The sequence below is a fragment of the Nipponia nippon genome, unplaced genomic scaffold, assembly GCF_047370975.1.
Source record: "Nipponia nippon isolate SJK-2023a ecotype South Korea unplaced genomic scaffold, ASM4737097v1 scaffold_1, whole genome shotgun sequence".
Classification (NCBI taxonomy): domain Eukaryota; kingdom Metazoa; phylum Chordata; class Aves; order Pelecaniformes; family Threskiornithidae; genus Nipponia; species Nipponia nippon.
Genome location: NW_028262290.1, coordinates 48,717,990 through 48,790,078, shown reverse-complemented (window position 1 = coordinate 48,790,078; position 72,089 = coordinate 48,717,990).

Here is a 72,089-nt window from a genome sequence, read left to right as displayed (position 1 = left end):
AGGAGTTCAGACAAAGTAATGAAGATAAATCCTAGGATTACAGGAAATTTAAGAGAAAGAAATCAAATACATGAAACATATCCTTGCCCATTATTAGGTCACACAAAATTACAGAACATTAATCACTGATACTATCTGTTCATTTCTATAAGAAGTTTGTAGTGATAATAATAGTTCATTTTGGTTTCATTCTAAACAGGATGAATATTAGTCCAGAATGTGTTCTCATAGATTAAGCTTGAATTAAGGGTTATTCATCTTCAACTTCAGTCATTCATATTTGTCTAATAATGGCCTAATTAAATTAAGAAATTCCTCAAATCAGTAGTGTCAGATAGTTACAGCTACTTGAAAGCTGTTTGGTGACTCATGTGAGATAAATTGCTCATGTTACTCTACCTGCTATAATGTAAATGTGATCAGCATAAAATTCACATGACATTTGCCCTAATTCTTACTTCTGTTGGCTGAATCCTGAGGATATGTTCATAGCATGTAATACAGCACAAGGCAAATAGCCCTGAGTAAGGTTCAGGGTAATTGTTTGTTCACAACACATGATTCAAAGTTGTGGATAAACACTAGGGCAAATTCCAGAAAATATAAGTTATTATGCTGAGTCCTAGCTACCAAGCCTTCTCTCTGAAAGGCTATTTAACTGAAGTATGCTGTACTCACTTATGTATCTTCCATTTTCAGACTTAGTTTAACCACACCTGGATCATGAAATCTCCCTTCTGCAGCAAAGACCCTGAGGCTGCAGTTTAGAGGTTTAGGTTCTTTGCCGAGCAATAATGTATTCCCTGAGAGGTGAATGATGGAGAAATTTAAATCACCCTTGTTTTCTGCAGCTAGTACATATAATATTGGAGAGGGCTTTGGTTTCCAAAGTTGTCCATTAGGAATCTGTGATGGTGAAGAAATTCATGCAAAATTAAATTACACACTTAAAAATAGAATTTTATACTTTGAACAAAAAGCATTTTCAAAAGAAAGAAACCACTATATGTGCAAAGGGAATGCAGGTTATGATTACTGCCTCATGAGATGTATGGTAGTACACATACTTCACTCTGGCATATACTTTGTTTACCCAAAATATTTTTTAGCTTGAGGGGTTTCAGAATTTTAATGTAAAATTTCTTGATGTACTTTTTATTATTTAAAAGGAAGATGCTGTCGAGAACATCACAAGCATTGTAAATTATTGTTTATGTGTCAGGATGTAGGTGCCACTGTCAAACCTATTTATAAACATCAATGTTCCTTTTTAGAACTAGAAAAAATTATTTGGGTAATCAGAATATATTACTGAACATGTATGTTGTTGTATCAAACATGCATTACATTAGATACTACAATGAAGTACCTGGATGGATAGCTAGTTGTATAGAACATAAACTAAATGTGGGGCTTAGGGTAATGGACTACTTTGAATTTCAGTCCTTTTAGGAGCTTGATGGGATGACAAAGTATTTGGATTTGTATTTAAAGAAATCTTGTACCTAGAAGGAGAGAATTATATATGAAATACCTTTAATTCCTGGGTATCATCTATCTTTATGGATGTGAGTGGCAGAAGAGAAAGGACTGTTTCTTCAGAGTGATATGGTATCATTGTTTATTTCTCTAATTGAACTTTCAGTATATTCTTATATGTATGGCTTTATCATTAAAGACAAAGACCAATGTGAAATATATACTTCAGCAACAGAACAATGAATAAAGTGGAAAAAATTGTGATAGAATAATTGCTTGCCTAGCATTTTCTAATGCTGGTTTAAAGCTAGGTATTCCAAAATTCATCAGAATTACAGTCTCACATAAGACCTCCACAAAACCATTAACAGCAAACTCCACTGTGCTATCATACAGCAGTTTGGTAATATAGCAGTATCAGCCGGAAGGTATGTTTTTCCAACAGAGCTGACATATCTATCCTGGGAAAACTTTCCCTTTTATATAGAGGCATGGACTGTGCCTAAATATAACTGTGTTTAGCCATAGTAATTTCAGCTTTTTAAACTGATAGATGGAGGAATTAAAGGCTGCATAAATATATGTCAATCACAAAAAGGACAAGGTCAAATCTTATGCTAGTCTTGAATATGCAAGCAAAAATCTTGCTAATGATAGAAGCGTTTACTGTCTACTGGATCTTCTACTAGAGAATGGGGGATAACAAGGATACTGAGTATTAGATTAGTCCCATCCTTATTTAGGCTGACTGAATAAAACAAAAAGGTAAGTACCATGAGCATTAGGACAAACTAGAAAAACGAAGCACAAAATATGTTATCTATATTATGCATAAAATGTGCATGACTTCCTGTCTGTGAATTAGTGAGTTTTGTCATTAATTCACATACAGTAAGATATTGTCCAAAATTTTAAAATTTTTGTCACTCAGCATAGTAAAGTAGGTCTTGCATTGGCAATTCATTATTTAAAGGGAATTACTGCTATTCTGAAAATACATACAGTAGCAATCAGAATTAAATGGGAAGGTAACAAGCTAAGGTCACTTTTGAGAACTGTATTTAACATTCATGGACCCCTTTCCTGCTTTGAAGTATTAAAATAAATGTTTATCAAAGAAGACACAGCCTTTACCTCTGGTTATTTAAACTGAATAAAGACCAGATGTTACAATTCCAGGTTTGGGTGCAAATGACATTTCTCTTTAAGAAGCAATACATTTTGTCATAGCAATTTGTGTAAAGATAGGAAGTCATGAAGTAGACTGCCAAGTTCTCTCTGGTTCATTTGTTATGATTTTTGCTTCTGACACAATGACATGGGTTCAAGTCTCAAAGTGGCACTCTGTAGCGCTCTACTGATAGAACAGCTATCTGTACTTTAGGTGACATTTTAAAATAAGCTCTCTGGCAGTTATCCAAATCTATGCTAAAAATCATAAGAGGCATTTTCGGATAAGAGCTGGAGATAATAGCACTCTCGTGGGCAGCATCTCTTCTCTCTATAAAACTCACTCTGATACACAAGATTGTCTGTGAGCTATTGCTGAGCACATCTGTAATGGCTGCTTCATTTTCTGCAATGTGATTTTGTAACAAATAACTCGTTATCCTTCAGAGGTGTTCAATATCTGGGTTTTGAGAAGCATTTTAAAACCAAATTCTATTCAGAAGCCACTAATCTATGCCACACAAGCTTTTGCCACTTATAAATTAACTCCTTCATCCTAGCAACTGTTTCACTCTTTATACGCCAAGGCAACATACCCAGATTCACTGAAGAATAGCCTGTATAGTGACAAGTTAGTAGGCAGTAGAAAAGTTCAATACACAGACATATGCAGGTGGCATAAGTAGGTTACCATGAGGGTAAGTGTTCTCCCAGCAGTCTGTCAAGCACCAGGTTTTCCCTACATGTCTAGTTAGCCCTGGCAAGAAGGAAAGTTTGTTCAGCCAAAGTAACAAGAAAGAATAAGACCGGTGGCATGGACTGTTTGATATTGATCTTTTTGTAAAATGTTCTTTCAGTCTTCAGTCATTGTCATTTTCCCTTTCAAGTCAGATTTTTTTTTTTCTTGGGTGTGTACAGTTCTCAGCTTATTTTGCTATGACATATTTGAATATTACTGTCACAATTGGTGACATTTTTGTGGTGAAAGCTACAGAGTATATGCTTTTTCTCCATCTAACAAAAACCTTGTGGTGAAAGCTACAGAGTATATGCTTTTTCTCCATCTAACAAAAACCTTTTTTGCATATAGAGTAGGAACAATATGAAATGTTCCTATAACTTTTATCATATTTTGGGCAGTAATGGGGGTTTAGGAACTTTGTGAAATCTTTAGGACTTTAATTAGGAAGCATACTTGACATACCTGAATGTGTATAATAAATCTACACAAGATACTTGATACTGTAGAAACCATAGGAAGTGTTACCTGTATCTATCCCTGATAACTGACACTTCTCTCACATTATTATTACACTGATAAACTCTTCATTAGGCTTTCTACTGGTCTACTGCAAAAGGAAGAAAAATAAAATCCCTGTATTATGACTCTCAAATATCTTATATGTAAGGATGTCCTTGTTCCTCTTGTGATAAGAAAATAAATTACTTTGACTGATTATTATTGACCTATTCACTTTCAAATTTATGTTGTTTCCTTTGTTAACACTTTCTGATTCTATAGATAATTCTCTGATAAAAGATTTTTGAGCAGTTGTGTTTTGATAGCTGATGGAATGGTATTTTTCATCTTGCATCAAGGGCTTTGTGTACTTAAATTTTCAGTGGCTGGGATAATAATGTGTTAAGTACTGTCCAGGCAGAAATCGTAATTCAAGCCAAGAAATATGATTAAAATCAGTTACTGCTTTGTGTCTAATTCAACCAAACCTGTGTTAGAGGTTGTGGTGCTGCAGAGTTAATAGGTATTCCTATGAATTGCCTAATGCACACACAATAAGTAGTCTGAAGTCTGAGGAAAAAAGGGTAATTTATCTTTATCAGACTACAGTTACAGCTGTGTTTGAGAGAGTCTATGAGGCTGCAGGGCTCTAAATGGATTTGCTGTTGTATTGACTGAATTCTTCAAGAAAACTTTTTTTTTTTAAAAAAAAAGTTAAAAAAAAAGAAGAAAAGAAAGAAAAAAAAGAAAATCCCTGGGGGGTCGGGAGCGTAAAGAGGTAACGTGACCGACATCAAACAAAACAAACCCCTTAACTTTGAAATCTGAGTTTACATCAAGAATAGATTTCTGTATATGTTCAAAATCTACTATTAAATGTCAGATTTGCAAAGAAATTATCCCTTTTGGATTCAGCTTAGCACAAAGTTTTTTTTTAAATATTGCTGTTTAGGCACCATTTGAAAGTGAAGTTATCAGTCTTTTAAGTCTCATCCTATATGATCTTCCATTCGGAGCCCAGAGAATTGATAGATATGGGAAATAATTGAAAATTTGTCCACTTCATATGCTTTCAATTTGTCATATTGAAAATAAGATGCCTTAGTCAAGGTATGTGTTCATACTGTACAATATTTGATAAAGGATAGTGGGAAGGTGCTCATTGATTCAGCGTCTTATGATTGCTAATGTTCACCAATGCAAATAAAAAGATGCAGTCCAATTTTTTACCTTCACATCCCTTCCTGCCATAAACATGTGTAGTTTTAATGGAGTTAGGCTGGGAGTGAGACAACCAAACAAGATGGTCTTGAAGAGGATTTTTGTATTGGGTTTATATGGCAAGGTTTTGGTAGCCGGGGTGGCTTCTGTGAGAAGCTGCTAGAAGCTTCCCCTATGTCCAACAGAGCCAATGCCAGCCAGCTCCAAGACAGACCCGCCGCCAGCCAAGGCCAAGCCCATCAGCGATGGTGGTAGTGGGGATAACATATTTAAGGAGGAGAAAAAAAGAACCTGCACAACTGCAGCGGGAGAGAGGAGTGAGAATATGTGAGAGTAACAACTCTGCAAACACCAAGGTCAGTGAAGAAGGAAGGGGAAGAGGTGCTCCAGGCGCTGGAGCAGAGGTTGCCCTGCAGCCCATGGTGAAGACCATGGTGACGCAGGCTGTCCCCCTGCAGCCCATGGAGGGCCATGTTGGAGCAGATACCCACCTGCAGCCTGTGGACCATACGCTGTGATGGGTGGATGACCAAAGGAGGCTGTGGTCTCATGGGAAGCCCGCGTTGGAGCAGGCTCCTGGCAGGACCAGTGGACCTGTGGCGAGAGGAATCCATGCTGGAGCAGGTTTTCTGCCAGGACTTGAGACCCCGTGGGGGACCCACGCTGGAGTAGTCTATTCTTGAAGGACTGAACCCCATGGAAGGGGCCTACACTGGAGCAGTTTGTGAAGAACTGCAGCCCATGGGAAGGACTCACATTGGAGAAGTTCATGGAGGACTGTCTCCCATGGGAAGGACCCCATGCTGGAGCAGGGGAAGAGTGTGAGGAGTCCTTCCCCTGAGGAGGAAGGAGCAGCAGAGACAACGTGTGATGAACTGACCTCAACCCTCATTTCCCCATTCCCCTGCACTGCTGCAGGGAGAGGAGGTAGAGAAACCAGGACTAAAGTTAAGCCCAGGAAGAAGGGAGGTGTGGGGGGAACCTGTTTTAAGATTTAGTTTTTAATTTCTCATTACCTTACTCTGAATTGATTGTTAATAAATTAAACTAATTTCCTCAAGCTGAGTCTGTTTTGCCTGTGGCGGTAATTGGTGAATGATCTCTCCCTGTACTTATCTCGACCCATGAACCTTTTGTTATATTTTCTCTCACTTGTTCAGCTGAGGAGGGGAGTGATAAAGTGGCTTTGGTAGGCACCAGACATCCAGCCAGGGTCAACCCACTGCACTTTTGGATGAGAATGGGGGGGAACAGTTGTATGTCAATGACAACCGATTGGGCATAACATAGACGTAGCTGCTTGATAAGTAGTTTCCTGTGATATACAGGAGGTCAGCCTGTAAGACATTTTCTGACTTATTAAGAAGCAGTTATGAATAAGAGTAAAAGAATATCTAGCCAAAGTATAAAAAGGTGTTAATGAAAAAATACACCAACAGAAAATGAATTAGGAAAAAAATGAAAGTAGCACGGAATAGCTATATAGTATTTAAAAGGTGAAGACAATAAGTTTGAATTATTCACTGAAAGAGATGAAAAGTCACTGAGACTGATGGGTTTTGGTGAATATATTTTGTAAAAAGTAAAAATAAAAAGATCTGCTTAAGAAAGGTTCATTACAGAAGATAGTCACCCAGCAAACAGTACTGTGACCTCTATTATTTATCTGTACCTTGTTGAAATGTTTCTTCTGTATCTCATTGATATATCTTTCCTTCATTATCTCTTTAACTTAGAGGACATGTTAAAGAAATTATGAATCCATTACAGTTTTTGTGTGCATTTCAGTAATACATTCAAGTGATCTATAACTTAGGCGATAAATCATTTTGTTACACATCAGGTTTTATTTGTCTAATGCATGTTTATATAATACATACAGAGCTGGTTCAGGGCTACCTTTGCAGTCTAGTGAAGCTCAATGGATATTGATGTAACAAATATTTAGGCTTCATCACCAATTCTAAGGATTCGTATCAGCAGAATGTTATGCAAAACCCCTCTATCTGTATGGTGAACATTTCTGTTTCACTTTCTTATGCTTAGTTACATACATGCCCTATGTGGTCTATTTTTTATCATACAGAAGAGCTATTTGTAGACAAGTGAGGTAGTTCCAGAGCAGGAGTGCCACTTTCTGAAGAGCTTTTTTTTTTTTCCCCTGAGGATATGATATTCATAATTGAATTAATAAATGAACAAATATTCAAGGCATAGCATGATGCTAACAAACCCCCTTTGCTGAGACCACACATAAATCCACTGAATGAATAGACTTGCACAGGTCTATCATTTACAATTTCATTACAAATCACTTAAAAGTGAAGTTTAGCAGTACTACCTACATTTTTATTATACTGTGTTTCAGACAAACAAATACATTCAATATATAATGTTATTCCAAAGAGTTTTCCAGAATCAAATGAGTTGCATTAGATGCCCTAACAGCCAGGAAGAGATGTTGCCAAAGCAACTTTCTTGACTCTGCCAGCAAAGGTTTGTTGAGATGTCAGAATTAAAGCCACGTTGCCCTAGCAGTGTTGGAAAAAACAAACTCTTGGGACTCAAGAACTCTTCACAGAATCAACATATGTGTCTTGAGGATTATATGAAATATGAACACCAGATTTAAAATGTAGGAAAGCAAAAATATGTTTGATGAAGGGAAATGGCTTTCAACTGTTCCTCTACAGCCTGACTGCAGCTATTATTTGATTGTATCATGTGTAATGAGATCAGATGATTAATCTACAGACACAAAACTTAGGTGACAAAATTACTAGTCGTAGATAACTAGCCTCACTAAAATATATTGGTCAATAACAGTGGAAATAATCTGTGATTCTAACTTGAATGATACACATAATAGGCAGTGGTACGAGTGACATAAAAAGTTTCTGACAAAACTGAACTAACACACTTAACAGTTCTAGGCAACATGCAGTATAATTTTGGTGACTCAGGCCTGTGGTAGAATTTAGGACACGTTGACATCTCTTCCTATTCTACTTAGCTCTGTGATGCTTTAAAAGCTTACTAGACATACAAACAGCCTAACAAAGCTGAGTACAGATTGATAGTGGTAGCTGAGATCATGTGTGGCAGATGATAGTCTCTGAAGGCTTAGATTTTTTTTAAAAAGCCCAAATATCAGACTGTGTATGTCTGATATCCACTTGCAGTGTAACAAAGGCAAGGCTCCCCACTAGACCCCAGTTACTTTCTGTCACTCTGGTCAGATAACTTCGGTTTGCTGCCATTGTGCTCCAGGGAAGTGACATGCTGCAGCCCCCAGCAGCATGCTGCTCAGTCTGGCCTCTGCTCTGTTAAGCTTCAGGTGTAAGATTACCCTTTATTTCATTTTTCCTTTTCTCAAGCTTTTCTCTGGGTTTTAGAAAAAGAAAAGGATGAGTAGGTTGTTGCTTAATCTATTTTGTCAGTGTGACTTTTGGATTTAGATTTCCAAAGATAATTAGGGGATTAAGCTGCACAACTGTCATTAATGTCAATCTCTTTTTAGTTAGTTTGAGAATTAAAACATGCATCTTTGGATTTTACAATTTAATGATGGTATAAATTTTATATACAAATTGTGGGATTCTGTAACAAGGAACATTTGGGACCAACTTTTTCTCAGCTAGTTCTACAAGAAACTTTTGCTGGACAATGGTGGAACAAGTCAAGGTGAAGAAAGGAAGTAGAATGTGTCCTCGAATAATAAATTAATTAATCCAACTTTCTGAATTTTAGTGATATATGCATACAAATCTGATTAAATTCATACTTCAGTGAGAAATAAACAACTGAAAACCCCATATGAGAACAACCTGAGTTTACAAAAGCTTTGAAAAAATGATGACCAGAAAGAAAAATATTTGTAATAACATATTCAAAAAATCTTAATCCAATTTTAAAGATTTTAGTCCAAATGAAACAAAAAAATGGCTGTACCCTCCATAATAAATCAATATTTGTTTCACTTCTTTTTTCTTATTTTGTCACATTGATCATGTTTAAAAATGTCAGACTTGAATCTATATCTCCAGCTTCCATAAGAAAGGTGCATCAAACAAACATTGCATGATTTGACAGCACAGTAGTCTTTTGTTCCTAAAGAACAAAAGAATAATTAACTACACTCATGCCTGGGATGTCTGACTTTTCGTTTGAGATGTTGTTCCTATTATTTCAATAGCATTTCTTATTATTTGTCCTCTGGACTGCCATTGGATTTGAATGCAGACTGAGAAGTCTGTCTTGTTTTTCTGGCTGTCATTGATACAGATAATTTTAGTTGTTCTCTTCATAAGTTTTTTAAATATATTAATTTCCTTTATGTCTGCTTAGCAAAATAGAGCACTTAATTGTAAAGAACTCTACCTGAATTTCATTTCTCCTTCCCATTTCTTATAAAAAGTTTCTTCAACAATAATGAAATAGTACAAGGGACAACAGTTCAATCTCATAATTGCCATTTAGGAATGTCAATTTAACATTGACAGTTTATAGAGTATCACATTTATGTACTGATATGTATCAAGCATTAAGCTGATCTTTCTATGAAATGTTCAGAATACTTTACAAAGCCCATATAAGGAAAGAAATTATCATGAATGCTTTGCTATTGTGGTTGAATCTTGTGTGTATATATATATATATAAGGAAAAGTGAGCTTTTTGAAGTGTGGCATCCACTTCAAACTGTAGGAATGATGTACATAATGTACAGATATGCATAATTAAACAGCTTAAATTTTGGGATAAGGCTCCCAGACTGGAAATAGAGTGTAACTTATCTCTGTTACAGGGTATTCTTCCTTCATACAAAGGCTTTCTAAGAGGTGAAAATGTTGATGTTAGTGGTATTTGTTATGCACTCAACAAATTCATCTGGAAGTTAGTTTCAATGAAATGGGGTCTGATATTAATTTGCTTTAGTTGTGGTTTTAGATCAGTATTCTACAAGCATATTTAGACTCATTTTATAGTGATTCATTTTGACTTTATGTTTTATTCTTATGCTATTGATCTACAGTGAGCTTCCTCAAGTTATTGTAATAGAAATTATCTCATGTTTGCATAGAATAAAATTTCTGAAATGACAGTGTGGCCATGTACTAAAATTTAGACCAATATAATTGCAAATGCAGCTGTTTCAATTACTAGTACAAAAGAGAAGCTCATTTCAGTGTCTAGAAATCTCACATGAATTCTGTGAAGTATATCTTCACCAACACTCTGATTTCACAAATAGAAATTAAACCTTGGATTTCAAATTAGGAAAGATTACATTTTTCATTAAACTGGAGAGAATTAAATTAACAAAAGAGCAATTTTGTGCATTACTTTAATCTGAAATTGTGCCTCTGATGGCAAAAAATCTTTTTGTACACTCTGATGTGCAAAATCGTTTTGTAGTCAGTACCACTAATAGAATAATGGATATTGTATTGTATCCTATTATATTGTATTATATTACATTATATTATATTATGTTATCTTGTATATTACACAATGGCAAGAAAAAACGAGTTGAAAGTCTAAGTCTACAGCTGAAAATCTTTTTATGTACTTTTATACCAAATTATTGTTTTCTGAGGGCAATATTGTTCATAAAAATTAAACCATGTTTTCACAATATTTTGAAGAAAAGCAGCATAAAATAGGAGAAAAGAATACAAACAAGAGGCCCAATATGAAACCTATTTTACAGTAAACTTATTTACTCTGAGGTGAATATTATCACAATTACATGAACACAAAAAAACCATTTGTAATTTGCTCATTCTAAACCTGACCCTAGGTCTTGGATTTGTTCTAAATTGCTTAAGATGACAATGCTGTCAAGAAGACTACAAGCTCCTCACCTCAGTGCCATGGAGCTCCAGGAAAACATCACCACTCTAAGGGAGGTGGAAATAGCTCTGGAACCAGAAGTAAAACAGTTGGGTGAGCGTACTATAGCTCCTTAATCTGCCAAAACCTCCAGACGACAGAACATGTATCACTAGACTTTCAAAGCTTGTACTTGAACTTTCGTGTCAAATCACCCCTGACAGTCTATCTTTCCCAAAGCTTTCCACTGCTCTTGACCTCATGCATGCCTGCTCTCTTTGACACTGAGAGGGTTGGTTTTGTGGAGAAGAGTTTCATCCAGGACCTTTTATTCCACCTCTGTCTTGGTTGTGTGGGAAAATTAAAAAGCAGCAGAGTTCTTTTGTGATGCTCAACTATTTTTAAGCTGTGTTCAACACTTTGCATGGCAAGACTGGCATACATTACATTGTCCATTTCTATATATGTCTACTATATTCACTATCTCAGTCTATTAAATAGACCAGTTGCCTTGTAGATACATCTGAAGTAGATCTTATTTTCCACTTTCATTACGAAAAATAGCATTCTAGTTTGCAACTTAAAAATAGGTGCTGTCAAGACAGATGGTTTTGGAGTTTTTTTATTTAGAAATCAATGAAATCTCAACAATAAGTTAAAATCAGCCCTTTTCCACAGGATTTTTTTCTTTTGTGCTAAAAGCATATTTTAGTTCCATGAAAGATTCCCTATCAGCTTTAGCTGATGGCTGTATTTCTGATATTCTCGAATCTCTAATTGTGCAATAAGAATTGTATCTCAAGGTGAGAGTGGAAAAATTAAAAATTCCATACAGTTCTTTTTTTGACACCTGAAGTATTTTAAACTCTAAATCAAATACAAACATAATTGTACCAAATAAATGTTTTTAATGTTTTCTTTCATCCTGCGTTTTTTATCTTGATTAAAAAAAAGAAAATATGTGAGAAACATTTTCTGTAGGATGAAAACCTACAGAATTCCTCCCAACCTGGAACTTCAAGACATGCAACTTCCTTTCGAAACAAAGTCCCCTGCCTCCTCACCTGCTGTAGTATGAGGCTGTAGCTTTCATTTTGTTACTTAAAAAAGGATTCATGAGATGACATCATTAGTGATACTTGTGAGATAAAAATCACCATTGCCATTCATAACTTGACATACAATGCCGTCCTTCAGGACTTTTTGTTTTGTCTGCTTTCTCTTAAGATGAAATGTTAAAATTATTTTGGAAATAAATATTAATCTAATAGGTTTGGGGTCACCTAAAAAAGGCTATATTTGACAAAATAAAACGGGCACTGCTTAAGCAATACAGATTCTAATGAAAATTAAGTCTAAACAAATCCTAAGGCTTGATTTATAGACTCGGCACTTTTTTTTAACCTTTTTTTTTTTTCAAAATTATCATTTTGGAAAAAAGTAATGGTTGTTGTTTAAGTATTTTTCTGCACTTCATCAGCTGCTATAACAAGTGATCATTCATATTAGAAAAGTCCCGACAGATTTTCACAGTGTTCTTGTTACAGTATATTAAACTGGCATCTAATTCTTTTGCAGCCTCATTGTGGTTTTCAGAGTACATGAATATTATCCTCTGTGAAAATCACTCACAGAAAGAATAAAAATCAGGGTTTTGGTACATACAGTTCCAAGTTACACAGCTGCAAATCCAATTGTGCCTGTATGATGTGATCTATTCTCCTTGAAAAAGGCCATGTGCGATAAGTCTGACTTGCTCTGGACATCTAAACAAATTTTGCATCATGGAACAAACAATATCTACTCCTAGTTCTGTGTAAACTAGTACTGTGTGACCTTTGTCAAATTTAACTTTCTGCAAGCCACAGCTGCATACCACTCTTCCCGGGTATCTGTTTAAATAGTCAATTAGTCTGTGCATCCCATAATAACATCCACCCTTCTGAGGAACACAATGCAAAACAAAATCTTTTCCTTCTCAGGAGTGTCAGCTGTCATGTCAGGCTGCATCTAGACTAGTACACAAAAGACCTAAGCCTAAGTTGCTTCTCTGTCAAGGGGGCACATGTCACAGTCTGCCATCACATGCATCAACCTCTCTTTTCTCTCCCCACCTTCCTCCAAGCAGGGTGGCCTCATCCATTCTACCTCCTGGGAACACTGGTTTTTCTTTGCTGTTCCCTGAACAATGCCTGCTTGTTGTTTGTGAGAATGCTGATACTGATTAAAGTTGTGGTGGGGATGTGCAAGTAATTGAAAAGTATGAACCACCAGAAGCCCAAGCCCTTAACATAGAGTTCACCACTCCATACATAGCTTATCTTCCCAGAATTCCTCCTGGTTGGCTGAAAGCTTTGCCCTACTTTACACTAAAAGCTTTTGCTTTCAAACCTCCTGTTTTGTTTTGTTTTTTTCCCTGGACACAGTATCTTTGCCAAAACGCCTTCTATTCTCCCAACATCTGTTTGTTTCCTCTATCCCCTAAGTTCTAATTCTCCAGAAATCCTGAGCAAAAATAGCCTAACCTCTTTGTTACTCTCCCTTGGTGTTTCTTTCATTCCTCTTCCAATCTTGTCAGAGTGTTTTGTCATCCTGTGGATACACAGCATCTTTGGGAGAAAAGTATCTGCATTGACAAGCTGCTTCCCAAAACTAGACTAGATCATAATAGGCAACAGATTGTGGAGTCAAACAAGAAAGTAATATGGAACAACTGCTTTCGTTACTTCTGCACAACATGATTAAGGCCCACAATTGGTGACTTGTTTGAATTACCCTGAGGCAACAAAGTATTATGCTCAAAACCTTGTTTATGGGCAAAGTAGAAGCATACCTTATAGGTAAGTAAAGCCAAGAATTTACTGTTAGTATAAATGAAATCTGAAGAGTGTAATCATTAGTGCAGATTTAATTGCTACAGAAAAAGAAATAACAATGCAGTTTACATGCTTCTTAGTTTCGTCCCCTTTTCCTGGTTTTAAGCCCACTCTCTCCCTGCTCCTCTGCATTGTATGGTTGGTGGTTTTACTCTGGTGGTGGAGGTTGGGGGGGTGTTACCATGAGCAACTGGAGTCCTTCATCAGAAGGAACATGATGTTCATGTTGATGGCTTCTTCTCCCTTCCTTTAGGATCCACTTGGACATTTTCTAATATGCTTTTTACACCTTTGCTCATTCTTCATTGATCTGCAGCTCCACACTACATCTGAATTTGCTATATACAGTACCTTTTAAGTGTGGAAGATACTATTTCTTTGTTCTCTTTGTTACCCCTAAAGCTAGCTGTGCCCAGCTCCAGGTCTGCATTTCTTTGATTAACATGAGCTGTGGGGTTTCCAGTGCCAAGCTTGTGCCCCATCTGATGCCTGCACTCCTCTACCCAGCATCCTGTATTTCCTCTTCCCTAGTGCCAGCCCTGTATTTCTCCACAATGCATCATTAATTTAGCCATAAATATCTCACTCTACACAGAAAAACTGCTCTTACTGCAATCTATGTAAAACATTGCTTGTACCACAGAAAGATACACAAAAGAAAAACAAATTAACCATAGGTCAATTAGAGAAACTGCTGTCACAACTAAGCTGAGCAAAACAAAGTTCAATGCAGCTTAGGAGTTCAGGTGGAGCAAGCCTGACTAGCCTCAGTCCTGAAGCCTTGCAAATTTAGCACAAAGCTATCACCTGTTGCTGGCAATGGGAATACTGTATTACAGGCAACTACATGGTTGCCTTTCTGGTTTTGCCAAGGTTGCAGCAGACTTTAGTGATCTGGGTATTGATATTGGGTCTCTTGGTATACCAGAGCTACCCTCCTCATTACCTCATGATGTCCCTGCCACTGGCTAGAAATATGTGGCCTGATAAAAAGATGGAAGGAGATTTTTTTTCTGGCTGGAATACCTATTTCTTTTCCAGCAAGGGCTAAGTAAGACTTTCTGACACAATTGCCTAAGAGATCTTACATACTTATTTATCTGCAAGGCACACACGTCACATCTGGCTGCACGCAAATGGTGATCTCACTGCTCTTGTCTTCATATCTGGGTGCTGTCATTATTATTGTCTCTACAGAGCCATGCATAGATGGTGAGAAAGAGGAATAACAACAACCCACCTCAGTCATTTTCATGTATTTCCTTCAACTCTGAGCGCATGCATCTGTCTAGGTAGGATGGCCTTATAGAGGTTTTTCTGCCAGTACCTGGCATACTGAATGATTCAAAAGTTTCCTGTTTGTCTTAGTTGACTTTTCATCAACTCCTCGATGCTTCTTAACTTCTCATAGTCTGTTACTCCTTATATCTATATTGCTTAGCTGAGTTAAATGGGTATAATTTTCTTGTAAGTTTGAGATACCTTTAATAGATTATTGCAGTAAAGATAAGGGCTGGCGACCGGAAGATCATGTGCTGTACGGAAAGAGTTAAGGGTCGACCCTCCCTTGTCTCCGCCCCTTATAACATGACACGCCTACTGCTGGGGGTATAAAGTCCGGGTCGGCTGGAGATCTGGTGGGATAACCTTGATGTGAAGTGTTTGCTACACAGTGGTGACCCCGACGTGATCAGGCAACAGCGATGGAGCTCACGGAACTCATAAAGGTACTAAAATCGGTAACGACAAGGGTGCTCAGGAGGGGGTTTGCGGCAAGGAGGCGCCGGCCTGCCACACGTAGAGTGCTGATGGGGCATGAATCTCCTGGGAACGAAAAGCCAATAAGTTTAGTTTCGGAGGGGACACAGGCTGGCTGGGAAGGAGTGGCCTGTGGGACACAGATGGAACCGTTGTTACTGGGGGCTGAGCCAACGGAGGAAGGGGAGGTGCAGGGAGACTATGGTGCAGCAGGAACAAAGGAGTCGGGAAAGGTGTTCCCGATACAAGTGGGGAGTTTAGAGCGGCTGCCCATGGAACCTTCGGCACCTCCTGCACCGGCGGATCTGCCACTTCCTCAATACCCCTGTGGCGAGTTGCAACAATGTGTGGAAAGGGAGCTGACTGATAGGTTGCTGGATTGGGTCCCGGGGGCCGATGTGGGATCCCAGCGGTATTGCGAACTACATGAAGGAAGATGGCGGGAAGGAGAAAAAGAAGGCAAAACACCTGAGGACGCCCTGTTGTATCCCAGTGATCGACGAGTGCTGGACACACAGAGAGCGGAGTGCAGGACATCGGGGGGGGGGGGTGGGGAGGTGGTAGGGCTCCCCCGGCACTGCCAGTGATACCTGAGCCACCAGAGGGAACCCCTATCCCTGGGGCAATGGGAAATCAAACTGGTATTCCCTCACAGTGGAGGGAGCCTGTACACGGTTACCCCATGAGCTCTGATAGCAGTGAGGGCAAAGGGGGTGACGAGGGATCCTCGATTGTTGCTCATCCGCTCCCGCTTCCGAGACGGACTAACGAGGTTTCAAGGGAACTCGAGGCATTGATCAGCCGATTGAGAGGGGTGGTGGCAAATGCAGAAAGTCTTATGCCAGGGGGAATGCTGAAAGAGAGGGCAAACGGGACGGATTGGCGGATGATTGCAAAAAATTGTGTCTTGGAAGGAGTGCGATTCCAGGCCCCTCCGATTCAAGCATTTTCTATCCGAGCAGCCCCAGGTGGAGGATATGAGTGGCAACCGTTAGATGCAAAGTTGGTGAAAGAATTGGTCACAATGGTGAAAAGTCATGGATTAAATTCCCCAGAAACCCAAGTCCTACTAGACTGTGTTTTTGCAACGCCGCTTGCACCTTTTGATATCATTCAGTTGATGCGGGCCATATTGACCCCCTCGATGATGGTATTGTTTAGGGAGGAGTGGAGGAATCGGTGCACCCAATTGTTATCGAGGCACAACAGGCCGACCATCCCATGGCAGGAGTGACTTTAGAGCAGTTGATGGGTGAAGGGCAGTTCGCAACTCCTCAGGCACAGGCTCAGCGAATGCGGGGGCGCGATTTTGCTGCATCTTCGAAAGGTGCCCAGGAAGCGATACGCATCATCGCGGCTCTTGATAAAAGGGAGCCTCCATGGGTCCAAATACAGCAATCGTTAAGTGAGCCCTTCACAAAGTTTTTAGACCGGCTGCAAGCGGCGCTCCAGGTTGCTCGACTTCCTGAGCAGGCTAAGGAGGCGATATTGCTTGACTGTGCACGTACGCAAGCAAACCCACAAACTGCAGTGTTGCTAAGACAGTTACCCATAGGGACCACGCTTTCACAGATGATTTGTTACGTGCTGTAACAGGAACAGGTGCAAAGTATGCAACCGGTAGTGGCTGCGGTCCATGCGGCCTGCTGCGGCGCACGACTTATGTGCCATAAGTGTGGGGGGCAAGGACACATGGCGTGGCAATGCCCTTCAAAAATAAACACCCCTGGAACAGGGGAAGGAGAGAGAGACCTACGATGCTGGCGCTGCAGGCGACTAGGCCACAGAGCTCGACAGTGCAAATCGGGGAATCAGCAAAGGAGACTGGGCTGGGGAAACGAGAAGAGGGGATGGCTGAGGGCCGTGCCATCCCCACCTGCCCCAGTGATCAGCTCAACAGGCCCGACGACAGCAGCGCAATATATGGCACAGGGAGTCTCTCCTTCCCCGGGACCAGCACAGTCGCCTGCGGTTCCAATGATGCAATATCCAACTCAGCTGCCTTGGGGAGATGGGAGCGCGCAATAGAGGAGTCTGGGGATAGAGCCTTGCCGTATGTGGCACTCACCCTAAACATGACCACATGACCAGAAGTAGATATTATAGTTACCCCATGGTTCCCAGAGTTGGGGGGAACACCACGCCTCGTATTAAGAGCCCTTTTGGATACAGGAGTGGACGTTACAGTAATCCCATCACATCTATGGCCAGATGATTGGCCACTCGAACCAAGAGGTTCGCTGCAAGGCGTGGGAGGCATGCAGACCTTGCATCAAAGCAGGAACCCAATGCAAATTATGTTGAAGGATCCGGAATCCGGACAAGCTAGGGTAGCATGGTGTAACCCTGTCATTGCTGAGTTACCCATTGTCATCTTGGGACGATGTTGCTTGCAGAAGATGAATATAGTGCTGCGTACAAATTTATCATAATGGCCACTGCTTGTGTCTGCTCATTAAAACTCACCTGGTTGACAGATAAACCAGCGTGGGTAGAGCAGTGGCCATTGACAGAGGAAAAGAGGGCGGCTGTTCGACAATTGGTACAACGAGAACTTGACGCAGGACACATCGAGCCCTCTACAAGTCCCTGGAACACCCCCATTTTCGTGATAAAGAAAAAATCGGGAGCATGGCGACTGCTACATGATCTACGCGCAGTTAATGCATGTATACAAGACATGGGCCCGCTACAAGCAGGCCTCCCTTCTCCGGCCATGATTCCACCTGACTATCAAATAGTGGTTATAGATATTAGAGATTGCTTTTTTAGTGTTCCCTTGCATGAAGAAGATAGAGTACGCTTTGCCTTTACTGTTCCTGAGCCTAACAATCAACACCCGTGCGCCAGATATCAATGGAAGATGTTACCCCAGGGCATGAAAAACTCACCAGTCTTGTGTCAAATTGCTGTAGCTGCTGCGATACGCCCTATTCGAGAAAATTTCCCTACGGTCATCATTTTCCATTACATGGATGACGTGTTATTGGCGTCCAACCAAGAGGAGTTACTGGAAAAGGCATGCGTGCAGCTGATAGTCAGTTTGGAGCAACATGGGTTACACATTGAGCCTCGGAAAACACAGGTAAGGCGTGCAGTAAAGTATTTAGGTACTCAACTGAGGCCACGAAGCGTGACAGCACAATCATTTGAAATTCGGACTACAGTGACAACACTCCATGAGGCGCAAAAATTAATTGGACAACTATTGTGGCTTAGAAACTTTATTCCAATATCTGAGGCAGAAATGACTACCTTATATGAACTCCTGAAAGGAGGAGATTCCCCCCTAGCTCCAAGGACTCTTTCAAAAAACCATCAGGAGATTCTTAGGACAATTATGGAGCGGGCCCAGCATTGGGGTCTTGCTCGATTTACACCTGAACAACCGGTCACTGCCCTGATTTACATGACCGATACCGCTGGCCATGGTTTACTAATTCAAAATAATGGTGAAAAAGGCTGGCCTTTTGCTTGGTTGTATCAAGGCAAACCAAAGACGGCTTTAATTTCTTGGCCAACATTATTATCCCAGCTTATTCTCCGCTGTCGGAGGCAAACTCAACACTTAACAGGGAAGGACCCGGAGGTCATCGCATTGCCCTGTTCTTTGGCACAGTGGGAGTTGGTACTTCCACAAGTAGGGCTTCTGCAAGCGGCGATAGCTGAATTTATGGGTCGTATTGAAGGTCTAAGACCACAACCCTGTGGGGAGATAATCCAGGTACTCCATTTTTTGCCAGCTAGTGCCATAGTTGAACAACCCACCGGAGGCCGCACGGTTTTTACTGACGCGTCATCGATTACTGGGAAAGCTGTCGTTACATGGCAGGAGGATGGTCAGTGGACCCACATTAGTTATCAAGATCAAGGGCAATCCGTGCAGTGTCTTGAGGCCAAAGCGGTATGTATAGCTCTCACTCAATGGCCCGAAGAAGCCTTGGACCTAATCACAGACTCTTGCTATGTATATAAGTTACTGAAGAAGTGCCGATGGGCACTTGGGGCAACGTCAGAGATTGCCGGAATGTTGCTCACCGCACTGCAAATGAGAACCGCTCCTGTCTGTCCTATCCATGTTAATAGTCATAGTGCCATACCGAGTTTTCTTTCTGCTGGGAATGAAATAGCGGACAGCTTAGCAAAGAGCGTACTGGCGGTTGAAGAAACTTCTAACCTAAGGCGAGCTTTCCGCCTGCATGAGCTGCTCCACTGTGGAGCTCGCGGTTTAGCTAGGCTCGCTGGCATTATGTTGCAAGATGCTCGCTCTGTGATTGCTGCTTGTCCTGTGTGTTCCAAAGGTCCCCTCTGGGAGGCAGGGGTAAACCCTCGAGGGTTGCAGCCCAACCAAATATGGCAGTCTGATGTTACGATTTATGAACCCTTTAATCCACGTAAGTATCTGCATGTCACAGTTGATACCTGCAGTGGAGTTATTTTAGCGACTATGCATGCTAAACAAAATGCTCTCGCAGTTATTTTACATTGGCAGGACTGTATGGCGCAACTTGGCATCCCACAAAAAATTAAAACAGATAATGGAGCGGCATATGTCAGCAAGAAGACAAAGGACTTTTGCGCGCGCTGGGATATTCAGTGGAGTCATGGCATTCCCTATAACAGTACGGGCCAAAGCATTGTAGAACGCGCGCACCGCACATTAAAAGGGTTACTCGACCGACTTAGGGAGGGGGAAAAGATAAGCCCAGGAACAGGGGTTCCCCCTCCCCTTGACCCTCCCTTATTTCGGGCACAGCGTCTGTTGATGATGTCACTAATTACCTTAAATCATACCATTCGAGGGAACACCTATAAAACCCAGACTGCAACCCAGGCACATTTCCGGCTCGATGAGAACGAAGGGCCTTACCCTTTGGTTCAAGTACGGGACCTGCAAACCCGTGAATGGGGGGGGGCCTTATTCCCTCCGTTGCCTGGGACATGGGTATGCGTGTGTGCAAACTGAGAAAGGGACGCTAGAATGGGTACCAAGTCGAAATATTAGACCGTATAGACATTAATCAATCTATTGAGTCTTATCTTGACAGGTTACCATTTCCCTATGCATCCTGATGATGTGGGGGAGTAATGAGGGAGCCACGACGAACTACTGGCTGGACTGGGCAAAATCCATGAACGTAACGGATGCGTGTCTGTATAAGTCTTACCATATATCGATTATTTTACACACAGCTTCCCCAGCAAGATCCAGAACTACTGGAGCTAAGGGAGGGGGAAATGTAGTAAAGATAAGGGCTGGCGACCGGAAGATCACGTGCTGTACGGAAAGAGTTAGGGGTCGACCCTCCCTTGTCTCCGCCCCTTATAACATGACACGCCTACTGCTGGGGGTATAAAGCCCGTGTTGGCTGGAGATCTGGTGGGATAACCTTGATGTGTAGTGTTTGCTACAGATTATACAGAATTCACATAACTACTCACCATGCTTCTGAGCTGAAAGTATGCTTTTCTCTATTATTATCTGTTATTAACTGTGATTTCTTAAAAAAACAAAACAAAACAAAAAACCACACAACAAAAAAACACCCTACAATTTAAAATAAGAACGCTTGAAGAATAGACCATAGAACCTTACCACAAGAAAAGCATATCTTTGGAAAAGGAACTACATTTTGATCTGTAAACTTGAAGTGATGGGAATCTTCCACTTCCTTTTCAAAGTGAAGCTGTTTGCTCCCGTCAGTCAGTACTGCCACTTCTTATCTTATTTCTCCTTTCACATACCTCAAAGCAGTGTTCTCAGACCAAGCTCCTTCCCCAAGGGTGCTTCTATGGTGTACTGCCTAAATATGATTGGAACATGGATTAAAAATATGAGGCACAACTTTTTCCTCTGCACAGAAAAAATAGAAAGCATAGAAAACAGTTCTGGTAAGGACCTCCTAAAAAGTTCCTATTTACCCTATTAACTAAATACAGCATCAGTTTCTCTCTGTTTTGGAATATGACATTCCAAAACCCAGAAGCATCTTAAGGATTTGCTCTAGCTTTTACTTGTCCATTCTACAAAGTTTAAGGAGCTTTGGTAAATATCTTTAAGGATTGTCATCTTTAAGTATGTACTTAACAGACATTAATCGTATGACTGACATGCTAAAGTTTGGTACAGTGAGTTTTTGGATCTTCATTCATGTTGAAAGTATCCTCATCATCTGTGAGTTGTTCAGAACCATGTCTTGTATTGCAGTGTTGGTATAAGGTGGGATCAAGAGTAAACTCATTTTAAACATCACAGTTTGCTTTTCACACCACAAGATATTTATGTACTCACTTCCAGTTGATGTGGAAGATAAAACCCAATGCATTTTCTAGGTTTCAGACTTCTGGGAAGTGCTTCTTTTATGTCAATATGGAATGGCAGATCTTGTTCTTAATTTGTGTCCATATTTTCTCTTGTAATTTTCTAGTACCAAAACATTCCCTCTATAGAGAAAAATGCTGAAGGGAGAGCAAAATAACAGACACTAAGAAACCCCTAAACATTGGCTTATTAAAATGAAAATTACATCCAAAAATATTTTTGAAGCAGGTGTTTGTACTTGGGATGGTAAATTGAACATTTATCAGAAGTTGCCAAAAATAACGTTACTTTTTTTTCTTTGGATATATATTGTAAGGCATAACAATACATATGCAACAAGACTGCATGTCAAGAAAACACAACAGCAACAGTATTTTTTTGTCACATTCAATGCTAAAAGTGCTATCCAAAGTCTTCACTCTCTCTTTATTTTCTCAATATAAATCTTTGTATAAAGCTTGAAAAAGAAAATGTCATGCATGCCCTTATCCCATCAATAGTAACTCTTATCTCTTAGCATAGTATTATTAAACATTGAGATAAAATGAAATCTATACACAATCCCAGTTCTAAGTGGGCTTCTCTGGTGCCAGTACATAACAGATGAGAATTCATCCTCTGCCTCCACAAATATTTCACAAGGCCTCCACCTTTCCCACAGCTCTCCAGCTGTAATAGCTAGTGCATCACAACTTGCAAGCAGCTGAGAAACACCTTTATAATTTTTATCTCTACAGCTTCTTATTTCAACCTCTAAATTTTACCATAGTTCACATGACACAAATGATACTTGTATCACAGTTCAAGAGCTGCTGGAGGGTTCCTCAGGTTTGAATGAGTGTGAGTTTTGTCACCACTGACACATGCTGTGCCCTGGAGAGCTTTTGTGTACGTTCCCTCAGTTATCATCTCAAAACCTCTGATTTCCTTGGGAACATCCCATGATCCAGCATTCCTGGTCACTGCATAACATCACTAATCTCCTTTCATCAGAGTGGTCCATTCAGGGCTTCAAGTACAGCCTGCAGGCAAGTCCATGCCTTGAACGCAAGCTGCCACCAATGTGCTATAAATGGCACTGGCATAAGCAGACCCACCACTGAATCCAGAGAAGAGCCTGTGGTGCTGCCCCAGAACTGACAGACACACAAAAGATTGGAAAACTTAGACTGCCTGCTCCTTCCTAATATTATGTCAATATTTACCTCTATTTCTGACTTGCGTGTTGGGGAAATTGCAAAATTCCTCAGGGACTGATATGAGAATTTTGGACTGTTATGATTTGGAAAGTTTTTAATTCTAGTGGAAAACTTAGAATGATTAAATCACTTTTTTTCCCCTGTATACTTTATGCAAGCACAATGTTTGTCTCATAAATGGAAGGAATCTAAATAATAGATACTAAATTTTTAATTGTGTTCTAATATTACATACTGATGCCTTAAAATATATATATGAGGCACCATTTTGATATTTTCCTTATCAACAGTCTTTCTTAGACTTCCCAGTGCAATTCTAATTGACTGTGATATTCATAGAAATGAAAATATAGACATAGAAAAGACTTACTAAGTTGTGTAGTGAGTCAATCTTCCTGCCAGTACGTTTGTGGATTTTATAGTTACTTCTGCAAATTAATTTAAAATGATTCAAACAATAAGATTTTGACCACCACTGTGGTGGAAACTAATAGATCTTCAGGCAAGTAAGCTTCTCCTAATAACTCCCTCTTCTTTTCTGAGTTCCCTCCAGTCTGCTCCTTCTTCTCCCTAAATCACTGGTATATAGATATTTTTTTTTTTCTGTTCATACTTTCAAAACAGTTATAGACTTCAGTTGTTGCTTATGTAATCTGTATAATTTCATGTGTTTATTTTCTCTTTATAAATCAGACAATGCAGTTTCTGTTGGCTCGGTTACACTTAAGAACAAAATATATTTGCAGCTTAAGCTTAATGCGCTCTGCTTCACAATTATGGCATGCTGAGAGAACATGTGTGGTCAGCTACCATAAGTCAGATAGTGGGAGATGATTTGATGAGAAAATAAATACTTCTGATGATTGTTTCTGCACTCCTTGTTTGTAAAGAAGTCTCAGTGATGTGAATCCCTAATCATTGCTGAAAAGCATAACATATTATATCAGCTGGAAATATACATATATTTTGCTGGAAATATACATCAGAAAAATTATAAGCTTTTCTCTGCTTCTGTTTGTAACATAACATCTAACTTGCAAAGCTGTTATAATGTTTATAATTAATGGCACCTTTAAAAACTATGGAGTTTGATTGTACTCTAGTTATATTTTTACCTCTGAACATAGTTACAAAGAGATTAGATGTACAGTGAATTTGAAAGGTTTGACAAATAGTTAAATACTATAAAAATCCACATTTATTTGACTGTAATAAACATGTGAGATCACATTAAAAGAAACCAAAGATTTTTATTTTGTGTATAACCATGTAGTGACTCTAGAAGCCAGTAACACCTGGTTTACTCAATTTCTTTTATGACCTGAGTAAACTTTGTGTGGAAAATTTATGCATATTTATAGAGTTAAGAACCCATCATGTTTCCTCTGGAAATTCAGTGATTTCCCAGTAGTAAAAGCTGTGCTGCTCTTACATGAAGGTGGCTAGTATGAAAAAGGAATAACAATTGAATGTGGGGATCATGTTCAATGCAGAATGATGATGGAAACAGCATTAGTTATTCCAAAAGAAACATTTTTCTGTTTATAAAAACTTGCTGGTCTCCACTGTGCAATAAACTTCATTACACTGAAGACATACATTGCAATACTATTATTTCTTTGTAAGCGTGAAGGGATGGGGTGAGTGATATGATATTCCCACATTGACCAGAGGAGGTATAACTGCAAAAGGTCACTTACTTATTTAAAAAATAATTTAAATATCCTTTCAAAAATGATATAAGAAGTTTCAAGAGGAATTTTCCCTTTGGTAAAATTGTTGGTCCTTGACCATGCTTCTTAAGGAGCACAGTGACATTCTTTTTATCTTCTATGACTCTTAGGCATGACTTAAACAGACTTCTCTCATCACTGCCACTCTATGCCTCTCTCATCAGTTATTCTCCACAAATGCCCATAAATCCAGTGACCTTCCAGAAGATTTTTTGAGCTTATATAAAAGGGTAAAAGTATGCTACTCTTTTTTCCTAAGCAAAACAAGTTACAGAAACTCAAAGCAACTGTGGTTCAAAGTTTACAGGTAAGAGAGGAGGGAATATCTAATATAGCTCAGCCCATTTAAGTCTTTTGATACATCATAAAGTCTATTTGCACATTTGTCCACGTGAAAGGGAACCTGGCAGTGTAAGGTTTATCCCACCACAGTAAGGAAATGTAGGATGATGCTGGCATATACTTTTGGGTAGGAAGTGAATTCCAAGACAAAACACAAGAACACAATAAAGGGGTCAGATGAACTCAAGGTTTATCTGCTGAAGCAGCCCCTGACCAGAAATGTTTTTTTTAAGGCGGAGCAGGGCAAAAATTTTGTAACATTTCCCCAGATTGCCCTATCAGCCTCTGCCAATCTGCAGTTGAATGAAGATGGCTTTATAAAACCCTCTGGGTGCCAGAGTTGCACCACAAAACTGCATCTGTAATTTAAGAAATGGAAATGAATTCAGGAGAATGAGGGAAGGGAAATACTATGTGCCAGTATCCTGGAAAAAGAAATCAAGAGAAAAAAATTGCAGTAGGAGAAGAAACACACAGTAGGAGCAAAACTTCAGTGTGTTCTAACAATTTGTTTGTTAATATTCTATTGTTATTTTGGTATTGTTAACCTGAAACTTTTATTAAGATTTGAAGCTCCCATGTCTCTTTATTTCCCAAATGCCAAATTCCTGTCCACCAAGGGATTAAGCAGTAAAAAGAAAGTACTAAAAATAATACTGGCGGTTTGTCTGCCAAAAAGAAAACTTGAAGCAGTGTGCAAACAAAACTAACATTAAAGTGCAAATTTGAAGGATAGGGAAGGTACCAAGACCCCAAAAGTGCAATGTGACTTCTAATAAAATTGAAGTGTACTAGTTTTTATCTTCTTCACAGAGATGAGGGGTCAGCCTGGTACATTTCTGATATGAAATTTCACTATAGGTTGCATTGAATAGTTTAATTTATACTTTGAATTTCTGGGAAGCTACAGAAAAGCTAGTGTGGAGAGGAAAGGCTTAAAACAACCCAAAATGAGGCTGAGGAAGGGTATGTCTTTCTTGCCGAATAGTCAACAAATTGATCTTTCTGCTCTTGATGGACTTGCTACCTCTGTACTCATCACCCTGAAGGTAAACTTTATGTCGCTTTCTTAGCATGGTATATACTACAGCTGTTTCCAGTAACTTTATTTTTTATCTTTGATCATACCTAGTTATTTCCATCCTTTTCCTTTCTAAAGTATCCATATGTTATTTTGTTATAAAGATGATCAACAGCATTTTAGTAAAATTCAGAGTGAAAATCTATAGTACTATATATACAGTCTATAATACTAGATTATGATGATATTAGGGTTGTGTTTCATCATCCTGTTCTTCTCTGTTTCTAATTAAGGTGAAGCATTTGATTTTAGGCATATGGTTACAATCAAGGTTGGTTACAAAATGGTTACAAAATCCAAGGAAAAACTGAGATACAGATATTCCCACATGCACAATGTTTTGTGCATTTACACTAAACAGAAATTATTTGGCAACATAACTATTTATTTTTCGGGGATGACAGCTGTCAAAGACATGATGCGGACTTGGAGTTAACATTGACTTAAATATATTTCTTCTTTCAAACATAAATTGTTTGAATGTTGTAAAGCTTTTCTTTAAAACATAGGATTTGTTAACAGAAAATGAAGATGAAAGGCCATGTCTACATGAAATACTAGATGTCTACAGAATTTATAGATATAATGGATCAAGTTGTGTGCTTTTACAAAACCACTTAGCATGCACTTAGATGTAAACATACAAGTAGGCCAGGAATGTGTCTTGCTTATGTAGCTTGCTGTTTAAATATAATACATGAATAAAAATTCAAACTAAACTAATTGAGAGGTCATGCTTCTCTTGGTCTTCTACATCATAGAATTGTCATTTGCTCATAAAAAGTAATTTTATGAATAGGGCTTTTTGTTTAGGAAAATACTTTTTTTTTTTTATAATTCAGGGTTGTTTTTTTTTTTCCCATCCTGGAGATTACTAGAAAAATAATACCAACTTTTTCTTTCTGATAGCGTTGAATAACTTTTTCCTTCTGATAGCTTTCAACAACTTTTTCCTTGTTTTTTTCTGAACAGTTTTGCACAGTTGATTTATGACAGAAATTGTGAATCATGAACAAATATCATAAACTACTAACAGAATTCAGATTTCAAATTCCTAAGCTTTATGTTTACAGAAATTTATTTGAATCAACTTTATTTAATTAAAAAATATAAGCATGCCATAAGTCATGTGGTAAATGAAAACCATTAGAAATGCATCTAATAAACAATAAATATGATTTATAAACTCATTACTGCAGTAGCTATCCATCAATAATTTAAAAACAGTATTTAATTTTTTTTCTTGTGTTCACACTTCATTTTAGTTTATAGACAACGACATCTCCATTTAGGAAAGATGCAGCATTGGCTAAAGTGGCATAAATAAGCAGAAAGGACAGCAAAAAGTTGTAATATTGATGACAGTAATATTTGCAAAGGCAATATAATTAGTGAAAGTCTGTTTCTGACTGGCAAAGTATTTAAGAAAGTCAGAGAGAAAAAAATGAGAGTTTTGTATTCTAATTCAAGGATCTTTAGCATCAAAATGATACTAAAACTATCAGTACCACAGGTAAAATCACATATTATAGGAAGCAGAGATAAAAATATGCTCAAGGAGCAGCCATGACTTGAAGTATCTACTGTTTAGTGAAGAAAATTGGTAGGAAAGTTTTGTAAATTAGCTATTCAATAGAAATGAGAAATGAAAAACAACAAGAAGATTAGATTACAGGTTTTGGAGAGTGAAAATGGACTTGTATATGGAAGGTAAAAATATTTTTTAAGATCATCACTAAAGACCACCTGATATCCCCTGAATTTTGATAAAGAAAAATCAAATGTGATGGCCAACAAATTTCTTAGCCTAATACTCACTGAACTACCTGAACTGCTCCTATTTTTCACTTGGTTTTGGAAAGAGCAAAGGTCTTGAGGTTTTCATCACAGAAGAATGCATAAAATTAAAGACAGTATGAATTGATTTAGTTTAAAAGAAACAGAAGAATCATTAACAGTGTAACTAACATTTTCCTATTCAAATGAGAAACATTAACAAGTACTGTAATGCTAATAAAGTTAGCTGGGCAAAGGTGACCTAACTATGAGAAGTCTTGGAGTCTCTTTCTTCAGTCTGTGCATAGACACTATGGATGAACTTACATCCCAAAGAACTGGGGAAACTTGGATGGAGTCCAGCTCTGACTTGACGTTATCTGGAAGAAGCGGTCAAATGAGGCCTGCTGGTGAACAAAATATAATTATCAGTGAATTACACTTTTGGGGAATATGAAATTTTCTTAGAAAGTTATTTGTTTGTGTATTCACTTCTTTTATGTATTGTAATTAGCTTCTTATTTTTAGAAGTACCCACAGTGGGGTTGTACACCCTGTGTTATTGCAGACTTTTGTTAAACATCAGAGTCATAGGAGAAAGGGGATATATTTTGATAGGTGATAGAAAAGCATATCTAAAGATACTATACATATTATGCTCAATTTAGATTATCTCTCCAAAAGGTCTGATGGATGTAAAGCTAAATTTGAACTTATGTGTCCACCATTAAAACACTGGGGAAAACAACACAAGAGCATTCAAGCTTTTCTCCAGTGAGGCAATCTGTCATCACTGTAAGCGCTGCTGTCTGCTCTGCAGTTTTCCACTGCCGGTCCTGCGCTCAGCTGCCATCTGCCAGTCCTCACTAATTGCTACCCAGTTTATACTACTAGTCACTCACTTTTCTTTCAGGTAACTGTCAGTCAAACTTGCTGATGTTTGTGAAATTATCAGGTTTGAAAACACCGCATAAAGAAAAACTGAAATCTATTGAATTTAGGCCTCTGGACTAATGGGGTTTTTTTTGATAATTCATAATATGTGAAAAAGGGGTTATAAGGTTACTATAACTTCAAGGCACATTAACATGTTAGATGCTTATAGTACGAAGAACAGACTTGAGCTCCTGACTCTTGCTGTGCATGTGTGTGTTGCATTTGCTTCCCTGAACAGACAACTAGATGCTCCCAATATATGAGAAACCCTCAAAGGCCAGCAGTACATACTTGGCTACTCGCCTTAGCCAGCAAGTACAGTCATGATGTGAATTTTTGTAAGGAGTTGATTTGTGGGTTTAAGAGCTCCTGTGTCGCTGCAATTCCAGATCGAGAGAACATCTCTTTAGGAAGTACTGCCAATTGGCAAAAGGATAAGGAAGCCCATAGATTACTTTCATTTATCCCAAAAGCCAGACCTACCCGTGGCAGCTTACCTGCCAGGTACTCTGAATTTCAGAATCTGTGCCTGGATTGCACAGCAGCGTTTTCTATTTCAGTTGTGCTTATGAATTTGACAATTTGGGGTCAACTAAAGTAATTTTCTGGTCACTTCTCTCTACTTTTCATAACCAGCAGTTGCAAATGAGAAAGGCTCTTTTATTTCCTGTGTAATATTTCAATTAGGTTTTGAATAGTTTATAGCAAAAAACACATATTGTTTACTTCTCCTGTGTAAGAGGCATACCAAGACATTTATGCATGCTTGATCCAGAGTGTTCTGAATGTAATAAGCCCAGTTTCAGTTAGACAATCCAAAAGCTCTAAACTAGCAATTGAACTTTCTGCATAACTAGCTCTTTAATTTTTATGCATGGATTGTATAATACTATGAGCTTATATGCAATTATTTTGCTTTAAATCACAATCAAATTAAACTTACACTTCCCGGTACAAATTGTCTTTGCTAATGTGCCCTACAACCTATCCAACCAGAAGTTAAAGAGCTAGTTGCAGAGCTTGGCACCCTAGTCTTTCGTGAGGAAGCTCTTTACTATCTGTATCATACTTAAGCCAACAGTCCCTGGTAGCTCATGACCCTTTCTTGCTCTCAGTTGCTGTGGGAATTAAATATTTTTTTTCTCTTCTACACACAAACTATTTAATGCTGTGTAGGTTAAATAAAACTGCTACTGGGTAGTTAGACACCTAGAATTATGTGAAATCTTTACCTGTGCAGCAAAGTCAATTTTTCTTTTAAATTGGTAGTTGTATTGGCAGGTAAAAAAAAAAAAAAAAAAAAAAAAAAAAAAAAGAAGAAGAAAGGAATTGCAGTTTTTTTGCAGGACAGGGTCTGGAAATGTGTTGGCATTCACTTTTCCTGTGCCTGATCACTAAGACAGAGTCAGATGTATTTAGTATTCTGTGGTACTTGGAGATGAACACTCATCTGAAAACTCAGACAGAAACCAAAAGCTTGACTCCATTTCACTCTTACCAGCTTAAGTCAACAAATATTTACACCTAACTTTGCGTTGTAATCGAGCTGTTTCTGGAGATCTATAGGATAAAAACTTCAGCCTTACTTTCCTATCACTTCATTAAGAAAATTAAATTGGCCATCAGTTCACTTAAGTATTACCGGGGACCTTCCTTCAGCAGCTCTAAATCTCTGCATATATTGTGAGTAGACCAATTAATTACATAATGTGTAAAATAAAGCATTTGTGTAAGCCTTTGTAAGATCAAGGCCAGTAATAATGCCCATCTTTAAGATAGGATTACACAATCTAACTCAAGATCTTTAAATTTTTAACAAAAAATAAAAACTTCAGTAGCAACTTTAAAATGTCATTCTTCAGCTGGTATGGAAAATGAGCCCAACAACTTCTGTGGGGCAAAAGACTATACTAATAAATTATGTCCCTGTTGACTTCAAGCTATCAAAATACAAAGAATTTGCTATTTCTCTTGGCAGATGCTGCAACAATTACCAGCCTGCTCTATCAAAAATATGTATGTTGTCACAAAATTTGAATCTGTCTGTATTTAATTTCTGCCAACTAACATCTCTTGAATTCCTTTAAATAATCATTGTTGGTGAAGTATCTGTGAAGATGCTTGTTTAAAACATTTGAGACTTCTCTTTACTTTCTGTTTGATAATCTAAACATATCAAGCTTTCTACAGCTTTTACTGTAAAGATTTTCTTTAAGCCAGCATATTATCTATCAATGCCTTTTCTTCACTAACTTTAATCTTTCATCCTGCTTCTTAAAGAATGGATGTTAGACCATTACTTCACTACTTTCACTAGCAGTTTCAACCATTCAGTATACTTTATTGGATCTTTTTTTCTATTCCTATTCATTGCCCTTTGTCTCCAAGTCTGCAGGATCCTATTTTCTTTTTGCCAGGGAGTTGTCCAGAGTTGTTGCTTCTCAACTTATAATCACCATTCTGAAGGATATCCCATATTCTTCTCCATCAAATGGTTTGTCCTTTTACAAGATGTTACTATGGGGATTGAAGTAAAAAAGTGTAAAGTAGCTAATAATGAATTAAGTAATTACCTTTTATTGGATCTGAAAAGTAGCAGCTCCAAACAGGATAGAAAATTTTGGAAATATCTTTAGCCTTTCATTATCTGAGATTCACTCAGTTTGCTGTACTATCTGTAAAAGATTGTGTAGACAGACCCTTTGAAATATTTATTAGGATAGAGATTAATAGATGAACAAAGAAGAAATAGTTTGGTTTTCTGAGCTGATGTGCTTTAAAAACTGTAGCATATTTCTCAGAGAACTTACTGTTTTTCTTTTTCATCATGTGATTCAGTTTTTTTCATACATGATACTACAAAGGGAACAGTAACTGACAAAGCTATTAAACAAAGTCCTTGTTATCTGGTAAAAACTTGGTATTACCTGGAACAATAGGATACTGGAGCATTTAAATACATTCTGGATTGGTTCCTTTATGCTCCTAATAATCTGTTTGGAATGACCAATCTTTTAAAATTGTGGGTACTATGGTAACTGGATATTTCAAGATGTCATGGAGACAGAGTGCTCTTCTCCTGAGATGCTAGTCTATTTGAGTCTGCTGCAAAAAAGCACAGAAGAGGCTTTTTGTTATCTTCTAAATGCAACTACTTATAAATGGTGACTCATACAAGAGCTGCATGATGCTTGTTTTTAACACACTTTTTTTAAAACTACAAAATCAAAACTGAAGTGAAATAAATGTAATTCTTTTCACACAATTAAACCTCCTATGTAGAAAAAGCAGAATTTTCTTGGCTGACTGTAAAAAAAAAAAAATCTGTCATTTTCTTTAGCGAAAAAGAAAAAAAACAAGGTGCTCTGAGATGAGTTTCTATTATCATTATAAAATTTAACAGATTTAGTACATGATAGTTCTTACTTAATCCAGTTGTGTAGCGTGGGCACATGCTTACCTTTATCCTTGTGACCAATCAAGAAAAGATTTTTAAACTCCAGGTGGGTTGTTCTATAATAGATTTAAGTTAGACAATTTTTTTTCTTACTTTCCCCAAAGTACCATGCCAATAAACATTTTACTCTTCCTAACAGAACCAGATTCTGTTGGTGTAATATTAGTTACATAAATAAATAAACAAATAAACAAATTAAAAACCCTGATCCCTTCCTTTGCTTCTGATGTCTTATCTTAGGTTGTACTGAAAGTTTGCCTTGTTACACCTTTTTTTACATCAGCTATGAGAATCACAAAACTTTAAGTACCCAGACACTTTAAGCATCACAGCTGTAAGATGAACATTTTTGAAACAAAATACCCACCCTGAAAACTGACACTGAGACTTCTGACACAACTTTGTCAGTGCTGTTTGAAGAATGTTTTCTATTATTTTTATTATTACATATAATTGTCCCCAACTTCAGAGTCAGCGGCACACACAGCTTTATTGTACAATTAACGTTTACCTGTTCCTTGCTAAATTTGTTTGCCTGAACCTCACTGCTACAAATTTCCCTACCTCCTTTATCTCCAAGCAGTCATTAGTCTTCTCTTTCTTTTTCTTCCTTCCATGCATATTTGAATGAATATTTTCTCTAAGTGGTACCTTAAAGCACAAGCACATTTCTAAAGAAAGTTTCATTTTATTCTCTTAATTATATTGATTACATCTCATTCAATTTTTGAATTTATTTTTGTGATATGTTTATTTTCAGAAAGAACTCATTTCTTGTTTTTCTGGTGGCTGAGTCTTTCTATTCTCTAAGATTGGAAGTCTCACAAACTTATCTAGCTGGTGAGCAAGCTACTGCCTTTGAAACCTAATTTTTGTTCTTAGGATCACTTCTGCTTTTCCAGCTTCTCAGTACCTATGCCATAGATATTCTTGTCATGTCTAATCTTTTTGAAATATTTACTCTATATGAACTATCTAAGTCAAAGTCTGAACACAGGTACAAAGACCTTCATCCTGCTCAAGCTTTCCCCTTCTATTACTACTGCTGGGATTTTCCTGTAATAAATCTTTTTAGTGTTTGAAAAGGTGGTTGCAAATTCACACAAAATGTATTTTGTTAAATTGTGAAAATGCTCAGGTAAAGAAGTAATCAAAACTACACCATCTTCATAACTCCAGTTGCTTATGTAACTGTCACCATGTTGAATATATAATTGTATACACACTGCCACTACAGCTGATTGTGTGTAGTTTGATCCCGCCACTTTTATCATTGCATTCTGACTGCAATAAAGCTCATGCTCTGTCTAAATGTAATGGAAAACCCATCTCAAACATTGTCAGGCATAACCTGTCAAGTCTCATGAAATCCCAAGTGGTTTGGTGAAGCTAAAAAATAAATATTGAATGATTGCCCAAATTACTGAGGGAAGTTCCTTATGATCCTAATGTTTTTCACTTGTTCTGTTTCTCGTTCTTCATATTCAGCTGATATTCCCTGCTGTTTTTGTTTGAATTCTTTCAACATGATTCTACATGCATGTAACACCGGGAGGGGGATGGGGGGTGGAAATTGCTTACCCTTTCCAGTCTTTTTTAATTCTTTTTAGTAAGAGTATTCATTTCTGTCCTAGTATTGTCCTGTATCCGTACAGATCAAATGAATCCCTGTATTTGCATGCAGAATCAGAAGGTCCATTATCCAGTGAATTATCTCAATATGTAGCATTTTTGGGTTTGGTTGGTCTTTTTAATCATGAATGCTGTTTCAGATTTTGAGAATAATGGTTTACTTTCCACTGACCAGTCAACATTATGGACAAAAAAAATCAATGGTAAATATAATCTAATGTAAAAATTTTATCTTCACTTCTCTCTGTTTTCTCTGGAGAGAAATAATATCACTTTAACTCTCCTTCTTAGACAAGAACATGGTTTTTAAACACAGTTCTCGTGAATCATAGTGCTCCCCTCTGCCTTTCCTTCAAAGAAAGCTTCCCTCTTTTTTGCTCACTACTTTTCTTTCCTCCCCTGCTCCCGTCCCTGCCATCCCCATCATTGCTCGTACACAGGAATGATGTTTTTACAGCATATGATATTGCAAGTGTATGTATTCAAGATACTTCACCTTCTGAAGCATGCACTGAAATATTTGCACTGCTTCATGTTCCAAAAGACAACCATAGAAAAAAATATCTGCCTGGTGGGTGGGTCACAGTGCTTTTGTCTTGCAGCATAACTCATTTCTGAAGCACTTAAGTTGGAGAAAAAAAATTGAAACCAGCCATTTATTGATAGAGAAAATGTATGTTTAGAATATTCCTAATGAATGTTCTTGGACAATGCAAGTCTTAGCCTGCTCCGGTGTTAATGTATACCTATTCAGGAAAATAATAAGGCTGTTGTCTATCTTAGCCTGCCAGTTTTCTTGCAAAATTCAGATTGCTGTTTTCTTCTCTTCTATGGCTCCCTAGCATGACTTTAAAGACTCTTCCATGACTTAATTCTTTTAGTTGCTTCAAGTCGTTAACAAGTCCTTTTTTATCTTACATTTACTTCTTGTCACATGGCCATTTTAGTGTTGTTACCCTTCCCCAGGACTCACTAGCACTCTTCTAGTATTCTACTCACAGCTTTTCATTTTAAGTTAACTTGTTTAATTAGCAACAAAAATAACTTGTGACATAAACATTTTCCAGATGTTGAAGTAAACTAGGCTTGTTCCATGTTCTGACTTTGCAGCTGATTCCTTCTCTCTGCAGGAGAGTATGTGCAAGTTTATTGGCAGCAAGGTGCTACAAGGATTAATGTTATGAAAGAGATGTAGCAATTCTACATTCCTGCAGAAGGAAGAGGACAAAAGAAGAAAGGCAGTGTCTGTATGAGCTTTTGACTTATTCTTTTTAAGATTAAATTAACATTCCCTTTAAAATCTTTACTTTATGTGCTATTTTTTTGCTTCCTGACCAACTAAAATTCAAATGTTGTTTTTATAACTCTTTAATGATTAAGCCCTTTTTACCACAGATATTTTTTGGTGTTTTCTTTGAGGGAGACCAAAACCATCAAACTATAAATAAATAGTTTCACCAAAAGCAACACAATAAAATGAAAAAAGCAAAGACTCAAAAAGGTTTTTGAAAATTTTCTTGCTCACTACATGAAGATACTAATTTGAAAAGGCATTGTCAGATATATGTATGTTAGGTTTCTAGAAAGGAACATTAAACTCAAGAATAATTAACTTTTCTTCTGGGTGGATCATAAGATAAATGAATCTGCAAGTTAAAAAATGGCAACAATAGGACATAAAAAGAAAAAATCTTGTGAAAAAAGAAATTTTACCTTCTTCCTGGAGTTTCTTGTCTTTTATAAGGACAGAAAATGACAGCAAGCACAGCAGGAGACGATTCAGAAATCAATTTTTAGCTGCATTATCTGAGAGCTGATGACCTTGATACAGATATAATATGTTCAGAAACTCAAAAGCTGGAAAAAGCCCACATTAACTCCAAGTCTTAAGTGTTCCTTTTTATATTTTATTAATGTCAATATGTAATTAAAATGGCAATAATATTTGTAACATAAAAGATACAGTATTTCAATATTTTATTGTTCTTATTAGTCATATGATATGCTCTTCATTTAGTTTAATTAACAGGGAACAACTCCTTTAATAATTTTATGACAGCCAAATCTTTGATAGTTCTCATTGAGAGGAGCTTGTGCTTTTTCTATAACCTACATGAACTAATCATGATCATGAACTAATTAAGTTGCCTATAAAATCATAGTTATCTTCATTTCTGAGAGAGAGTGACTTAGAGTGTGCCTGTCGTGGGCACCGCTGCCAGGGGACACTCGAGGTCGACCCCTGGGGTTTTGGCGTCAGGGACACAGAATCCAAGGTCTGCTATACTCCAATTGAGAAAGAGATACTGGCAGCATATGAAGGGATTCGAGGTGCTTCGGAAGTGATGAGTAGTGAAGCACAGCTCCTCCTGACTCCCCGACTGCCAGTGCTGAGCTGGATGTTCAAACGGATGATCCCCTGTACACATCATGCAACTGATGCTACGTGGAGTAAGTGGGTGGCATTCATCACACAATGGGCCCGAATAGGAAACCCCAGTCGCCTAGGAATCTTGGAACTGACCATGGACAGAAGGCAAAGATTTTAGAATATAGACAGAGGAGGAGGTGATATGTGCTGAGGAGGCCCCACTGTATAATAAACTATCAGAAACTGAGAAACAATATGCCCTGCTCACTGATGTGTCCTGTAATCTTGTGGGAAAGTATTGGAGGTGGAAGGCTGCTGTATGGAGTCCTATACAAGTCGCAGGAACTGCTGAAGGGGAAGGTGAATCGAGTCAGTTTGCAGAGGTGAAAGCCATCCAGCTGGCTTTGGATATCGTTGAACGAGAAAAGTGGCCAGTACTTTATACTGACTCATAGATTGGGAGACCCCACTTGGAGTACTGTGTCCAGTTCTGGGGTCCTCAGTACAAGAAGGACATAGACCTGTTGGAGCGGGTCCAGAGGAGGGCCATGAAAATGATCAGAGGGATGGAGCACCTCTCCTATGAAGAAAGGCTGAGAGAGCTGGGGCTGTTCAGCCTGGAGAAGAGAAGGCTGCGGGGAGATGTTATTGCAGCCTTTCAGTGCTTAAAGGGGGCTTATAAGAAAGCTGGGGACAGACTTTTTAGCAGGGCCAGTAGTGATAGGACAAGGGGTAATGGTTTTAAACTAAAAGTAGGTAGATTCAGAGTAGATATAAGGAAAAAATTTTTTACAATGAGGGTAGTGAAACACTGGAACAGGTTGCCCAGAGAGGTGGTAGATGCCCCATCCTTGGAAACATTCAAGGACAGGCTGGATGGGGCTCTGAGCAACCTGATCTCATTGTAGATGTCCCTGCCAATTGCAGGGGGGCCGGACTAGATGACCTTTAAAGGTCCCTTCCATCCTAAAGCATTCTATGACAGTCTGGGTTACTCCCGCCTCAGGCAAACGTAAACCCATTCGTGGGATTGCTTTTGCTCAAGGACCTGGGTGCACTTGGTGGGTGATGTGGGAGGATGAGGAAGTCCGATGTGTACCTCAAGGGGATTTGATTTTGGGTGAAAATAGCCAGTGAACTGAATTGTATAATGTTAGCCGCTATATCATACTGTATGTCATCACTTCTATGGTTGCTATATGCCATATCAACAGTATACAGTAAGAATCACTCAGATTAAAGAAGAATGAACTTTGAGGAAACTGAGCAAAGTGCAGAGGTGATAGAACCAGAAATAGCTTCAGCATGCAACAATCCAACACCACACACCATCTATCCTGCCCTGAAAGACTGTTATGACAGATGAAGCCCAAAGTCGTGGACTAAATTAAGAGGAGTGGCTGGAGAGCTGCCTGGCAGAAAAGGACCTGGGGGTGTTGGTTGACATCCACCTGAACATGAGCCAGCAGTGTGCTCAGGTGGCCAAGAGGACCAATGGCATCCTGGCTTGTATCAGGAATAGTGTGGCCAGCAGGACCAGGGAGGTGATAGCGCCCCTGTACTCGGCACTGGTGAGGCCGCACCTCCAGTACTGTGTTCAGTTTTGGGCCCCTCACTACAAGAAAGACATCAAGGTGCTGGAGCATGTCCAGAGAAGGGCAACGAAGTTGGTGAAGGGCCTAGAGAACAAGCCTTACAGGGAGTGGCTGAGGGAGCTGGGGTTATTTAGTTTGGAGAAGAGGAGGCTGAAGGGAGACCTTATTACTCTCTACAACTACCTGAAAGGAGGTTGTAGTGAGGTGGGGGTCAGTCCCTTCTCCCAAGTAACAAGTGATAGGATGAGAGGAAATGGCCTCAAGCTGCGCCAGGGGAAGTTTAGGTTGGATATTGGGAGAAACTTCTTCACTGAAAGGGTAGTCAGGCACTGGAACAGGCTGCCCAGGGAAGAGGTTGAGTCCCCATCCCTGGAGGTATTTAAAAGACAGGTAGGCGTGGTGCTTAAGGACTCGGTTTAGTGGTGGACTTGGCAGTGTTAGGTCAATGGTTGGACTTGATGATCTTAAGGGTCTTTTCCAACCTTAACGATTCTATGATTCTATGATTCTAAATGAACTCAATGAACATTTCAGACTGATGGCCCATAGACTAAAGAAATTATATCTATGTGTATATATCAAAAGACTGGAAAAGTGGAGGTGATTAACTGGAATGTATCAGAAAGTGTAAGACCTGGGCATGATGTATATGGTATAGAATAAGGGGTGGATACTGTCCTGGTTTCAGCTGGGATAGAGTTTATTTTCTTCCTAGTAGCTAGTATAGTGCTGCGGTTTGGATTTAGTTTGGGAATAATGTTGATAACACACTGATGTTTTAGTTGTTGCTAAGTAGTGCTTACACTAGTCAAGGACTTTTCAGCTTCCCACGATCTGCCAGGTGCACAAGAAACTGGGAGGGAGCACAACCAGGACAGCTGACTCACACTGGCCAAAGGGCTGTTCCATACCATATGATGTCATGCTCAGTATATAACTGGGGGGAGTTGGCCAGGAGGCAGGCGCTGCTGCTCGGGGATGGGCTGGGCATCGGTCGGCAGGTGGTGAGAAATTGCATTGTGCATCACTTGCTTTGTATATCAGTATTATTATTATTATCGCTACTACTATTTTACTTTACTTTATTTCAATTATTAAACTGTTCTTATCTCCACCCAAGAGTTTTCTCACTTCTACTCTTCTGATTCTCTCCCCCATCCCACCAGGGGGAGAGGGGGCACAGGGAATGAGTGAGCTGTTGTGTGGTGCTGAGTTGCTGGCTGGGGTTAAACGACGACAATGTTTTTCAGTGGCTCTACTATCACCAAGTATTGAGTGTTATGACCTATAACTGTAAAAAAGGAAAGGTAAATCCTGGCTTATTTTCTAGGTTTGGACATATTTTGTCTTTCCACTTAAGCTGGAAGATCTGAGTGATTTAATTCAGATGTTGTCACAACTCCTAAAAACAAATGCAAGAATATGTATCTTTGTACTACACGGTCCTTTTGCCAGTTATATAAAAGATTTTAAAAGAGTTGGTTTTATTTGTTACTTTGTTAATCCACTGAGAATCAATATTAATCAATTGATATTGATTCCGAAAAACTGGGACAGAATCCAGATGTCCTGATGCCTTAAGAACAAGACCATTGAATGCTCTGATATTGCTATTTTAAGACAAAAAAAAAAAAAAAAAAAAAAAAAAATTTTATACGTAGGACAACAGAAAAACACCATCCTTTGCTTAGACTAAAACTTTTCTGTTCTTGTAGTAGGGGAGATAGAAGTGCTTGACCTCAATTATCCAAGATGTTTACCAGAGATGGAGACATCCAGAAAATGATCCTGAAACAATCCTTTGAAGATCACTTCTCTCTTTTGAAGGAATAGGGATCTCTCAAAGGTAACGAAACACGATAGATATTATTAGATGTCTTTATCCCCTTAAGATTTACTCCACCCGGATCTCTCCTGAAATAAAATTCACAGTGGAAGAGGGCTGTCTCTTTTTAAAACAGATAACACTGGAGCCAGCTATGGTCTCGTCTTATGCATAATAACCAGGAGGGTGGAGAAGTTGTTGAGCAAAAGAAATCTTACTCCTCATTCTGAGGCAGAGAGGGAACAAAGGGGAGGTTGAACAGAGGAGGGCAAAGAGAGCAGCCTCTGCTAATCCTGTTAATCCAGTCTAGTTTGTGGCCAGAGGTGGTGATGATAACAGGAGGAGAACCCCCTTTTTAGCATAACTTAGTGGACATATCAGTTAACGATACAAAGCCTCAAAATGGTTCTACAACTCAAGTCTACAACATGGATAAGCCTCCTTACCACCAATTTATGCAAAAGGCCATTGATACCACCATGTTTGGTGCTTCTCCGTCTACATTAGTCATGCAACAACATCCGAGGCAATATACAGACATCTTCTTCCCAGGCAGAGCCTCCTGTGGAGCATGTCAGCCCAACCAGAGACTTAATCTGGGAAACGAAGTAAACCACAGATTTAGGAAGTGAATGATTGCTCTTTCAGATTCAAGAAAGATCCCAAATATGTAAAAGTCAATTTCTCAAGTATATACCACCTATGATTACTAAATACACACAAAAAGATCATTGCACTCTGGTGAGATGCATGGATCAGAATTAGTACAGAGAAAATAAGATAAAGCTGGTTTTATTAAAGAACGTGTGTGGTCAATAGCCTCAAAAAAACCCCAACCCCTCCCCCCAACCATTTCTTATATCTAATAGCTTTATATTCCATTAACTTTATACTCTGTTTCAAAAATAAACCTTAACTTTAGTGCTCAGTGACCAAGACTAGTGCAGAAATTTTGTTGTTTTCACTTTTTTAACTGCTTCTATAGTAAGGTTATGCTGGTTTTCAGATTTTCAGATTGTTTATCAGGAGCTTGAATTCCATGTAGGACTAATATGTGTTTCTTGCGAGGAGAATGGTCACCCCTAGTGGAAACAAAAGAATAAGTGCAGAATCCCACTGCCTTAAGAGGCATAGGTTGTCATGGGGATGGCCAGGGCTGTCTGAAAGTGGTTCATTTTACTCAGCAGCAATGCTACCTTGCTGCAAGGATCTGGTGCTGGTATCATGAATATTTCTCTTTGTTTTCCCACCACTACTGTTTGTTTAAAATTTTACTGATGGGTGCCTATCAGGCATCAAGGAAGATTGCATGAAAATCCTGTTCTCCAAATCACTGTAATTTTTACAATAGAAACTCTCAGAAATGTGCAGATTCAGGATTTCGACAAAAGTATTTTCTATGACTGAAGATGCACTTTATGCTCTGTAAGCAATGCAATATCACACAGAGTAAATGACATCAGATCCCCAGAGAGTAAGGGTGAACTCTGCTCACTTTAAAGTCTAAAAAAATTAACTTTTAATGCGTAAATCAGGGGATAGAAAATGTTGCAGGGAGAGGGGGGGCAGGAGAGGGAGAGGGACAGGAAATGGTCATTGTTCACTTTTGCGTGTTCCAGTTCTGAAAGATTAATTGCTCAGTTTTACAAGTTCAACTTCCTATTTTGCTGACTGTCCATGTATTGGTGAGCAGTACTTGAATATGGTATTGACATTGCTTGCACTCTGTTTACACTGCTAGTACTGTATATTTACATTCAGCCATTGCCGTACAAGCTCTGATAAAGATTAGGAATAGTAATGAATAGCATTATTTTGTGATGACTTGGACAATCAATGTCTGTAGTGGAATGACCTGGAGTAAACAGTTTCATCTCCACATGTAATAGTTCATATCAGTCCCAACAAGAAGAAAATTTTTTGGCTTTTGGCTGTGTGCTACCAAAAGAAAGAGCATGATTTGTTTCCAATAAATTTGTTTGTCTATGGCACCAAAATTTCAGTTGGGAATTAAAAAAAAATCATAAAAAAGTGTCATTGTTTTCTTTTTTAATTCTAATGACGATGGCAATTGTGTTCTCAGAGATGAAAAAATAAAAAAAGATTTAGGTTAATTCTTCCAGGATGTGTAAGTTTTCTCCATATTTGGTAGCTGCAGTGAAACTTGTTTTCTTGCTTCATCTCCCTCAAAGCACTGATTTTGAGAAGACAGTCCTATGTAATAGGGAATACAAAATAAACAGTGTGTTGAAAAATGCTCTGTTTTATAAAGGCTTCAGGGTTTTAGGATCACTTTTTAAAAGTCTAGAAAGTAGACAGCAGAGGAGAATTCGAAGCAGAGGAGCTACAGGGCACACCAGGAGGCATTGGAGAAAGCAATTGAAAAAAACAGAGGAGTGGGATGGAGAATGAGGTAGAAATCAGTGGAACAATAAGAGTGATGAGAATGTGAAAGTGGGTAACCAGAGAGGATGAAGAGCAGCAGGGGAGGGAAAATAAATACAAGATAAAGAAGGGGAAGAACCAGAAGGAGAGGAAAAGGAAACTTGAGTGAGCAAAAGAAGAGAGAAAAGAGATTAAGAAAAAAATCAATTGCACAAGGCTGGAAGGGAGAAGACACTGAGATACTGCAGTGATATAAAAGCTGTAGTAATGATTGTATAGGCTATATAAGAAAATAAGAGAAGTAAAGTGAGACAGGCTCAAGGGAAAAGGATGAGAGATCAGAAGGGAAGGGAGAAAGAAGTAATTAGGACAAGAGAAATTACACTGGGTTGTAAGGCCAAGAGGATGGACTAAGGTATAGTCACAGAGTCAGTCAAGTCTGAGCTATCTTATTCCTGGTTAATGATTCCCGACTAAATCACTGTGAATAACTGATTTTGTGTTTGAGCTATGAAACTGAAAAACGGAGAGGAAAGAATCAATTTAGTTCAAACTGAATTTAATTAAAAAATAAATTTCTCAACAGAAGAAAGAACCTGAATCTGTATGCAATGCAAGATGTTCTGTTTTTTCCCCAATGTTTTGTATGTTTTTGAGTGACTACTTCCTATGATTACATAAGCTGTTCCTTGGGCTAAGGCACCTGAGGATTTATACCACCTCAGATACACCCTAAAATGTCCTAATCACAATTATTTTCTCTCTCTGACTCAGCAAGTCCTTACATGAAGTAGATATTGACAGCATCCCCACCTCAGCGTATCCTGGAAGGATAAATTCAAGAAAGAATGGAATCAGACCTTTTAATTGTGTAACAGTGGGGCTGAGAGCGTTATCCCTCTTAGCAAAAAGGGTTTATTCCTCTGCTGGGAGATACAGGAAGGTTTCCAAGTTCCCAGAACTAAACACTTGTCCACCACCACATCTCTGTGCAGTGTCAAGATAACATCTGGGAATGGTCTTATGAACACATTGTACGGACAGAAAGGTGCAACTACCGAAAAATTGCTTGACTTCAGCAGACCCAGAGGCTCCTCAAAGATGTTTTGTGTCATAAAATGATGTGTAGATACAGCTTTGGAGCTCCTGACAGAGATGTCTTGACAAGAATATTTGAATATACATGAAGGTAGGAACAGTTTCCAGCCTGGTACTCACAGCATTGTTGTGAAATATGGGTCTTGACCGCTTTTTGGCACTAGTTTTTCAGTCCAGGTATCCTACAGCCAAAATGAATCTCTCCTACACCCAAAATGAATTTTTTAACCTGTGTGATATTATAGCATATATCAATTCTGTGAGTTCTTGCACCTCCCAGTTTTTTCTCAAACAAAGCTATAAGGTAAAATCAACTTGTATTTGTAAACCATCTCCAGGCAAACTTTGTAAAACAGTTGGGAAACAACCAAGACTTTACCAAAATACAGGAATCATAGCACAAACAGCATGAGCATATATTGGCATTTACAGAAATGACATCACAAAGTACCTGAATAACATAGGAGTAAATTCATCTGTAGAAATTGTAAGAATCTACTGTCATGGATTTATTTATTCTAGAAGCAATTTTAGCTGAAAGATAGTGAAAGTCAGACATGATTTTTTTTATCAGTTGACTTGTGCCCATAAGAATATAATGTCAGCTGTCAAAATGTCAAGCTATTTGACTTTATGACAAATGAAGACCAAGAGAACAGAAATAACCCAAAAAAGAACATTGATTTGCATGTATTTGTCCTGTCCTCTAGTCAAACAGAAGAAAATGCAAATGTCTTGCAGCTTGGATGTTTCTGGAGCCATGAATTATGTAAGATAAAACAGATAAGCATACTGGGAATTACATTTTCACTTGTGCAGTTCACGCCTTCCCTAGAACACCCCAATGGAAATATTGTCCCACAATTCACCATTACCTGTTCTGTATTCCACACATCGAGACTCATACTCCCATTCCATTGCTGTGGATAATTCAAACCTTTATTGTTCATTCTTCTTTATCTACAGAGGCATCAGGGACAACTGATGCAGGAATTATTTTGTGATGTCCTTTGTGTTGCCCTCTAACACTCACTCATGTTTGTGTTCCTATATACAAGTTAGGCAAATTGACTTTTTTGTTTGAGCTCTGTAGCACAAATATAAGTGCTTGGCATTTGCTTTGTAAATAAATAAGATATTGCATTTTAATTTATGACTCAGCCTTTTCTTCTGGATAAAATGTTGGAATCACAGGGAATTTTCAGGGCAATGGTTAAGATAGATATGGTTGACTGCAGCAGGATTCTTATGCTCAGCATAATGTAACCCACAGGTCTGATTAAGACATTTCCAAAATGAAGATTCTGAAAAATGGCCATGGACAGTGCTGTCAAGTTTGTAAAGAAGCAATTGAAAACTATGGCCTGTACATCTTGATAGCAAGTTTCAACAATCACTTGCTTTCATTAGGCACAGAACCGAGAGAAAGAATTATAAAGCTGAAAGTCTTACAGGTAATGAATATCCAAAGGCATGTTCAGTGAAGTATAATGCAGATGTAAAAGAAATAGGATGCAACAAATAAGAGAGAAAAGAGGGCAGGTGATGTCTTGGGGAAAATGCACTGAATGTAGGAGTTGAAAACATAATGTACTGTTGATATTTAAGGCTAGAGTCCAATCCCCGTTACACTGATGAAAATACTGACTAACATCATTGTCGATTCCATAAAAAACTCAGAATATACTTTATCAGTTGGAGATGATAAAGAGGGAGGTTAGGAGCAGGAGCAGATATTCCACTCAAAACAAATTAGAAGTCATTCTGTTCCAACAACCTGTACTCATTTCTAGAACAGGACTCCAACTGCAATAAATATTTTTCTTCACACAAAAAAGAGGAATAGAATGTACACAGGCTAGTAGAGGGAAACCCAGTGGATATGCTAGAAGGAAACACAAATATAATTTCTATGACTATCATAATAGAGAGGCAATAAGGTGAAAACTACTGGTAATGCAAATCAGCTGTCTAAAAAAAACCATGCAAAATATATAGATGTTAATTATACTAAGATGGTAAAATGATCTAATATAAAAAAGTAAATTAAAAATGTGCAAAATGTGCAAAAAAAGGCTTGTAAAGATTTGCACTGGTGTAAGCTGGCATAGCAATAAATATAGTAAGTATCTGTAGAGAAAATAAAAGGAAAATTCCAAAAAACAGGTAGATATTGCTGAGAAACAGCTGATATCTTTGTCTGGGAATGCACCAGGGACTGGAAAGGAGGAAAAAGCCAGAAACTGTGGAGTTTTCTGGAGAAGAAAATGAAAAAAATATTGTAACTAATATGATGCCAAAGAATTGCAGGCATATAAATAAATTAAAAAATGACAGGAACTAGAACATAAAGAGAAATTTTTGAATAAATGGTCTGCTAGGAAATGAATGCATCAACTATGCTGAAAGAGAGAACAAACAACACTGTGGCTGAACGCTTCCTATGATCACAAAAACACTCTATAAGAGAAAATGAGATAGTATGTAACTGGAAACTGTTGTGCAAGAGTAGAGAAAGCATGCACCATAAATATAATTTCAAGTCCTCTTCTCTGACTAGAGTCCTATTGGTATCAACACAAGGTTTCACACACCCTTACATGTTAAATCAAGCCTAAAAGAAACAGCTGTCTGGAAAGCGAAAAGAGTAAAAGTAAAATTGGGGAGCAATTGCTAGGAAAATGGATGATTTCAGTTTCTAATGTAAGAGTAGCTCTGCATGTAAAAAGTAGCCTCTGAAAAGTGAGCATTTCCAAAGGAGAGTATTTGGTGGTGTAAAATCACTATATTACTGTATGAATTGGTAAAAAACTGTGTTACACCCAGAGCCTTGTTCTGCAGTCCTTATCTACCATGAATAGATCTAACTTACAGTAAAACCCTGAATGTACACAGAATATCCACATGGACAATTCCTGAATGTTTTCTGCAGCTTCAACCCCTTAAGAGGGGGAGAGGAGCACAAAGCACAGCATTAAATGTCAGGTTTAGCTGACATTTCAATTTTTTTTTAAGTTACCATATTTTTCAATGAATTTAATTCTCAGGAAAAGAAGCAGTCTGACAGCTTTGAAGACTTAAGTATGTATTTTAACACAGAAACAGTATGCCATCTGCAATTAGAACTGAACAACTAATTCACAAACAGTTTGGAAATTGTTGAATTAGGAAAGTTCATTCAGTGGTCGTGATCATCTAAGCTTAGTGCAGAGGGTATAGACATCTGAGACAACATAGTCAACAATTCCATAGATTGGGTATCTTCCATACCTATACATTAATCCTATTCAAAATTGTCCAGGAACGTAATCATATTATGAAGTTTTAGTTATCAAATTAACTAAAAGGGTTACCCTGTACCTTTTCTAAGTCTTACTCCAGCACTCCATGTTCACTATACAATATGTACAACAGGGGCTTGAAATTACTGTAATTTGGCAAATTCTTGGGAAATAAATTGTTTTCTGAGAAAAGCTTATGTATCACAGTGTCTCCTTTTGAGGACTGGTTAAAGATGGCTTTCCTGACCTTCAACACGTATAGCACAGTCTCTTTCATTTCCAATATATTTTGCTGTGTTTATGAGACTGTGATGAAAAATAAGATGATTTTGCATTCTAGTGGATAAGAAACCTTTTTTTCCAGTAGATTATAGCTACAGATTGAATTTTATATGTCATTTATCTATTTTTAAGAACCTGTATCTGAACTAATATCTCAGAAAGTGAGTTAGCATGTTTTAACATTAACACCTTCAAACTCATTTAAACTGGACTTCTGTTCTTGGATGTGACAACTGTACTTAAACTGCTTTGCAGTTAACCACCCAGAAAATTAGGTACAACATTGAAAAACTGTAGACTTTGCCAATATTTAGGCATATAATAAGGTGGTGGATTTTGCTGGTTTTGTTGTTTGATTGTTTTTTTTTTCCCTAGAAATTTAAATGTGAGTACCATTTTCATAGAGTCTGGTCCACCCATATTTAGCTCCACAGCCCTAACACCACAGGAAGCAGACAGAATTTGTGTATTTCAGTGGGCACATTCTTGTCCTACAGGAGGCACTCAACAAAATGCAGGAACAGCTATTGTCACACCCTGCAACACATCAGCACAACGTTGAAGGTATGTCCATACATAAAAATCTGTCAGAATCTGGCCCTGTGTGTCTTCTGTGTGTCATTGATTCCAGATAATTGCCATTGTGTGTGTGTGTCTGTGTCTGACGGTCTGTCTTTTAACAACGAGGCAGGCTTTGTTTCCATTTCTTTCTGGTTTGGTTTGTTTATTGCAAAGAGGGATAAGAAGCCAAGGTTGCTCACGGCGTTTGAATTGAATGTAGTTGGTAAAGTTCCAAGCTGTTGACAAGAAATTCTGCAGACCAACACTGCTGTCTTATTTTCTTGTTTTGATTTTTCTATTATCTCTGGGATATTCTGCAGGTTTCATTTCAGTCAGACTCTCAAATATTGATGTCCATTTCCATTCTCTTTAAGAACTATGTGTCTCCAACTGAACTGACATGTTATTGTGCCACTTCTTAAACTAAGGAAAAGGCCATTTATAATCAAAGAGCAGGCAGAATAAGATGATTTCATGAGTTTCTACTTCCTTTCATATGTACAATTGATTTAAGTTGAACAGATCAACTAAGCTTTTTTTCTTTTCCCCTTAGTTTTAAGCTTCTTTTTTTTAAAAAAATACCTTTAGGGCACAAATTCGAAGCTCAAGGTCTGAAGCTGCAAACAACTGCAGGCACAACTGGTGTAATTCAGCAATTCAGAGGAATGCCACAGTGGCATCAGTTGCACCCACAGTGTGCCCAAGAGAGAAGAAAGGGTTATTTGAGGCTCTAGTAAAGTTCGGAGTCTCTTGCATATTAAATTCTAGAGTTGTTCACACAAACCAGAGCCTTATGTGTCTAACTCTGCATTTTCCTGTACCATTGCTTAGCTTACATTATCAATCAGCCTGGGATAAATGCTGTTCATGTTCCTACACATATAAAACCCCTTCTCATTTTCAGGGAGTGGCACTTTTACTTGTTTCAGATTAAAATTAAAAAAAAACCGCAAAAAATTCCCATCTATTGTCTCCAAATGATTTCAGGGATCTAAATATATCAAAATTAAGTGGAACATATTCTGCTGCTGCAGAATCGGGTCAGATATTTACTCTTTCTGTTTTGTTCCTGCAGCTAAGGTCAAACACTTCAGAGGAAGGAGTTCAAATAGCTGAGACTGAGCGAGTAACAAACTGTGCATAATTAGAATGCTCTGTTTTGAACAGCTCCTATATATTTGACACAAGTGAATATTTATGCTATAAAACCATATTTTGTGTTGTGCAGCTCTACTGCTTGTCATACAGGTTTTCAGTATTTCACTTTACAGCATATATTTGCATTCAGAATTCATTATGCACACATCACAAACACTACACAATGGATGAGTTTAAACAAGTCCATTTCTGTACTTTTGGATCAGATACAGCTGGCAGACTAAAGTATAATGAAAGCAGCAAACCTCAGTGATAGCAGAGCAGCATATTCTGAAACCTACAGACACTACCAATTACAGGGTTTCCGAACAGTTCTTTAACATATATAGCTGTTTTAGGGAGCCCATGTTTTTGCAAGTTTTAATGAACAGAGCCTTGCAAAAAAATGTCAATCAGAAAGTAATGAGGGAAATTTTCCTTTCTTCTTTTTTAGTGGCACTCCTTTATAAAACAAAAATTAAAAAAAACCAACTGAACTCCCAACATTTTTGCTTTTAGTAGATGAAAATCTGCCTGTCTTGAAAAGGATTTTTGTCACAAAAATAATCATAAAAAGAAAAAAAGTGGAAAAAATATCTGATGTGTGTTTTCAAAAGCAATTAATGAGTAGGTTTGATTTGAATTCATGTATGAGAGAAGCTGATACTGAGCAGTCCAAAACCTTTTCAGAGCTCCAAAGGAACAACCAAAATCATTTGACATTTTGGGGAGGGAGAGAAGAATAAAACTGTGATTTCTTACTCTAACGGATGGCACCATTCTTCTCTGCCTGGTTGTTCCACTAAGAAATTATAATATCCACATTGCTGTTGAATGAGTTGAAATCAAAGGTCAGTACTTAAATTCACCTTGCATTAATTCATCCTGTTGTGTCAAGTGATTTCATTTTCCACATTTCCCTCCTTCCTGCTCTTCTAATCAGCAATGCTCCAAGTCACAAAACAGAGCCACCCAAAAGAGCAGCACTAAAAGGCAGCAACTGGCATCAAAGGAAAGTAAAACCAAAATCAAACAAAAAAGAAATCATTAGAATAATAAAAAAAAATCCTACATGTTTTTCTAAAGTATTATTTGCTAATTTAATGCATCCCGTCAAAACCTTCATCTTAAATATCTGAGGAGTTATTTGAGGAAAGCAGGTGAGCAGTCCATATGAAAGTGTTACTCAAGGGTTACTCAAGGGTTACCTTGCTGAAAATAAACATGTGCTTAACTGCTTGTCTATATGTCCTTAACTGCTTGTCTACATCAAGGCCTGTACAGTGGTCAGACAAGAAAAGACAAATTAGCTGGTCATTTTTAAGAAGAACCCACTATTTACTACTGGCCACTTTGGCTGTAGCACACAAGGATAAATGTTTAAAACTAAGTGCTTTTGTGTAATGAATTTTTTTTATATGGACGTCTCATGTTCTGAGCTGCAAAATTTACTCTGAAAAGAAATGTGACCTTTGCTTGATCTTTTTTTCTTCTTCATGAACAGACTTTATGAAGTCTATATTGGAGCTGGAACCCAGTTACTGAGCTGTGCAAGGCTAAAAGTATCAGTTTCTAATCTTCCCAAGAAATCCATTAAATAAATAGATAAATAAATAAATAAATAAATAAATTTAAGAAGAATAATAAATAAAAAAAAATAACTTACGAGTTACTTTAATACCGCAGGTGGACACAGTAGATATGCTACTATATCTAAGTGTCCTGTATGTGGGACTGTTCATTGTAGGGAGAAAACCCAACAGCCTGAGATGACAGTAACAACAACTGGAAACGACAGAAGAGAATATTCGTTCAGCTCAGCTTTTCTGGTAAACTCTCTGAGCTCATTGAAAATGACATAGTTTATCCAGACTTTAAAATAATCTCACTCTTCTGTGAAGTCCAAATTAAGGAGATTTTTGTTTCTTTTTGGTGAGCAAAGTCTGCTTTGAGAACTAGATCCTCAGAGGAGCTTTTGTTCACCATGGTAGCAGACATCAAACACACACGTAGGGATCAGAAGTGCCATTTCATGGTCACTTTGCTGGGAAAAGGAAAAAAACACAGGTAAATAATCACCCCAGAGCACACTAGTTTTCCCACTGTCTCTAGTGTTCCCAAAGAATCACACCTAAGTCAATAAAACCTACATAATACTACTGGAAATGGGCAATTAAAGTACCTTTTTTCCTGTGGAATTTAGTGCACAAAGAAAATGGACAGCATAAAGAATCTGACAGCTGCCTTCTGCCTCTCTTCCTCTCTGAGAGCAAGTGCAGGAAAGCTTTTAATGCAGAACAATAACAGAGGAATGTTCTTAACATACTAATGCAAAACATATATTTAATGAAATTATCACCTTTAAAAAGATTCTTAAGAAACATTATTATTGCACTTTTTAGTGTTACATAGAGAAAAAAAAAGAACAAATATATTTCGGCCATTTTGAAATATGAAAACCAAAACATTTCTGGCTACTTAAATGAGGGGAATGATATAATTTAATCGTGAATGACAGTTAAAAGCACCCGTAACTGGGATTTCATACTGTAAATTACATTTCCCTACCTGGCTTGGTAAATATCAGATAAATAATGCATTTTTACTTTATTTGCATATTGGCTTGCAATGAAACTAGTGACTGTGATTCACAAATAAGTCTTGTGTCTGTTTGTGGAGGGCACTTATGCATAATGTGTTATGTGCAGCATTTTAATTGTAGCGGTCATTAACATTCAAGATTGTGAAATAACCCCAGCATCTTTCCTTATGTAGCAATAGATTTATATCTCAGAACATGTACAGAAGCTATTTTCAAGGTCTGTATGAAGTGGGGTTGCTGGAGGGATTTTACTAATAGCTGGAAAACAGCCAGTTTATTTCAGTGATTTCAGCTGTAAAACAGTGATGAGCAAGGGAACTGGAAACATATTCAAAGTTCATTATAAAGCCCTATGTATATATTGCCACTGTTATTTTGTTTATTCAAGTGCAGTTAAAAAGTGCAGAGTCAATGTAACCATACGTACAAAAATATGGGACTTATAATCTTATATCTTCTTGAATATTTGGGGCTTTTTTTTCACAATTGAGGGAAAAGTGATACATGACAATTCTTTTTCTTCACACAAGCAGCACATAACCTGGCTATTTTTTTATTATACCATTTACAGGTGAATACTGAAAATATGGTATTGGAAGAGCTTTATCAGAGGTACATAAGGACTAAACCACACATGGAATCTATGATAAAATCCTTTTTATATTCTGGCTTTATTTTTATACTTTTGCATTAGTGCTGTTTCTGAGTCTATTCTGAAAAAAGGACTATTACAAATGTCCCATTGATGAACTTCTGCTTACTGGACTTCTTTCAGAATATCATTTAATATTTATGCCCATGGAAGTGATGAGAAAGCATCCCCCAGGATCCTCTGGATCCCTTGAATTTGAAATTGCCTTTTCAGAGAAATTATTTTTTATGAGAGTTTTTTTCTTCTGAATCCTGAAAAGCTCTGGTGAGATGACAGATAGAAAGATAGACATGAAGAGTTTTGGAGATTTGAAAGAGCCTTATCTTTGTGTACTGATGAGGCTGTGACTTTCTGTATAGGATACAAAATGGTGCTCTCCCACATATTGATTATAAAAATGACTATGTTTGAAGAAACTGAAAATTTGTGGGGTTTTTTTTAACAGTTGTTGAACCAAATGTGTTGCTGTTTTGGTTTTATGGATTTAATTATTCAACCATATTTTTTTCTATGGTGAAAGTGGTAGCAATTACTTGCATTTCTCTGAACTTGCCTAGAGATGAGAAAGAGTTGGTTATAGTAGACTACATATTTGATAGAAACCACTGTGGTAAGGGAGATCCTACTTGGATGGAGATCTGTACCTTGGAGCATGGAGGCAAAGGGCTGGATTGCTGGAGCTCCCCCTGCCCTCATTGACAGCCTAGAGAGAGTGAACAGCAACCAGTCTCGTGTCCAGACTCAGATGAAAATGCTGTGTATTGAGTTCCTGGAGCAGGATAACAACTTCTACAGCTTCCAAAGCTTTCCTTGGGCCAGTGTTAGGATTTATTTCATAGCTGGGAGAATAGCCTATATTGATCTCATGAGAAGAACAGTCTGCTAGTATTGTCCTTTAGATTTCAAAAACCTTCCTTTTAAAAGAGAAAGTGTGGTTTTTATGATTTAGAAGGGAGTACAGCAATTTGTAATATTTCTTGAATGCCACCAGAAGTCCACAGCAGTGACATTTCTGCTGTGACATTGCAGATTGTTCCAAAGTTATAATGTTTAATTGGATGGACTCTAAATGTGGTTTAGTTTACTTTTTAAGCATTAGAATCACTAGCCAAGACTGTCCTTTTTTTATATTAAATATTGACAACAGGGGATAGGCTATTGTTAAATGTGGTTAGCAATCTTAAAAATTGTTAATAATCTTGTATCTGTTTTCAGCACATTCTAGAAAGTGTGATATGATTCTTTTTCTTAGGCAACATGAAGAGTTTTTTGGGTACAACTATGCTGAAATTCTCATTCTGATAGGCACATGAAGGTAACTTCTTTGGTGACTGTTAGTGTGGGAGATATTTGTATCTGGCGTTTTCAATACCTTTTTGCAGCGAGTCTGCCTTGGCTAAATGTGTTTATGAAATTCCCAGGCCAAAAAGAAAGACTTACTGAGCAGAGTTCAGAACTTCTTAATGGATTAAATACTGTCCCACATGTTTTACAGCTTCAGCAGGCTCCTCTCTTTCTGTCCCTCACTCACACACATATGTATACACTGAAATCAACCCTTAAACATATCAGATCCATTTTTGTATATATGAATGCATAATCTGACTAAGTCAGCAATCCAGCTCATGTTATTTTTGTTTTTATAAAATAATTTATTTTATAAACAGTCTTTTTGAATCAAGTCAGTCTAGGCATGAAAAAATCTGGCCCATCCCATAAAAGTAACGGCAAAATTTGTCCCTTGTTGTAGAAGATACAATATAGGCTACTGAATTGCTTATGTCATGTTCGAGAAGTATGATCCTAATGAAAAGGTTGGAATTTTCCTCTCAGATCTGCAAGGCAGATCTCCACTCCAATATTATTCTTTCCCCATATGCACGGAACTTCAAAGGATTATGTATGTAAAAAGAGAAGAATATCTTAATCAAGATCAGCCATGCATGTCTTGAGAGCAGAGTTTGCATCCAAATGAGGACTGACTGAAAAGTGAAATGTTCATTACTATGACCAGAATTGTGTGCAAAATTGAGAAAGTAATTTATGCTGTCAAGTTCAAGAAGGAAATGGACAAAGCATTTCAGAATACATGAAAGGGAGCCCTCTTCTGTTGGCGTAGGAGAGGACTAGACAACCCAGTAGACAGCTAGAATATCTGTGAGCTAAATTGTGCCTGTAAGCACAGCCCTGAGTAAGAAATAGTGTATATGATGAACCACCCTGAGAGATATGTGCCTCCAGGTACAAGTCTCTCAGATGTAATTTCCCCCTCATTGCTAGTCTATAATGGAGGGAAGTCATACTGGCCTGCACTGATTGGCAGACAGATTGGAAGACAGTGATGAAAAGCTGATGAAAGCTGATGAAATAAAAAATCTCACAGTCCTCTCCTCCAGCTCTTTGTTCCTTTTCTGAATGCAAATATATCAAATTTTTTGTTTCTTCAAGGAAGAAAACCAGACTGTATTTGCCTTTAATAGGCATCTGACATGGAGAATTGGTTAATTTGAAATGCAGACTGCTGTAGACATGTGGATATTTTTAACTGCAACACCTCAGAAAGATCCTGTCACTGTTGCTGAAGTTATGGGAGAAATCCGACCAAATCAATTCAGGTATGTTCCAGATTAGTCACTGAGGCAGAGTCGCTGAGGCCATCTAATCATCTATGGCGGGAGCAGCATATGGGCACAGCCTGCTGTCTTCCCTCAGAGACTGGCTAAGGAAGCAGGCCAGGAATGCAACTTATGCTTCTGGAAGGGTTGAGAGAATTCGTTAAAACTTGCTGGTTGGTTTTTAAGTAGCTAGTTTAATATATTCAAAATGAAAACAGATGCAATTAGTGTGCAATTTGGTATTGAACACCATGGTTACATGCATAAAGATATATTTCTGCACTAAGGTAGTCAGACCACATTCAGCTTAAAAAAAAAAAAAAAAAAAAAAGTCTTGTTCTTTAAAATATTAATGTCCCTTAGCTCTGTGTTCAGTTGCATTCAGTTCAACGGGTACTTCCATACCAAGACACCATCTGCTATGCAAGATGTAATCAATCTCTCTTTTAAAAGGGTAACAAAAATCCCCCCCTTTCTGTACTGGCACTCCTAACATAAACAAGGGCATCCTGTGTCATTTCTGCTCAGCCATGAGGAAGAAGAAGGAATTATCCCTTCCTAAAATAATTTGCCCAGTAGAGGTTGAAGGCATGTGGGTATACCCACAAGTCCAGAGACTTTTGGAAGACAGAGGTCTCTCTTCAGAGCCAAGAAGCAGTGAGGTGACACCTTTGGTGCCATGGCTGTGCGTGAAGAGAGGGCATACATACGGTGCAGCTTCATTGCATGTTTTGGTTACATAAAGCTTTTGTGACAACTCATGCCCGACAATGAAATAGAAAGTGACATCTTAAGGTAACAGACATCATAAAAGAAAAATACGCAGAGAAAGCAGCTGTTCTCCCACTGCTGCCTCATCCTTCTTCTGTCAATCATAAACCTTTCTTCCTGTTTTATTTCACAAATACATTTATTTTATGTTAACCATATTAAATTATCTTATGATAAGTAAAAAAAGATTAAGCAAAGAAAACACAAGCATCTGTATGGGCTCAGCATTCAAAATACAATGTCTTTTTTTTATTCAAGTTTTCATGTCACACAAGCTTAAAATCATTTGAAAATACAGCAAGCCCACTTCAAGACTCATTAAATATGAAGTATGCAACATGGTCATTCAGCACTTCTCCAGATTTTTTTTTAAGTTACTCTTTTATTTTATTTTTTATTTCATTTTTTATTTCATGTTGCTAAGGCAATAAATTACTTCAAAGTTAAGTGAGCAGTATACTCTTACAGAAGACTTGCAAGCCTTTGTGCCTCTGTGTTTTAAGTCCCTTCTTATTTTGTGCTCAGGTTTTGTGTTGCACTCTTGTTCTGAAAATAGACAAATAAGTTTAATAACATTTACCTTCTCTATAGTTTCTAATTAAATCCTGGAGTTTCTGAGGCTAGGTGTTATGCAGCGGTGGATACAGCTCAAATATCACATTTCTAATTGCCCCACAGTGTTAATCCAAGGGGATTAACATGAGGGTCCCTTCTCTCTCTCTAGAAGGGAGAGAGAATATTCTTCTAAAAGGGCAGGGAGAAGAGTAGAGATTTCTTGGTAAGGTCTTATACAGTCCTCAATAATATAGTGGATATCCTGCTTTGTACTCAAGTGTGTCTGCTCTGTACATGAAGACCACTGAAATCCATGAGAAACTTGCAATGATTAATTGTTCCAGGCTACTTGCTGCAGTTTAGCTTATGAATATTAGCACTGCACTCAACTCATGTTGCAAAAAAACATGTAAAACAAGGCCAAGCTAATAACTTCAGCCCCATCAAAGATAGTAGATTCTTATTGCAGTTATTATGTGTTTAAAAATGAATAAGAACAACTTTTAAGGTTTACAGAGGGAGGGAGGTGCTGGAGGAAAAGGATTTGTTTCTGCCTCAAAGTACCATAGTAGCTACTTACTAAATATTCGTGGAAGATTCAGTGCTGTACTGCACTGCTAATATTATTATGTGAAGGTGCCATGTACTTGAGGAAGCATCAGTCTCCAAGCCATCAACATTCTTTGACCTGTCTGCCGTGACTGTGAATTGTGGTGATAATATTTCTATTTGTGAAACAGAAGCTCAACTCTGGGACAAGTCAGGAGCTCACACTATGCATCTGACAGCTTCTTTTGTACTGCTCTGTTGAGAAACCAGAGAAGGCAGTAGTTTGTAGCTCAGTTCTGAATTCATTTTCTGGGGGCAACATGAGTAGTCAGAGCAGCCATTTTCAGACTCAGCCTTGAGAATGGTAAAAGTAACTTAAAGAGGTTATGTGAACGACTGTAGCAAACACTACACATCAAAGTTATCCCACCAGATCTCCAGCCAACACGGGCTTTATACTCCCAGCAGTAGGCGTGTCATGTTATAAGGGGCGGAGACAAGGGAGGGTCGACCCTTAACTCTTTCCGTACAGCACGTGATCTTCCGGTCGCCAGCCCTTATCTTTACTACAAACGACAACAGTTGTGTCCTCTTTCTCCCCCCTCATCACCTTCAGTTGTGCTGAGGACATGTGGACTGCAAGGAAGAATAATATACATCTTTTAGTCCCATTTTTCAACTGTTATACTTCAGAGTATGAAGGAATTACTTGTTCTTACCACAGCAGTATAATCTAGAAGCTACCATATTCACTGGGGATGTGGGAGATGGAGTTTCCCATCCTTTTTTTTTTTTTTTTCCTCATTGGAAGTGTGGATTCATCATCATATCAAAGGTGGCAGGAGATATGGATGTACATCAATATATCCATCACATCCATCCATGTACATCCATCACGTATATTCCCATTTTTGTAAGTCTTTAAACATTCACTGGAGTAGACTCAAGAGCACAGATACTTGCTTTACTAGAAACTTTTTTCTATGAACTTAGCTGAACAGTCTCCCTCCCATCTCAGAGCCTATGTTCCTATTGGGGAACTGCGGAACCATTTCCCTCCATATTGCAGTGAAAGCTGGGTCAGCAACACCTCCTTATGTCCTGATTGAAATAAAACCTGGATGTGTAGGCAGCAAAGGACCTGTGGTCTGCTCCGATACCTCTGGACAGGGAGATCAAACTTCAGGGGCCACCATGGAGCACAAATGTCGTGCATTTAGACAAAAGTTGGATATAACTAGTAAGTATATAATCCCACAGACCCTGCTGTAGCTGGAAAGATTGATGTTTCCATGCTGGCTTCCATGCTGGGATGCTTAGTGGCTACATTATTTCCTATTAAGCATTTCTCAGCTCATATGTTGTTGGCATACTTAAAAGAAGGGACTCAAGGGTTTTTTTCATCCTATTGGTGATCCCCAAGTAATTCTTAAAGGATGGCCCTCACTTTGCCTGTGTATCTAGTTTGTTATTAATTGATTTTTCTTTTCATTTGAAAATGAAACATTTTATATAGAATGAAACTTGTAGTTTAACATGACACAGCGTTGTGGGGTTTATTTTTTGTTTCCCAGTATAGCAAGAATAAAAACTAAATTAGGTTAAATCTGAGCAGATATTAGGATTCATTTCAGCAACCAAACTGAAAAAAAAATAATCAATTATTCATTTAGCTCTTATAGGAGCTTTTTCTAAGTAGAAGGCTCAGACTTCTACTGGAAGTCTATTCTGTTTGGACTGCCTAATGGCTTTAGATACAAAGCAATCCTAACTCAAGACATGTTCAAGAGAATAACAGAACCCTCCCCTACTTTCTGTCCCCTGAAAATTACCGAGCAACAAATTCCAAGGCCATATATTTTCTTTCAGTTTTAGAAATTTTGGAAAAGATCACAGACAATGAAGGATGACATTTTGTTTACATATATCATAAACTGCTTGCTTCAGGCATCAGCAACTAGGTAGGCATAATGACAATGCTACAACAGATGATCAACAAATTTGATCAAGTCCACTAAAACAATAGATTAAGTTCCATGTGATGACTCGTAGAGAATACAATATGGAGGTGAAAATGGAATTGGGCTGAACAAATAAATACTGTGTCCCAGAAGACAACAGAAACTTGGTGCTAGATAAGGGGAAAAAGAAAATTCAAGTGCATCTCTATTGAAAGAAAACAACCAGCTAAATAATCAATCTGAGTTGCTACAAAACCGTTATTATATAATAATTTTAATCCTTTGTCTTCCAGAAGATAGAATCCTTAGTTCAGTACGCAGGAACTAGAACTCACTATGAAAAACTGACATAAAAAAAGAATGTGTAATTCATATTCAGGGCAGCTCTAAGTGTAGAAGTAGTAACAAGTACATTCATGTCCCCAGAACCAAAGAACTTTCAGGAAAAGTTGATGTCTAGTGTCAGAAATTATTTTGTTCAGTTCTTGTTTCAACAGGAAATGTTCTAAGAAATATTTTTAATAGGAATATACCATACCAGAAAAAAAATATCTATTTCTCTGAATTAGAACTAACCTATTTTTTTTTCTGAATACCCTCTGTGTCATACTCCTGTTGAGAGAATGGACAGTTATTCACTGAAGCTGTTCAATTAATGAATACACATTCAAGAAAACTACAATCTACTCAATTTGAGGAAGAGGTGAAATTCACTGAATACATTATTTGTTATGAATTATTCAGCTACATCTAGTAAATATGCAATTTCCTCTAATTTCTAGTAAACACTATAACATTTGATTTTCAAAAGACATTAAGTAATCAGTCAACATATCAGCTACTGTCACTTCTCAGTTGAGGGTTATGAAGAGGTCTATGGGCAAAATTCAGAGCTCTTTGCCTTCAAATAAAGTTTATATTTATTATCTCAAAGTCACTGGAGTCTCCCTGAATTTATACCTTGGAAGAGAAACTAAAATCTTGCCTTTTCTCTAGTCAGTTTAATTACTATAGATAACTAAACAAATTTGTTAATTTGTTGTAAGCACTCCTCCAGCTTATATGATTTATATATTTTAAAAGGCTTTTTCTATTTGTTTTTTTAAAATATAAAATTGCCAGCAAATAATGAGAGTCAATGTAAAAATGAAAAATGAGAAAGTTGTATAGTACTCCACTTCAAAAGTTTGCTGCTTGCTTTTGACAGTGCTGTAAGAACCTATCAAGATGGTACAGAAATGCCAAAATAGCCAACCTTCTGCCCAATTGTGAAGAGATTCAGACTACTAAACCAAGGAATTATATGTCTTCGAAAACCAAATAATCCACACTGATGGCTCATGATAGGTCTAAGAAGATTCCTCATTGAAATTTCACTGCAAAGAGCATAGTAGCTTCTGGTAAAAAGCAAACCATCTTAAGAACTTTTATACTCACACCAGGGAACGTAGAGCTAGCCAAATATACTGTATCTATAAAGATAGAAGGACCTATCTGAAAAGACACAGTAACCTGGAAAATTTCCATACTCAGAACTTCAGTGAAACAAAAGAAGACTTCCACAAGAGAGGTTTTGTGAAATAGGCCTATAATTTCATTTAATCTTGTGTACAAAAATGTGTCAGTAGGAAAACTTAATTTCTCTGGTGACATCCCTTGCTCAGTTATGCATTAATTACCATTATAAATTCTTACCTTGTAGCTATTCGATCTGTGCAACATTATAATGCCCCATACTTATCACATTTGTTTGTCCTTTCTCCCCCAGTTTCATCTGTTATCTGGTTTATCCTGGGATGTTCTTCAAGTGAAATTGGAAATCTGCCAACAGTTTGATTTCCTGGTGGAATGTGGTGAAATTGAAATTACATGTTTTGCTAAGTAGCAACAATGTTTTCACTTCAAAACAACAGAATGTAATTTGTTCATTTCTTAGAACTATATAAGGAAAGTTTTACTTTTTAACATGGGCCATGTCACTTCAATTCACTGAGAAGCAAAACACTGGCATGGTATTAACTGTAGAAATATGTCATATGCATTAGCCTATTCTGAAAACAAGATGCTCATATGACCTCTTGGCACCAGATAACTAATTAGCTTTGCCTGTTTGGGAATACTGACTCCAGCTACAGTACTTATCTTGACTAATTACGTGTTTTCTCTCTTCTGTGCTGGTATCAATTGTGTAAGTGGAGGGCTTTCATAATGAGGCTCCTTACTGCCAAGGAACAGATTGCAGGAAGTCTAGAGGATGGATTTTTTGAAAATGAAAGCAATACAGTGGCTTCATATATAGCACATAGTAGATGTCAAACTGGGTCATCATGTACAAAATATGTCACGCATTTGCCTTCAGCTATTCCTTTGCCTGATCCTCTGCTTTCCACACTTACCTGGGGAACTGAACACCTGACCCACAGAGCTCGCTTCCCATACATCTGTGACTCCAGCCTCCCCTCCCTTCATCTCAAGAAGTCCATCAGGAGCTCCTCCTTCTGTCTCTTCTTGTACAACCAATCCCATGTCATTAACACTATCCTATGCCTCCTGAGTTGTTTCAAAGTGTGGGTGGGATGGAAAAGCATTTGGGAAAGGATGGTCAACTGCTGTTCCTGAGCCAGAAAACAAGTGTAAGGCTTCCTGGCTTCCTGCCCATGATGCTGCAGAGCATAAAAAAAAGGATCAGAGAGGGCAGCTGCTGCTAGAAGCATTCATTGTTACCCCTCATTTTTGAAGAGAACAGCCACAGCCCCACTCACCCTGCTTTCTGGGTCAGAAGGCAAGGGCTCACTGTTTAGGTGGTGTTCATTCTGTGAATGAAATGGCTGAGTCTTCTGGTACAGGCAAAACAGGCAGCAGAACTGTGACTCCACCAGTATACTACTGTCCTGGGAATTGGCCTGATTTTCATACACCCAAGGTCAGCTTTGTACGGTACTAACAACTGCAAGTCTCCAGATTTGGATATTGCAAAATCCAAGATTAAATGGCAGTTGTAAAAATAAAACTCACTTTGAAAGCATAGAGTTTTCTATCCTTTTACTGCTATGATGGGTTTTTATTATATGATTTTAGATTCTGTCCCTGCTTAAACTGTGATTGACTTCTAACAGAATCAGGCATGCTCAGTCTATCCCCCAGACTAGAGCCCTGCTCTATATTGGCTCTGTCAATTAAGTATATTTCACTTATTTCCTGAACTCAGACATGTAACTTTTTCCTGTATATTCAGTCCAATTTAAATGCATCATGGGTAATATATAGAAAATGTGATTTGTCTATTAATAAATCAATCTAAAGACATTCTTTATCCACCCTATTAGATTTCATGGCAACCTTTGGCATTTGTTTCAGATAAACGTTTTGCCACTAGAACCTGCTTTCACTTCTGACATTTTAGCCAGCATTTCCCTTTCAAAACTCATGATCAGTGGCCCAGAAGAAGTTTAGGCACACGGTACCCAAGTAAGGATTGGCCTTACTTCAGGCAGATCCCCTGGCTTTACCCTTTAGTCTAACTACAAAGCTGAATCATCTTCAAATGATGCACTTAGAAACATTTCAGTACAGTACTTCTTGAAAGTTTTACCTCTTTGTGCCTCATCCCCTTTACACAGGATTGTAGATGTTCTGAATCACTACTAGTCATTGTTCTGTCCTGTTAAAACAGACTAATATTCTAATTAGTTATTGGAATCCATTTTAGTACTTCTTTTGTTCATACTCTGTATACACATCCAGACAACAACATTTAAAGTACAGGTCTGTAGCTGTTAGCAATGCGTCCAATTGAGACATGCTAGAATATTAATACTTTATGTGAATTTAAATTTACTTCTGCTCACAGAGTAACTCTAACATCCCAAGTGAGAGACATCCATCAAATATATTAGGATCCCATGCAGAGAGTACTTAATATTGAAAAGGAGTAAAAAAAACACCTGACTATAAGATTACAGGAATTTTTTGAGGGCGTGGGAGCTAAATGAACATATTAAAAAACAACTGCTTCTGAGAACTGTTGAAGTTTTACAAGTGGAGTTCTTATTCCTACTCAATATAATTATGTTGCTGATTTCCAACATTGTTTTATTGATATTTAAAGGTAAAAAGATAGCTCTAGAAGGATTTTGAGGTCTCCATACTCTAAGTGATACTAATTTGATGGGAATATCACCCTCAGCAAGAATAATGTCCCAAAAGTTATTCATTCTCATAAAAGATATGAAGAAAGCATTTGAATATTTCTGCACAGGAAAGCTGATTATGCTTTTATTTTTATAAATGTAAACTTTGTCTACCATTAGACTGAAGTTCAATACCATTGCATGACTTAGACCAGACCAGGCAATGATTTACTGTGTCAGCAATATGTGAGTCAATTATATTTTTAAGATTATGCCCCCAGTGTATGAAGAATGATGATATCAACACCCATAACACCGTTGACTTTTGTATTTAGTAGTGGTGCAGAAACTTGTAAGATCTGGGTCTTGCAAGTAGAGATAAGAGAGCATCAACATAAATGGAAGCAGCCATGTTGCAATGATTGAAAGCTACTTGTAATTTCTGTAAAACGTTAATGTTCCCGCATTCACAAACTCCATTTCTATAAAATCCACCTTGAGATAGTCTCACACGTCACTTGCCTTTAGCTGTTTTTTTTTTTTTTTTTCCCTAACTGAAACCCAAAGGAGCACAAGTTAAGATGATGCAGCATAATGAATTTTCTTTATTGTATGAACTGATTCACTGGGAGGATCACATTTTCTTAAAATGTGATAAGCAGGGAGTTCCTAAGTACAGAATTTTTCACAGGAACAAATAATAGCTGTTGCTGCTATTGATTTGTAGCTGCCATTGGTGAAGACAAAAGATATCTTTGGACACTAGTATTGTAGATAAATTTAGACCTGACTATAAAATAAAGATATTACAAAGCTCCTGCATTACTTATCACCCACATAATATCTTTCAGTGAGACAAGGAATTTGCTGCCTACTACTAAAACAGTCTTGATTTTTTCTTATGTTCATGAAATGAGATGAGGTCAAGAACACTCAAGAATTGTTCGTTTGTTTAGGAATCTTAACATGGAGCTGAACTATTACTTTTCATACAACATGTAGTTTAGCATAATGAACAGAATTTTAGAATGAAATCAGTAGTATTCATTGAGTTTATCTGTGTAAATAAAATAAACTAGCTAAACTAGTTTGTTTATGAACAAATTTGTGTGAGATTCAGCTTCAGATTAGCACACCTAAATGTAGTTCCCCACATGAAGGGAAATCAGTTGCCTAAACACAAGCATCTTACACTTTCTGGGATGCACTAGGGTATACAGTACATCAGAGTAAAGACATCAGGTATGATGCATTACTGCATGTCTCTGTAGCAGGTGCTGAAAAACAAATGCAATACTGCCCCAGCACCAAAACATGACACAAGATGCCCTGCTTTTAGGCAGCTGAATCCCATGCCAAGTGTGTAAATTCCCAACAGAGGGAAAAAGAGGTCAGTTCAGTTGTGTCCCCTTGGATCTCTAGTATGATCTCAGATGCTCAGGAGCACACAGCCTGGCTCTCTGATAAGGTGTTGGCTTTAAGCCATGAACTAGCTATTATGGCCAATACAGTCTGTGGCTGCTAAAGTGCTGCTCAACTCAAAGTAGATACCACTATTAGGCCAGTTGAATAAGTTTAGGGTCCTCTAGCTTTACTGACCAAAGTCTTGTCATTTGCATACACTTAGACATCCAGTGCTACCTGATACATTTTAGGGTATCTGAGATATGACGGGACATATATTCAACTCATGATTCCCTAGAATGACATCTGGAGATGGGTCATAAGTTCATCTATCTACTAGTGCATCTCAGATGGCACTAGTAAATAACGGTGTGTAAATAATTTAATCAAGAAGAAAAATTGTTGAACTGTAACTATCCAAGAAAGCTAATAAAACAGTAAAATGATATTGTTCACAATTCTCTGCCCATGATTTGTTTTTTTTCTCCCTCTCTCAACACACACAAAATGGGGAGACAAGAACATTTAAGAATGGGATGATATAGTCATATGTGATAATCTTACGGTCACCTCATTGTTTGTTTCTGAGCCATTGGAATAGCTGTGAGACATTTTGCCATACAGCCTGAGTATAATGTTGTAAGTACACAGAAGAAGATTATAAGCATAAGACAGCAAAGGAGAACCTGATCTTGCATTAATGAGACTTCAGTTATGTGGCTACCAAATTAACCTTGAGTAGGAGCAATAAGGGCAAGGCCAGAGAGATATCAAGCAGCTAATTGCATGCTTTTAGTGCAGAGAATCACCACAAAACAAGACGTTTTTATTACATCTGGCCTACCCATCTTTTTATGACTCACAGCATAGAGAGAAATGCAACAATCTATAAAGGCATTAGCAACTGTCATGTAAGAATGATGTTTCTGGAAAGTGTTGTTATAGGTTCTCTTAGGATGAGAAAATATAGACAATCCAAAATCTGTGTCAAAGTTTTGGGAGTCTTAGGGTTGTACTTTTGTAGCTGCAATGTTGTTAAGACTCAAGGCACTTTCTTCCTGCACTATAAACCTATTTTAAAACTAAATTTGAAACTTATTTTAAAACTAAATTTGCTTCAGTACACCAAAGCTAGCTTAGAAATTCAGTATCTAATCATAAGCAATTATGTTCATACTTCTACACTCAAGCAAGTGACTCCTTTTATGAGTTCAGAACCTTGTCATAAAGTCTAACATCTGAAATGTAAAAAGCAGTAGATTTGATAGACATAAATGAGTACAGTCCATCAGCCACTTAAGGAGAATTTGCTTCTTTGACCTCATGCTTCTTACAGATACAGATTCTTTGCTTTGACAGAAGCTGACTCCAGGGTTAAAAAAAAAAAAGAAAAGGAAAGATAACACCAGTATCCTAAAAATACCTGAAGGTTCACTGTTTCTATTGTAGGAAGATGTCATCAGGATACCACCATATCCACTATTCTGTCTTTGCAAGATACCATCCATCAACTGGATGACTGGGAACTGTGTATAGATACCTTGCCATTGTGAGAACTCAAGAATTCTCAAGCTGAAAAGCCAGTTGACATACTGAAATTTTAGATATACCTTCATACTTACAAACAAGGAAGAACTGGTCAGGAATGTGAAAGCTGATGGCAGCCTTGGTTGCCAGTGATAACAAGATGGTGGAGTTCAGAATTGTGACAGGAGGGAAAAAAAAGCAGGATAATAACTCTGGACTTCAAAAGAACAGACTCTTCAAGGATCTGCCTGGAAGTATCCCACAGAAAACAAACCTGGAGAGGATCATAGAATCACAAAATCATAGAACGGTTTGGGTTGGAAGGCACCTTTAAAGATCACCTAGTTCCAACCCCCCTGCCATGGCCAGGGACATATTTCACTAGATTAGGTTGCTCAAAGGACAATCCAACCTGAGCTTGAACACTTCCAATGATGAGGAATCCACAACTTCAAAGGGCTACCTTGTACTAGGGGTTGCATCGCCCCAGGTGCAGGACCTTGTTGCACTTGATCTTGTTGAACATCATGAGGTTCACATGGGCCCACGCCTCAGGCCTGTAAAGGTCCCTCTGGATGGCATCCCTTCCCTCTAGCATATCAACTGCACTGCTCAGCTTGGTGTTGTCTGCAAACTCAATCCCACTGTCTATGTCATGGATCAAAATGCTGAACAATATTGGTCCAAGTACGGACCCTTGAGGGACACCACTCATTACTGGTTTCCACTTGGACATTGAGCCATTGCCCAAAACTCTTTGGACATGGCCGTGCCACCAATTCCTTGTCCATCTAACATTCCATCCATCAAATCCATATCTCTCCAATTTAGTGGCAAGAGTGTTGTGCGGGATCGTATCAAAGACCTTATAGAAGTCCAGGCAGACGACAAGCTCTTCCATTGTCCACTGATGCGGTCACTCCATTGTAGAAGGTCATTAGATTAGTCAGGCACAATTTGCCCTCGATGAAGCCATGTTGGCTGTCTCTAACCACTTCCCTGTCTTCCAGATGTTTTGACATATCTTCCAGGAGGATCTGTTCCATGTTCTTAACGGGCACTGAAGAGAGGCTGACCAGTCGATAATTCCCAGGGTTTTCCTTATTACCCTTTTTAAAAATGAGTGTGATATTTCCTTTTCTCCAGTAACTGGGGACTTTGCCTGACTGACATGACTTTTGAAATACGATGGAGGGTGGCTCTAGCAACTACACCTGACAATTCCCTCAGGACCCTGGGTAGAGTGATGCATCAATTGAATACATCCAATATTCCATCCAGCTCCCTTGGTTGTGTTAATTTTTTTATTTCACCACCTTCCCACATAAGGAGGATATAAGCTCAGATGCACAATGCACAATCAGTAAAGAAAACTGTTCGCCTAAAATGAGAAAAAAAATGTGATGAGCAGGAGTGGGATTAGGGAAAAAAATAAAGACTCCTTTCTTCGTGCAGTAATGAGGCCAAACAAAGGAACTCTTCTCTAACACATACACTTGTGGAGAATGATTTTCAAAGGTTTTCCATCCACATTTCAACCACTCCCTCTTGCCTCTTTTAACCTTGTTTTTTCATGACGAAGGGAGCAAAAGCACAAGTACCTTGAGATTTACAAGTGCTTTCTGTCTAACCTGCTACTCCCATGTGAAGACTAAGCTAACCAGCTCTGATGTTTTCTCTGTTTGCTGTGCACTGTGCAATGAATTTCTGAATCAAGACCTCGCTGCAGAGGATTATGCCTAGAGCATAACCTTTCTTATGTTCAGATAAAGCAGTAACTCACATTGGCGTTGAAATTTAATGACATTGTGTTCCCTGCTGTGCTCTGTACAAAGACTTGCAAAAGAAGGCGTTAGTGCACATAAACAGTAATATATTTAACATGCTAATAATTTAATGAAATTATTTAAAAACATAACAAAGAGAAATGAAGAGACACACTTTCACTGACCTTTTTGGCGAGAGATCTGAAATTATTTAACTACTTTATTACTTTAAAATTATTCAATTTATATTACAGTATTATCTAAACACCCTAACCTGAGTCAGAATAATACTGTGAAAACACATCGTACTTTGTAGTCCCACGCCCAACCCCAAAGGATTTATAATGCAAACTGGCAACATAGACAAGGAGTCAAAGAAGGCACATCCAAAACCTGACAGCAGAACTGTGATCCCCTGATGCTAGAAGTTAGTGAGTTAGTGATGGATATCCCTTCTACTTCTTCTTGCTGCCTTAAACTTATTAAAAACAAAACAAAAAAACCCCAACACAATCCAAACCAAACCAAACAAAAAAAATCCTTCCCCAAATTCTCTTTGTCCATGCTTGCCATTTTATCCCTAATGCTGAAAAAACAGTGTAACTCTCTTGCTTTCAACAATGAGAAAATACTCGTTTATGACCCAGAGTCCTACTTCTAGCTGCAGCTTTAGGAAACAAACGTGTAGTAGCAGCTGTAGCCAGCTTTGCAGATAGTTGTGAGAAACCCAGAAATCTCTCAGAGCAATAACCACAGTATCTTTAGCTTCAGAACACAGTAAATATGCTTTACATATTTTTTTCACTCTCAGAAAACACACAGGTACAGTAAAATGAGGACAACAGCATAGCTTTAGTGTAATAAACATCTGATTTACAAAGGCGTAACACTTTTGGTTTTATAGCAGACTCTGCCATATTCTCCTCATGGGTTCAGCTAGATTTTATGGCTACATACACTGGATAGCACAGGCACATGCTGAGCTCCCAGGACTAAGTCCATGTCCCAGCCCTCTGCTGAATCCATAATGGTGCCAAGGGGGGTGTGGGGGTGTGTGTGGGTGTGTATGTGTATATCTGTTTTCTATCAAAAAGAAACTTGGGCATGATGTCAGCTTGCCCTCAGAGTTGCCTGTGAGATAGTAAAAATGTATTGACTTGTATGCAGTCAGAACACAAATACACCAGAGAGTATGCATTTTAATCAATGACAAAATGTTTGTTGTAGAACTATGGGTAATTGATAATGTCTTTTATGCAAATTATTTTGGCTGAGCTTTCTTGCACCCTTTAAAGTGAACAGGAAGCATCCTGAAATTTTCAGTCCTAAGGATAATTATCTTTTTAAGTCTGAAATTTGTATTTTTTCAAACCATTTAAAACTTATGTTCTTTTTTATGAATCTTACTTTTTGAGAAGTAATGAGTCATTGCTACAATGTTTCTTGAAGACACACAGATATGCTGTGCTGTAGTTAATTGATCATTCATATTTCACAGGGTTTTTTTTTTTCCTCACAGAGCCATTCCTTAAACTCCTTATAATGAAATTGAAAAGATACAAGCCTTATAAACAGAGGTTTGTCAAAATAAGTCTTGTGAATTAATTGAGGTTGCTGCCTTTGAGTGAGTAATAAAAAATTGGATGGGTCTTGTGTTAACATTTGGGAGTGTGCACTAAAAATTAATCTTTGCTGGCCATGGTGCTTTAACAATGCAGTGGGATGAGAATTTACCAAGTAATCAGTATCATTGCCTTTAAAAAGCAGGTTGGACAACAGACATTATTGAACGTAATCTAAAAAATTCACTGTGACAATGATAAATCCAGAAGATAATTACAGCAGTTATTCAAACACACAATCACTTGAGACCAAGCCCACTGCTTTAAAATATGCAGTTTCTGGGTGCTAATTGCTACAAGTGTTTTGGCTGAGTGTGTTTTGTCATTGATGGGAGGGCAAAGCAACATTGTCTCTTTTACACTCTTATGTTGTAACTAATTGTATAAGATAAAAAGAAGAGAGCTTCATGCTCTGAAAACATAATCTTCTGTAAAGAAGAAACACTGTCATGATTCTATATCAAGGCTGGTAAAGAAAGTCACAAGTCCTGTTGGCACAAGAAGGGGCATTCACACTAGTTAAAAATTTAGCATATCTCCTTAGGTTCATTTTCTATCATCAGAGAAGGGAGACAGCTTCCTCCCAGGGGTGATGCAGAGCATCTGCTGTAGGTATGTATGCTGAAATGCGTATATTGAGGACATACCTTTCATATGAGAACATATCTTTCCACAGACTAGCTCTGTAGGGAGCCTTGCAAAAGTCATTTGAGTTACACAGCACACATATTACCAACATGTCTCCTTCAGTGTGCCTGCTTTGTGAATTTGGTAAATTATTGGACTAAACCTATTCAGTATAAGTACCTATGGGGAAATCAACTTTATGAAAGAGGGTGCTTGATATTACTTCCCTATTCCTTTGGCCCATGTATTAATTGCATAAGAGGCATGAGAGGCAGGAAGGAAGGAAGAAAGAGAAAGAAAGAAAGAAAGAAAGAAAGAAAGAAAGAAAGAAAGAAAGAAAGAAAGAAAGAAAGAAAGAAAGAAAGAAAGAAAGAAAGAAAGAAAGAAAGAAAGAAAGAAAGAAAGAAAGAAAGAAAGAAAGAAAGAAAGAAAGAAAGAAAGAAAGAAAGAAAGAAAGAAAGAAAGAAAGAAAGAAAGAAAGAAAGAAAGAAAGAAAGAAAGAAAGAAAGAAAGAAAGAAAGAAAGAAAGAAAAAGAAAGAAAGAAAGAAAGAAAGAAAGAAAAAGAAAGAAAGAAAGAAAGAAAGAAAGAAGGAAGGAAGGAAGGAAGGAAGGAAGGGAGGAAGGAAGGAAGGAAGGAAGGAAATATTCCCACAGCACCCCTGCACTTTCCCTGGGAGATCTGTTGTCAGCTGGCACCTCATTGCAGCCATTCTCCCTTGGCATTTCAGCACTGTCCTGGGCTGGAAAGCAGAGATGAAACGTAGGATTCCTGCGAGCAACCCTTATCTCCTAAGCTATAGATAGGGACTGAGGCATATATCTATGCACGTACATAACAATATATATTCATGAAGATCACATTACAAAATGCCAGATAAAATTATTTCAACCTTCACCATATCCTCTGAACATCTAACTTCACCTCATATTGTAACATTTCAGTAAATAACATCCTCTAGCCCTTACACTAATATACTTTTTTTCTTTTCAATAGTAATTTTAATTAATTCATCCTTTCTGACATTTGCATTTGTCTTTAAATGCCACTAGATAACAGGGTTTTAATCATTCCAAATAGCTTTTTAATTATAGACCTAATTACTTTTGCAGAAGGTTAAGCTGCACAAACAGGAATAAAACTGTTTGCTTGTGCTCTGTGTTAAGAATGATGTAGTGTTTTCTCATTAGGTATTCTGTAAACTTGCTCGGTCAGTTTTATGTGACATTTGGAAAAAAAAGAAAAGCCCCAAACTGTATATCAGAAGGCTAGAATTAGATTCTAGGACAGCTTAACACCCAGCTGTGTGGAACAGTCATTGATCTTTTAATTAATTATGAAATCAAAGGTAGGCATCCTTTTCCATTGCAATGGTCATTTTGGGCTGACATATTTGAAAATGCAAAGGTACAGGGGAACATATAATTTTCCTGCTGGATAAAGGATTCTTCTTTGTAAACACTTCTTCTCATGTTTTGTTTTTTTTTCTCTGAAAATTTTCCACCACTGATGACACCTTCCTGGGCCAATGGAAAATAGTTTCTTACTGGAGAGATTCTATGCCTGTACTGGAGGGTAGCCAGTTTGCATAAACAAAAGCAACAGTTAATATTGACATCACTCTTGTCATATGTTCTTCATGAAGGATAGTTCATCCTTCCTGGGTAAAGAAGGTCTGAATATGACCTGTGTGGGTGGGAGCTCTTTCATTCTTGTTGAAAAACATGCTAGGTACATTTATATTTTATGGTGTTACTATTATACTAGAACAGCTGTCTAATTGCATAGCTTAATTTGTACATCAGCTGCTATATACCGTATTTTTTAAAAAATCACAAAGCTAAATTTAACTCAGAAAACTGGAAGTTACATATTTTGCTGCTCCTCTAGTCCAAATAGGCTAAATAGAATTGAAAAGCCAAAATATATTCTAAACCTAGGGCTTGACTCCCATTTGATAGTCTATATCTCACTAAGGTTAAATAATCTCAAGATGCCTACATATTGTCTTTCAGAGTTTATTCCACCCTTGTGCCCACTAATGATTTAATGATGTTAACATGTCTATGTTAGTTATACTTTTCCACTTTTCTTGGTTTGATTATATTCAAGGTAACCTTATTGTTAAGTTGTGCTATAACTATCTATTGCTTTAGAAAAAGTAAACTCTCCTTTCAAAGGAGCTAAAAATAAAAATAAGCGTAAGTACAAAGTTTAGGGCAAGAAAAAGGATTCAAAGTCTCTTACCAAACAGTGTCACACATAAAAAGGATACACTTGAAGACGTTGATGCAATTGCAAATATCTCATTATCAAACCACAAAGGGCAATCTCTGCTCTGGTGCCTGGAGCACTTCCTCCCCCTCCATCTTCACTGACGTTGGTATCTGCAGAGTTACTTCTCTCACATATTTTCACTTCTCTCTCAGGCTGCAGTTGCTGTCACACAGCAACTTTTTCGCCTTCTTAAATACGTTATCCCAAAGGTGCTATCACTGTCGCTGATTGGCTTGCCCTTGGCCAGTGGTGGGTCCATCTTGGAGCTGGCTGGCATTGGCTTTATCGGACATAGGGGAAGCTTCTAGCAGCTTCTCACAGGAGCCACCCCTGTAGCCCCCTGCTACAAAAACCTTGCAGTTTCACAGGTGCAGATACCTACTTGCAGCCCATGGAGGACCCCAGGCCTAAGCAGGTGGATGCCTGAAGAAAGCTGTGACC